At 42.5% G+C, this 72,089-nt stretch overlaps 4 protein-coding genes and 1 pseudogene across 6 annotated transcripts; 4 read left to right on the forward strand and 1 right to left on the reverse strand.

Annotated features, from left to right (window-relative positions):
• The first annotated feature begins 1,362 nt into the window (after nt 1-1,362).
• On the forward strand, nt 1,363-7,723 carry LOC127781977 (uncharacterized WD repeat-containing protein C2A9.03-like). Of its 3 annotated transcripts, none has more exons than XM_052309053.1 (10): nt 1,363-1,613; nt 1,705-1,885; nt 2,000-2,167; nt 5,430-5,516; nt 6,074-6,208; nt 6,301-6,405; nt 6,491-6,582; nt 6,670-6,775; nt 6,861-6,947; nt 7,044-7,723. In XM_052309053.1, exons 2-10 carry the CDS (start codon nt 1,745-1,747, stop codon nt 7,455-7,457), a joined length of 1,335 nt encoding a protein of 444 aa, XP_052165013.1. In that variant the 5' UTR covers nt 1,363-1,613; nt 1,705-1,744; the 3' UTR covers nt 7,458-7,723. The 3 variants fall into 3 exon arrangements, with proteins under 3 accessions (XP_052165013.1, XP_052165012.1, XP_052165014.1); XM_052309052.1 differs by having other exon boundaries at nt 1,363-1,540; XM_052309054.1 differs by having other exon boundaries at nt 1,363-1,540; nt 1,722-1,885.
• A 235-nt stretch (nt 7,724-7,958) lies between these two features.
• On the reverse strand, nt 7,959-12,567 carry LOC127781978 (uncharacterized). The gene has a single exon (XM_052309055.1). It carries the CDS (start codon nt 12,490-12,492, stop codon nt 11,638-11,640), a length of 855 nt encoding a protein of 284 aa, XP_052165015.1. The 5' UTR covers nt 12,493-12,567; the 3' UTR covers nt 7,959-11,637.
• A 12,752-nt stretch (nt 12,568-25,319) lies between these two features.
• LOC127783253 (ethylene-responsive transcription factor RAP2-4-like) lies at nt 25,320-26,967 on the forward strand. The gene has a single exon (XM_052310491.1). The coding sequence runs from the start codon at nt 25,812-25,814 to the stop codon at nt 26,652-26,654; it is 843 nt and encodes a 280-aa protein (XP_052166451.1). The 5' UTR covers nt 25,320-25,811; the 3' UTR covers nt 26,655-26,967.
• Nucleotides 26,968-43,274: 16,307 nt separating this feature from the next.
• LOC127781476 (uncharacterized) lies at nt 43,275-46,571 on the forward strand (annotated as a pseudogene).
• Nucleotides 46,572-66,639: 20,068 nt separating this feature from the next.
• LOC127782737 (probable trehalose-phosphate phosphatase 6) lies at nt 66,640-70,321 on the forward strand. The gene is made up of 10 exons (XM_052310005.1): nt 66,640-67,078; nt 67,171-67,311; nt 67,395-67,466; nt 67,560-67,658; nt 67,750-67,803; nt 67,938-68,039; nt 68,303-68,380; nt 68,585-68,654; nt 68,782-68,945; nt 69,767-70,321. The coding sequence occupies exons 1-10, from the start codon at nt 66,812-66,814 to the stop codon at nt 69,830-69,832; spliced, it is 1,113 nt and encodes a 370-aa protein (XP_052165965.1). The 5' UTR covers nt 66,640-66,811; the 3' UTR covers nt 69,833-70,321.
• The last annotated feature ends 1,768 nt before the right edge of the window (nt 70,322-72,089 follow it).

The following is a 72,089-nucleotide window of genomic DNA, read 5'->3' on the forward strand; positions in this document are numbered from 1 at the left end:
ACTCAAGCGTACATATATAAAACATATATATGTGTGTTCGTGTGCATCTGCTATCTGGTGTAGCAAAATGTGTGCATTCAAATATACTTTAAAAAATAATTCAAAAAATACATGTGATTTAGAAGGCTATAGAAATTTAAAATGTAAAACATGGTTTCATTTGTATAATAACTTTACACCGCCACTCTTTTCGTAAGCATGAATAGAGATATATAGGACATGACAATTACTATTTATGGTTGACACTTGACAGTTTGATGTTTACCTACAAGACACGAAAAGATGAATTATATTTTGGAAACTAAGGTGGTGTTTGGTTGGAGGGACTAAAGTGGGTAAACTTTAGTCCCTCCCACAAAAACATAAGTTTCTACTATAGGGATTTATATTTTTGTGAGAGGGACTAAATTTAGTCCCTAGTTTCCAAACACTCCCTAAATATAAGGCCTTTCATTTTCAGTACTTTTTGATCTGATCTGGTTGCACAACCAAAAAGCAAAACCTTTCTTCTTTCTGCATGGTGCGACCTAACATGTGTAATGCTTCATGATTTTGATAACTCTACCATTAATTATTATGCTCTTATAAGAAAATAATAATGCCTTAAAAACATACTCAGCTTATTGGACTAACGTTGGTTTGAAATGCCACTTGAAAGCGGGGCTTTTAACTATTTGCCACTCTTACTAGTGGTGCTTAACGATTTGTCACTAGGCCCACATGTCATAGACACATGAGGGTCCACATGTCATTAAATCGTTAATTGCCATGTCACAAGAGTGGCAAATAGTTAAATTTCCCCTTGAAACCACTCTGAAACATTTGTGGAGCTGATAGATATAGATGGGCATGATCCACTGTGCAATTGTGAACCGTATCTATTGTTAACACTATAATATTTACGTCTTTCCTTACTTAGATATCACATTATTTATATTATATTTTACGCGTCATGTGATACTGAAGACGATCGTACAACTAATAATATGATTATCTCTTACAAAGCCTATACAACCAAATTACATACGTTCAGACTTCGAAGGGAATCACGAGTCTTTGACGCGAAGAAACACCGAAATAGTAAATTTTAAAACAAAACAAAACGTTTGCTGTTGTTATAACTAACAAAAAATTACTAGTACTCCAGAAGCCGGCGTGTTTTAACCCCGGCCATCCATCCAATCCGACCCAGATCCACCCGGATTCTTATCCCGTACGGCACCGCCAACTTCCGCACCGGCCGCGCTACCCAGCCAGGTCACTGACAGCCGGGGCCCACAGATCCGCCGCCTCGGTCGGCTCACGCGTCCATGTCCATCCCGACTATAAAATCCACCACGCGCTGGGTACATCAGGTTTTCTTTTCTCTCCCCCTCGCCTCCGCGTCGCCGCCTTCTAAAATAATAAGAAAAGAAAAAAAAAACGCAAAAAGAAAAGAGAGGGTAGGAGAGAAAAAAAAAAGAAAAAAAACCCTCCCGAATTCCCCATCCTCCTCCGCGCCGCCTCGCCGGAATTCGCCTCGAGGTCCGGCTAATCGAAGGTGAGCTTTGGAGAAATTTGGTCTAGGTTTCGGGGGATTTTGGCTGCCGCTCCCGGATTCGTTGCCCGATTTTGTGAGTTTTTTTTTTTTAAATTTTGGGGGGAGTTGTTGTTAGGGCAGTTTTCGTGATCGGTGATTTTGGTTTGGTTTGGTTTGATTTGCAGCGGCGATTGATTTCTAGGTCGGATCGGGGGCGTCGGGAGAATGGACGAGTTCGAGCTGGAGGATAACCTAGAGTTACTCCTCCAGAGCATCCAGGAGCTCATCGAGGACCAGGGGGAGAACAACCCCTTCGGCGCGGCCAACCACGACGAGCTCATCGCTAGCCTCCTCCACAACAACCAGGTGCGACGCCGCCGCGGCCGCCAGCGCTGGTGCTTCCCAATTGCTGCGGTTGCGGTTCCACATGCGGTGGAATTAAGTTTCTGTTTATTTATTATTTTTTGTGTTGCTTTGCAGGAGAATCCGCTGACTGATGTGTCCGTGGAGGACGTTAGGGATGGGAAGGACATGCAGGGGATCCCCTGGGAGAAGATTGTGTTCCGGAGGGATCAGTATCGGGAGATGAAGATGAAGAATTACAGGAATTATCAGAACCTGAGTTATGCCCGGGAGGAAGCTCTGAAGGTACCTTGTTTATGCTCTTGGACTATCCTTTTATTATTTGTCGAATCACTTAGGCAAGCTATGGTGTGAGGTTCATGATTATCCATTAGGCAATTAGAGTGTCCAACGTCTCAATCTGTGTCATCAGTTCTTGAGTTCAAAATCATGGGAACATGATAGGCTGCATTATGGGCATGATAGTATGGGAAAAAAAAACATAAACGGGTTGAAATAAACATATTGTGCATGTGCTATTGTGCTACATGCTTGTGTATTGTGGAGACACTTATGTGCATAAGGTCCTAAACAAATGTTTCTATGTGGTAGTTGGAATGCCTCAATTGCCTACTAGCATACTAGGCATATAGATACTAGTTTGTATGAGAATTTGATGCTTGTTATTTATTTTCCCCCTGTTGAATGGATGTGTGTTACTTGGTTTAGTTTTCAGTAAATCTTAAAAAGTTGTCTATTGGATTGCACATAATCTACAGTAATACAGATAAATGCCAACTTTTTATTTAAATCTTGAGTATCGACTTTGTCGATCTCGCCCCCCCCCCCCCCCCCTGTTTTCGATAGTTTGTCAATATAAATGGAGGAATCTCATGTCATTCTTTTTCTCCAGTAACTGCTTAGATTTTCTGAATGAGCAATCCTCATGTGTTGTTTGGCTGATCCCATGAAGTGCCAAGTGTTCTGTAATGAATGATTCCAGCTATGACTGGTTACCTCCAAACATTAACATACACATAAAATATACGAGTATATACTAAATTGCTACTGAACACCATTAGTTACCTACTGACCTGTTACCACCATGCGAGTCAATCCATTTTATGGGCAGCTTATCCAAATGCCATGGCATACTCAAGAGTTCAGACAGCCAATCAAACACAACATGTAGATGATTTATGGTGGTTTGTGTGCTTATGAGTTATGAGTGCTCATCCATCATGGTGTTGATTACTTATCCTGCATTAGCTATTTAGGGGTTTATTTGATTAGGTGTACATGTGATAGCATGAAATCTTGTTCCCATAATCCCATTACTTAGGGCTTCTTCTGAATGCAGGGATTTTACAGGAAACAGTTTAGCTCCGCCAAAATTCCCGCGAAAATCCTCCAAACCGAATAGGCCCTTAAATTGTTTTCTTTATATGTTTACATGGTTTTTATGTTGATTGTGTTTAGTTGATTATAAACCTCCTCTCAATTGTTTCTATTGAAATTCAACCTTTTGAAACGATTGAAATTCAACCTTTCGTTTCACATAGCAAATTGATACTTACAACCATCACTAGTTCACTTAGTCATCAGTCATGAATGTCATGCCTTAATATATTTAGCATGAGCCACCCTTGGACTCGGTGTTGATAGCTGTTCATACTCAATTAATCAATCTCTTAAGTATCACTGCTCACCATTAACAATTGATGATCACTAGTGACGAACAAAAGATAACATTAAGAATGAGCTTGTCTTGTAACCATCTGAAAAATATAACTCATGTATGAAAACGTTTACCTTTTAACATGATATAAATGCATAAAGCATATTAAGGTAACATTCCAAAATCCTTTCTCCATTTCCTATCATGGGTTTTCTCAGCACACCAAATAGTCAAACAGTCTGTCCCTCATTTGTCATTTGCATCAGTGGCTGCAGGGATGATCTTATTTATTCAAGTGAACTCCCTTATGCGTGGTTCATTAATATTGTAGAGTTAGCCTTATGAGATTCTTCATTGATGTCCAATGATCTATGCATGGCACATAATCAGTTGTCTGTGATAGAGTTTGAAAGAAATGCTGGAAGGTTTTCACATTTTCACACAGATAATCTAGTAAAATTAACATTAGAAAGCAAGCATTAAGGAGAGTTTGTTTAATCTACTCTCTTCATTGGAGTTAATATAGGTGTTTGATGATTCTGGTCAGGATCTTTTTCCCCTAATCCCCTATTATCTGCATTCTTTTCTATTACGATGTTGGCAAATTACATCTATTAATGTTTGTAAAGCTAGCTTGAATTAAAATTTTGGATGATATGCATGGGCCATAGATGAATCTATAAAATCCAATGGAATCATTATGATCGTTGTAGTTTTGTATCTGTATCATTATATGCACTTCAGATAGTTGGAGATATCCACTTTCACATTATTGACCTGTCATTTGTTTAGGGCAACATATGTAAAGACACTATCAATTTGGGTAGGGTAATTATTTCCTCTTATATTCATGAAATCAGAGAAATTCTGATAATCCTGCCACATCCCAGAAGTTAAGTTATTTAGGTCAATTTGAATCAAAAGGAGTATTTTAGAAAGAATTGTATGCTGTTGATTTGACTGAATGTATTGTACTAACTCCCACTTAAAAGTTATGTGAGCTATGGCAATTTTAGTATTTTCTTTTTAATCGATAAAAAAAACCCTCAAAAGATATACATGAAGCCCAAGGTTGATCAAACCTCCTTAAGGAAACACTGTTTAAATCTATAGTTATATGAACTTTTGTCATGTGACTCATTTTTGTCATGTTCTCCTTGATAAATATTGTTTAGCAACTGTTGTCTAAAGTATGATAATAGTTATGTAGTTAGAGCGTTAGACATGAAATGAATATGCTGAAGTGTATAAAATGGGTTGCAACATTTATGATGTTCCTGACATGATTTTCACACTGTATTATTCTTACCCGACTGAAATTACCTAAAACCAGGATGCTTTCCTTGTGTGAATTCAGACAATTGATCCCTCACAAACAGTTGGAACAATCATTTCTTACTTTCTGCTTAAACTATGAACTGTTTAGCATGGAAAACAGGTGGAAATACTGTTAAAGACTTTTTTTTTGGTTTTGCTGCAAGTTTCTTTGCACCTTAATGTGTAACTGTAACTACATGCAACTTTCTGTGGAAACAATTAATTCTTAGGGACTGAGGAGGAAAGTTGTTTCTATTGTTTGCTGTTGTTTAGGGACAGGAAGATAGCTGTGTTTATATCCAATTAATTTCATATGATATATGTAGGGAACCAATTTTCAAAAGCCTTTGTGTAGTAGCACACCAACCATAGGTTGTTGCATGAGCTCATATAATGTGTTAACGGAACTTCTCCACAAGTCCTTAGTCTTTGTTTACTAACTTTATTGTTATGGTTACAGTCCAGCACCTACTGTTGGAAATTCACAGTACAGTCAAATCCTGAAAAATAATTTATATCATCATTTGCTTGTCAGTCAGCTTCTTAAAATCTCTTCCTGTTTATGTTATACAGGACTGCAAGAAAGTTGAAAAGGATAGTCCTTACTACGATTTCCAGTACAATACAAGGCGTGCTCGCCCATCAATTGTACATTTTCAGGTTTGTAATCACTCTGTTGACATTCCAATATCTGTAGCTCAGTTATGCTACGGTTGATCTTATTTGAACTTGACCGGCCATGTTGTCCTTTGGTACTACTTGGTCATAGCAGTAAATGATAAACCTTTTCAAAATATCTGGCTTGTAGAGATCATATAGGTCCTAATAGGAATTGATGGAAAAGAAGTTGCAGGTAGTTGTTAAGAGTTACAATATATCTGTGAAAAGTTTTACCATCAATATAGTGAACTCCCAATAATTAACATTTTAATAGTTATTTCGGCAAGTGGCATAACTTTTGCTGAAATGACACACAAGACAAGATATCGAAGGAACAACTTTATTTTTCTGTTAAAAGATGGATGGACTAAGTGTTGAACGTCCAACATGCTAGATGTGATATCATTCTTCTATACATGCATGCATCAAAATACATCAATTTGCTACTTTTATGTCATCAAGGAACACTAGATCTACTCATAGATCTCAATATAAGACAGAATAGTTCCTGCATAGATAAATGGATGTGGTTTCTAGTTCTGATTTTAAGTTTTCAGTTAAGGAATCTGGTCTGGGCAACAACCAAGCATGATGTTTACACGGTGCACAACCAATCAGTGACACATTGGTCATCATTGGACCAGACAAGTACTGAGCTAATCAATGCGGATGACTGCATTATACCAAAACAGGTACCTACTCCATCCATAGCCTTAGCTCTCATTGTTGTTGACTCATCATCTCGTTGGTCCCTAACTTGCAAAATTATCTTCTTTGTGGACAGAGAGGGCATGGTTCACAGTCCGTTGCAATGGTCCAGGTCACAACTATGGCTGTAGATGATAGTTTATTGGTAATTGGTGGTTTTCAGGGTGAGCTTATATGCAAGGTATCTTCATAGAAAAACATATACTTAAACTTTGCAATTTCATCTAGTAACTTGCAAACTGACAAAATTCTTTGGTTTTTAATAGCGCCTGGAGGATGATGGAGTTCTTTTCAGCACAAGAGTTACAGATGATGAGAATGCTATTACCAACTCTTTGGAGATATATCAGGATCCCACGTAAGACTTGTTGCTTTTGGAATTAGCATGTTTTTACTTCCAGGCCTTGTAACAACTCTTAACAAATGTATGTTTTGATATTTTCAGTGGATCTAGACGGTTGGTGGCTGCTAACAATGACTGCTCTGTCAGAATTTTTGACATTGAGTACTTTGATTTGCTGAAGCACTATGTCTTCCCATGGTCTGTGAATGTAAGTAGCCTCTCTATACTTGTTTATCCCCTTGGTTATGTGCCTTCTTTTGTCTCCCAAGTCTCAGATTTTAGTTTTCAATCAGAGCGTTTCGGTGAGCCCAAAAGGGGGACTGTTTGCTGTCCTTGGGGACCATGAGGATGGCTTGGTAGTGGATCCCAAGTGTGGCAAGGTAAGTGCATGACTATTTTGACCCAATGTGTGAGGTTGTAGTGGCTTCTGATTTTTTTTTTTTTATCTTAATCTGTAATTGCTTCTCTTGCTTTAGGCAATCGGTGCACTTAAGGGTCACTTGGATTACTCTTTCGCATCTGCCTGGCATCCTGATGGCAATATCTTGGCTACCGGCAGTCAAGATACAACCTGTCGGCTGTGGGACATTAGAAACCTATCAGAGTCTGTGGCTGTACTTGGCGGAAGGATGGGCTCGATACGTTGCATCAAGTTCTCTTCAGACGGGCGGTTCTTGGCTACTGCAGAACCTGTGGATTTCGTCCATATCTACGATTCATATGCAGACTATGGCAGATCTCACGAGATTGACTTGTTTGGAGAGATTGCTGGATTGTCATTCAGCCCAGACGCCGAGGCCTTCTATGTTGGCATAGCAGATCCAACATACGGTGGCCTCATAGAGTTCAACAGGAGGCACCGACATCATTATTTGAACTGCATGTGGTGACGCCATTTGTTAAGCGAAATGTGCGTCTTTGCTGAGCTTAGCAGTCCTCCGATTATGTGCTGCATAACTTGCACAACTTGTGGAAGGCGCACTAATAGTGAAAAGCTCATTAAAGAAATTTTGCTGCTTTAGTTTTTAGCTGCAGCACCTGAAGCTCATGAATGGCCCCGAACTGTAAAATTGTGTCCCTTTTGTCTAAAATGTCACTTAGGAACTGATGGAGGTATATATATATGTATAGCCGTCCTATTTCATTTTTCTCCAAATCGATGTACATATAGTTGTGGTATCCCGGTTCTTTGCAACGCAACGAGCATTGGCAACAAAATAGCAAGGATAAATTATGCAAGAAGTGGATGGTTCGGCACATCCGGAAGAAGATTTTAGCTCAATGATCATATGTGTTCCACTCGGTTGTTCGGCTCTCGTTTATACAAGAACAGGGAATTTCCCAGCAGCGACCTTTTCAGTCCTTGGGACACGTAGAAATTGCTAGTCGGTGGCTCGGAGCCGTTCTCTCTTTATCAAACCGAACATGCTTGGAATTCTCAATTATCATAATTTTGCAATATCCATTTATAGATATTGACATCAAAGTACGTTACATCCAGACTTAGCAATACTAAAGTTTTGGCTACTTAAATTTTTAATAACGGTAGCGATCCAAACCAAGTAATACCAAACAGCCTAGATTATTGTGATTTTCTACGAGATACATCTATTTCAAGCTTAATGTGTGTATGTGAGATAAGGCTTCTCTGACTTCGTACAGTTTACAGCTGCCACTAACATATGGAGCGTAATAAAGTAGGGTCTACATATCAGTGATTCAACTACCAATTGCACAAAGTAATGGTGTTTGCTTCAGTATCCATGCCTTACCTACGACTACAAGACACATGTGCACACACAACCATAAATGCCTACTATGGGCCCATTTGGTAGGGCTCTAACCCCTAAATTTAATTTCAGGAGTTAGGTTTGGGTGGGGTGGAGTTATGGAGCAGTCTAAACCTAGCTTCACCTCTATACTTCATTTTGTGAGAGCACTTCAGTTAGCTCCACTCCCTTATTGGGTGGAGCTGAAACCGTTTGGTTGAGCTCCAGCCCTAAAAGAGATGGAGTTGGAGTTAAAAGCTGTGTCGAACAAGCTCTACATTAACACACCCGCAAATATATTCCCTCACCCTGATACATGTTAAAAGGGACGTAGGCCAGCAATAAATCCTTGGTCTCACTAATTTTCAATTAAAAACATGCTCGTATGTACATAATACTTGTGCACTAAAATTTGAACCTTGGTGTCGTATCCATATAAGCTGCCTCTTATAAGGGGGGAGGATCAAGGTATAAAAATTATAAATAGTTGCTGTATATCTACTTAAAAAACCTGAAAAGTGAAATATGTAGTATTAAATTTGGAAGCTCACCCCCTCTAAAAAAAATAATGAAAGCTCACGCTTAAAAATGATTTGTTCTACTGGAATTATTTTATAGATTGCTACAAACAACACGAACCACCAACTGACCAAGCTCCTCTGACATAAAGTCAGAGAGACATGGGTCCCTGACTAGTGGGGCCCACCATCATGGGCCACACGTCAGTACACATCCCTCTAAAATACATCAGAGGAGCCTCACCCGACCACCAACACACTACGGGGCCAAATCTTTGGGCCACACACTAGTGCCTACTTTGGAACAAAGTAAAAGAAGGGATCTCGAAGGATTTGATCTTATGAAAAAAGTAAGAGCCCTTTAGAATAAGAGATTGATATCTATAAATTCCTTTAAAATTTATATCAACAAACTGTTGACGACTAAATTTGGTAAATTTTGAACCAGATTCGATATTGGGATCAAGGCGGATTCGAGAAAGAAATCGATTCAAAGAACAGAGTATGCATCGGCTGAGATGAATCGGACAGATGACAGCTGATAGAGGTGATGCAGCCGATTCCGATGATGATGATTTCAAAAATGCTTTTAGAATCGATCAAGGTGCTTCACGTGGATTGCCGCCATAGAGATAAAGCTCTTGGATAGGCAATTGTATCTATTAAATTAGGATATTTCATTATATTTCCTTAGAGATATGTTTGGGAAAAAGTCTACCACGAAGATTTATGGTATCTTAGAGTTTGTTAGAGATAAATGTCATGTCCGGCAATGACATATCTTGTATCTCGGGTATAAATAGAACCCGAACCCATGTAATCAATTAACAATCGTTCAATACAATCTCGGCGCATCGCCACCCTTTTTACTTTCGTTTATTTTGACGAGTTCTTGCTTTCGGGTTGAGCTGCATCGATTTCAATCTTCAACTAGAGGTAAAGCTTGTTATGGCGGCTTGTGTTATCGGGGTTAATGCTTCCATCTCTATGATACTTTAACCCTGTTTTAATTCGTCGAGCTATCATATACATGTTGCAATCCATGTTAGTAGCGCTATATAACTTGTTATCGGCTGGTCCTTATTGTTAGGAAACAAACGGTAGAGTTATGTTTTGTTATTAATCTAGATTGTATCGTGTATCTACCATCTCTTGTATATTTTCATCATCCTGCTTAGATTTCATGCTTATCTTTATGCTTAATGCTGCATCGGTTGAGTTCGATCTATTAAGTGGTATTTATAATTGTGATATCTGGCTTGTTTTATGAGATAGAATCGGGGTTTCAGCCGTCTTACCTAATTTAGCCTTATGTACTATATGCTCAATTGATATGCTAAATCTGTCCTTTATGTTAAGATCTTATCACAATAAATTATATTAGGCTACTGTTTGATATATTCTATCTGTTTTAATATCTTAATGTAGAGTAGTATCAGAGTACTAGCCGATACATGCTAGATCTATCTGATTGGCTATGCTATAAGCGTTTATAATCTTCGTGTTAATGTATATTTCGATCTAAGTGATTTATACTGTCTCGGTATGGCGACCGATCTATCACAATCACTTGGTTTAAATATACATCGATAGAAAGACTATATAGCGTTAATATTTACAGCCGATCGAATAGATTTAGTCTCACCTTGCTTATTTACCACTGCCGATCGATTCATATATGACATTGGCTTGAAAATAAATGATATGTCATCGGTGGCTGGCCGATCGGCTATCGTTTATGGATTTAACCGCGATTCTTTTTGTCTTTTATTTCTTGTTGATTGCAGGATCAAATCAATTGGCACGCTCACGAACCTAAAGGCAAGATTTTGGACCTGAAGTTAAGCAGATCTTCTAGGCCAGTATGTGTTTTTCGCATCAACACAAACCAATCGATAAAACCTTAGGAGAAAAATATGCACGAGGGAAATAGTAAATTAAAATTCACTTTGGTCTATGTATATCGACCAAAGATATACAATGGAGCAAAGATAAACCTACCTTTTCAATTAAACCATGTCTCCAACTACTACACTTTGTTTGATCCATGTCATGGCCGATGGCCCTCTAGGCCTCTATTCACATCAGGATAGTTAAAGATCAATCTAATGCTGTCTTTCTATCTATGGGTCCTTTAGGAAAACGAGTGGGGCCTGTGCTGACCAACGATAGTTGGAGCTATACAGGAAAACACAAGATAAACACATGGATGACAGAGGAAGTTTAAAGTGCTAGAGAGATGGCGCTATACTTAAGTAAATCTCTGAAGGAAGTAAATATGTGAATTCTTCAGTTTTATGAAACATGCATTGACATAATCGTCATAATTATTATCAAACACTATCCAGGGGAGGGGAACAAACTCGTTCCAGCCAAGAATCAATGGAGGAGGAAGAAAACTTGAAAGAAATAGAGAGTTGAGGTGTTGAAACATGTTGAAATGAATTAGCTTGAATAAAACATAAATTTCTTGGAGTCCGTAAAACTCAGCCCGGCTGTACTACGTACCACACCACACGCTTACATGATCACCACCACACAATGTTGAGAAAGGACCACGGCCAGCCTAAACTTGTCCATTTATCAATCGGAGCTCGTATTCTTCTTCCCAAGACTTAAATTAGTTTTTTTTTTCTATCCTATATGTGATCCATATGATATGTTTGGGATATTTTAACTTTTTAGAAGTTCAATGGAAATAACATTTTATTTACACACTTTTGATGTTCAGTGCATCTTCACAATTTGTTCTAAGGCCTTTCACAGTGCGGGGACGTGGAGCGTTACCTCACGTCGCCAGCTCGGATTTGCGCGTGCATGGCGCTAGGTCGCGCGCCCCACCAGAGCTCCTCGCCCCCACACAGGGAAGCGCGATTCCTCGCTAGCGCAAGACCACACGTGGCGGAGAAACGGCTGGAACCTGCATTGTGGAGGGCGTGCCTCCGACTCGCCGTCACCTCGCGCCCTCCCGCTCCGCGTCGCTGACCTCGTCGTCGTTCCCGTGCTCCGCTCCGCGCCGCCGCCTCCGAAACCTTGTCGCCAGTCGGAAGTGGAGACGAAGCGAGGAAGACGACGACCACAAGCGGCTCGTCGTTGGCCGAGGGAGGAGGGGCCCAGATCCGCGCCGCCGCCGGTGAAGGGAGGAGAGGAGAGCCGGCACTGCTCGGCCCCGAGGAGGTGGCTGAGGTGGGGAAGAGGCCAGCTGGCGCCGGCGGAGGGAGGAGAGGGACGCCGGCTGAGCTCATGCCGACAGAGGGAGGAGGGGGACGCCGGCCGAGCCCATGCCGGTGAGGAGGCGTCGAAGCCGCCAGATCCGCCCGGAGCTCATCGCCATCTGCGCCGGTGTTGAGGCCTGCTGCGGGGAGCTCATCGGCCACACCCAGCCTCCATCCGCATCGCCAAGAGCTCGCTGGCCACTCCGCCGTGCATTCATTGAAGCGCGCTGGCGGAGGGAGGAGGGGAGGACGCCGGCAAGGGAGGAGGGGAGAGCCGGCGCCGGGCATGACGAAGGGAGGATTTGGTGGGGTGGTGGGCGTGACGACTGACGAGGGAGGAGGATTTGGGGATTTGGAGAGGCAGATACTCCCTCTGTTTTTTAATAGATGACGCCGTTGACTTTTTCTCACATGTTTGACCATTCGTCTTATTCAAAAAATTTACGTAATTATAATTTATTTTGTTATGAGTTGTTTTATCACTCATAGTACTTTAAGTGTGATTTATATCCTATACATTTGCATAATATTTTTGAACAAGACGAATGGTCAAACATGTGAGAAAAAGTCAATGATGTCATCTATTAAAAATCGGAGGGAGTATTTGTGGGTCCCACTAATCGGTGCTTGCAGTGTGAAGAGAGTGTCTTTGAAACTCTTCATTCTAGGTGGCAGCCTGTGGTACCTCATACTCGAAGCTTGCGCTGTGAGTGCCCTAAAGGAGCAGCCAATTGTGTGGCATGAAGAATATTTATCTATACTTTCTATATAGTTGATACTCACTAACAATTATTAGAAGCTAAACCTCAACATTCAAGCATGCCACATTATCACCCACTAGAAATTACTATTCTAGCCCATTTAAAACCCCATGCAAGCATACCACTTCTTCACATGATAACAACTACTATTCTAGCCTATTTTAAATCCCATGCAATCATGACACATCATCAATAAGTATGTGTCAAATTATTTTCTCAACATTTCAACTTTCATAATTTTAATTATATTTAACATATACTCATCCATTAATCCCGTAGTAAAGCGCGGGATATCGCCTAGTTTAATTCGATAGTCTTTCCTGCCTCAACTAGAGAGAACAACTCAGGTATGTTTGGATCCATGGACTAAATTTTAGTCTCTTGTCACATCAGATGTTTAGACGCTAATTAGAAGTATTAAATGTAGACTAATAATAAAACTAATTGCATAAATGAGAGCTCATTCGCGAGACAATTTTTTAAGCCTAATTAATCCATAATTAGCACATACTTATTGTAGCATCACATGGCTAATCATGAATTAATTAGGCTTAATAGATTCATTTCGCGAATTAGTTCAGAGTTATGGAATGGGTTTTTTATTAGTCTATATTTAATACTTCCGATGTGACATGGACTAAATTTTAGTCCCTGTATCCAAATAGACCTGGACTAGAATGATATGACTTGTTAATTTCTTTTGCTGCGCTGGGCTGCTGATTTTAGGGCACCTTTAAAACTGCAGGATTGAGAAACATAATGGAAAGTTTTATAACTGTCTGATTAGCACAGATAAGCACAGAGGATACACGCATAAATTTTAGACATATGAAGAGAAAAATATGACATGATACCTCATGTTTATTTTCCTTTGTAATTGCTCTAAAATGGTCCATTTCATAGGAATATCAAAGGAAATGTGTAGAAAACAATTCTTTTTTTTTCAAATGACTTTGATGGATAAAATCATCTAAAATTCCTATAGATTTTCTTTTGTTTCAAAGGGGCCCGTAAACTGGAGAGATCAAGGTTGTGTGCATCCTTAGGTTGAGTTCGTTTCTCAGGTTCCCAACCTCTCTCATCGTTTTCCACGCGCACACTTTTTAAACTGCTAAACGGTACGTTTTTTTAAAAAGTTTTTAATATGAAAGTTGATTAAAAAAACATATTGATTCATTTTTGAAAAAAAAAGAAAAGCTAATACTTAATCACGCGCTAATAGATTGCTCCGTTTTCCGTGCGCAGGATATAGCTCCCAACTCTGGGAAAACGAACACATCCTTAGTTAGTGTGTAGAGGCCGAAAGTTATACTTTCTAATATGTAATTGGTCCGAATTTGCATAGTTGGGAAACAAAGACAATTTAGTTTGGGAGTGACCTATCCGCCACACATCAAATTTAGCATTGACTACATTGTTCGTACCCATATGGTTGAGCTATGGAGGAGAACGTGCGTCTACAGTAACATCCCTGATTATTGAGGTGGTGTTTGGATCAGGGACTTAACTTTAGTCCCTGTATTTAGACACTAATTTAGAGTATTAAATATAGACTACTTACAAAACTAATTATATAAATGAAAGCTAATTTGCGAGATAAATTTTTTAAGCCTAATTAATCCACAATTAGAGAATGTTTACTGTAGCATTATATAGGCTAATCATGGATTAATTAGGCTCAATAGATTTGTCTCGTGAATTAGTCCAAGATTATAGATGGGTTTTATTAATAGTCTACGTTTAATATTTATAATTAGTGCCCAAACATCCGATGTGATAGGGACTTAAAAGTCTTAGTCCCATCTAAACAGGGTCTGAGTAATACTACAGAAATTATACGCTAAGTAAATTTCACTTTGGGTCATCTTCTATCATCGAAGTTTCGCTTTATACCATCCTTTAACCCATGTTTTTATTTTGGACCTGATAATTTTACGTTTTGCTACACTTTGAACAACTACAACTCTCTACTTAAGCATATAAAGCCGGCTCCTACTCATCAATGAACTTTTACAGTTGTATGTAGAACATTTCTACGACATATAATAAGTTGGATATAGATGAGTAAAAAAGTAAAGTGTCACAAAAGTAAGATTATCTTGTCTAAAGTGAAAACATCGGTTAAAAGATAGTCCAAAACAAAATATCGGTAATAAAATATGGTCTAATGTGAAATTTACTTAATTAACACAATAATTAATATATGTGTTCATTTTTACCATTAATTATATTCATATATAAATACTTCATCATGACATCCATAAAAAGGTTTGTTGTTTTGCCATTAGTCCATTACACCTGATCCACGGTCTCTCCTGAAGCGCGTGCAGTCAAACCTACTTAGCACGAAGAAGAAAGGCACCGTATCAGGTGAAAACCAGGGTTGTTGTGCAACCTTAGAAACTCTCAATCAAGACCACAGGATGCTCATCCGATAGCTAGGGATAGAGATAGGCTAATTTTGCACTTAACCACCCGCCCTTAGCTCTGCTAATCTGTTTTTTTGCAAATCCCCCCAATCCTAGCATCCGTCCGCCCGCCCGCCCCGCGTCGTTTCGTTTCTGCAGATTCGCCGCCACCCGCCCGCGACTCGCCGGTGCCCCTTCGCCGCACCGCCGCCGCCATGTCAGTGAGGGTGTCGCAAACCCGTCCGTTCTGAGGTCACGGTGCAGAACGCGCCGCTGCCGCCATGGAGTTCGGCAGATGCTGCCAAAATCTGAACTGCAACAAGAGTTTCTTATCTGAGACATGTTTGCCATCAATATATGACAATACATGAAACTGAACCTTTATCAAGCTGTTGTGCTCTAGCACGTGCAAAAAATGCAGAATAAGTAGTATGACAGTTCATCTGTCATCCTGAAAATTTTATGGTTCCACTTGACTCAATCTCATTATCAAATGATAGAGCACAATTCCGTTGCATATTTGCAGTCACAATCTTTCAGAGTTTCAGAGTGTCAATCTCAGTTGGTAAATCTTGCTACTATTTTCTGTAACTAAATTGGAAACACTAGTTTACAAATCTTGATTGGCAGGCCAGAAAACATGTAGTGCCTGATTGCCTGGAATGTTGTTGCGTTCCAACGCTGCACCTGCACGGGCGTGGATCAGAAGCTGCACATCCGTCCACTGCTCGTCAGCGCTGGAAAAGCACAGGGTCTCGCCGCCCGGTCCGAACCTCCAAGAACAAGAATAGAGGCGCCGGTCCGTACCTGCTGCTGCCGCTGAGCCGTGGCAGGGCCGGCAGCGCGTGGCTGGATGGAGTTGTGGAGGCGCACGGGCGAGGGCGTGGCAGTGGCGGCGAGCGGCGATGAGGGGGATTTGTAAAACATGAGGTTAGCATCGCATGAGTGTGGGCGGTTAAGTGCAAAAGTAACCCACCTCTACCACTAGCCATCGGATGACCATCCTGTGATCTTGATTGAGAGTTTTTAAGGTTGCACAACAACCCTGGTTTGCACCAGATACGGTGCCAGAAAGAAAACCATCTTCCCACACTTCCCGCCGTGGTTGCACAGTCGCATTTTTTTTGGGCCATTTTCTCATCAGCCACCTATCCCGGTGGAGAACCAGAACCAGATACGTACCCTCGAGGAGAAAAGAAACATCAGAATCTCGAACATCGCATCGATGCTGTGTGCATCATGCATGAACCCAACAAATTCAAGCATATGATAATATTGTAAATAGAATCCAGTGCTGGGCAAGCTCAGCGTACGCTGCACTACTATTTTTTTTATCGTAAAAGTCTTATAAATCCTACTTAAATTATAAAATTAAAAGTACTTTTGAAAATCTTGGATATGGTTTTACGCATTTCATCTGTAAGTATTATCTAAAAAGAATATTAATACTCAAATTTTTCAAACACTAATAAAAAATGATTTTCCTGGACGAGACCAATTTTAGATTGCAGACGGACTTACAGTGATCGCGTCTGTAAAAATCGTACACCATTTTTGTGTATAGCTCTTTAAAAGACCGTACGGAAAAATTAATTTTCGCAGGCAAGCCACTTAACAGGTCCGCACACGAAAATATGCTTATTTTCTTGTGCAGATCAGACATGTTAAGTGACCCGCACACGAAAATAGCCCACCCACATTTATAATCCCGTCGTCGCCGCCCACACAGCCACACTCACATAGCCTCTCAGATCCGTCGCCTATCCTTATCCCTCTCCTCCTCCCCCTCCTCCCATCTCCCAATCCCTGCGACGGTGGCGGCCTCGGCTAGGGCAACGAATGGCGGCGGCATCGACGAGTGCGGCGGCGGCATCGGCTAGGGTGGTGGCGGCGGAGCGGATCCGTCACCGGCTACCGCGGGGAGGCCGGATCTGTCGCCTGCCACAGCGGGGAGGTCAGATCCGTCGGCGGCGACCGTGGGGACGACAACAGTGGGCCTCGGGCAAATCGGCGACGACAACGGTGGTGACGGCGACGACGACTGTGGTGGCGGCGGCGGCGGCGGCTGGATTAGGCTTCCAGGGCGGCTTTTCATTTTTTATTTTCCCGTGCAAGTGGCTTAAGCGCCTACAGATTTTCGCGTGTGGCGCATCACCCGCAAAAAAAAAAAGTTAGATTTTCGTAGACACCTTGTTCCAGACGGGTAGAAGATCCGCACCCGAAAACCGATTCTGATCACACGGAAAAATCGTTATTGTAGAAAGTTAGACATGATACTGGTCCAAAACAACGACTTACTTGTAAGTTGAAACCTATACTGTCATACTACCAGTTTACAACTTTTGTAAATACTTTTTTTTTCTCCTTTTTAATACTCATGCCATCTTGTTTCAAAAAAGAAAAATAATATTATCAATGCAAAGGATAGCTTGTCGCGATGCCCTGAGCAGCAGACAAACAAGCCTGAAACCCCGAAACGCCCACAATATTTTGGTTTCCCTCTCTCTCGGTCTCGGAGAGAAGACAGATTCATGCACCTAGAGATACGAGAATTCAGCGGTTCAATGCGTTTGCTGCTCCGAGTACGGGTGCGTGTTGGGGAGACATGGGCCATGTGCCATGTGCAGCCTAGCTCTGGAGTCAAGGCTTCAGCTTCACTTCACATGGCTGTGGTGGTGGTGTGGAGCGAGAGTGAAAGCCTTCGCTTCAGCTCTCAACAACTGCTATGAGCTCCAGCCATCCAACTTCCGCTTTCATTAAGGGCCTATTTAGCTAGTGAAATGAAAATTTTTGGGTGTCACATTAGACGTTTGACCGAATATCAGAAGGGGTTTTCGGATACGAATGATAAAACTAATTTCATAACTCGCCTGGAAAACGCGAGACGAATCTTTTGAGCCTAATTAATCAGTCATTAACACATGTTGGTTACTATAGCACTTATGACTAATTATGGACTAATTAGGCTTAAAAAATTCGTCTCGCGATTTCCACTTGCAATTAGTTTTTCTTTTTATCTATATTTAATACTCCATACATGTGTCTAAAGATTTGGTGCGATGTTTTTGTAAAAAGTTTATGGGAACTAAACAGGCCCTAACGTTTAATTTGAACGTTTGTTTGATTAACGATTACAAAAATATGGCGTCCTTAAACTGATTAAGATGTAGGTAGGAAAAGTACGGGCAACGCGTAATGCCTTCTTAAAAAAATCTCATGTACTTTATTTAATATATTAAGAGTTTAGGTACTTGGTACATGAGAGAGCATCGCAACTTAGAGTATATGCAGATTACAGAAAGGTCCCCGAAGTTAGGAAAATTGGCTTTACCAAGTTTACAGAAAAGGACTAAAGAAAAGGAAAAGCAATCGGTTATCCGACTTGTGACTAGAACGAAAGAGATGATGATAGCATGGCGAGTTGCAAAAAATAAATCCGAGGAGTGAACCTAGATGGGGCCTTCGTAATGGAGGTTGAAGTTACCTTCGCCAAACAAACAAACCACTGCTACAGAAGAACCTCACATCTCTTCCGGTTCGTAACCCTATTAATTACGGGTTGCAAACTGGGAGAAAGAATCCACGTCATCTTTAGTCCCGGTTAAAATACCTGGGATCTTTAGTCCCGGTTGGAGTCACCAACCGAGAGTAAAAATAAAAGCACCACGTGGCGCTTTCTCTTTCTCTTTTCTTTTTTTATTTTTTTTGCTACTTTCATATTGATTTTGCACCGAACTCAACAACAAAATCATCCACACAGACAAAATCATTCACAAATTGACATCAGGATTCATTTCCAATTTCATAGAAACATCTAAAAATCATCCATAAATTTACATCACAAAATCATCCACAAATTCAAAAAACATCTAAAATCACCCATAAATTTACATCACAAAATTATCCCCAAAGTCATCCCATAATCATCACAAAGTTGTCGCCTCCAGATTGCTCATCGCTTGCCACCTCTCTTTCGTGTGCGCTGCCGCTCGCTCCCGCGCGGGCCGCCACTGCCGCCTCCTCTTGGCAAATGCATGCGCGCCGCTCGCTCAAGATAAGAGAGAAAAAGAAAAGGATAAGGACGAAAGAGAGAGTGGAGAGAGAGGAGGAAAGGTAGAAGAAATTGTTTGCGCGTGAGGAGGAGAGGATAATGGCGAGGGATTATATACTCGCGTTGAATTTTAGTCCCGATTAAAGATAGAGAGGGGCGGGATGATTTCTGAATCGGGACTAAAAATTATCTTTAGCAGGACTAAAGAACATAAAAGTGTGGTGGGCTTTTTAACCGGGACAAAAAATAATTTTTAATCCCGGTTCTAGTAGGAACCAGGAGTATTGTAGTTTTAGGCCGATCCAACAAAGATCGATTCTCCGGTAGTGCACATTCGCCCCTTGTAGATCCAACACTAATGCTTTAGAAGAAAAATGTCGTTCTTGTGTGTCTAGTCGCCGAAGAAGAGTGGAACGGTTGGCAACCTGTTCGCATGTAGATTTTGAGAACTCCAAGTTATAGACACGTAAGAGTAGTGCGTTGGTGACTAACACGGTGGTTTCTAGCCAAACGGCATATTCAAAAGCAAGGTTCACTGGTGGAGAAACCAACTTTGGTCGATCTGGTAAATTCCACGATAGTCCCGGTTCCAAAAAACATCAAGACTAAAGATTGTTTTTATCCCGGTTATAAAAATTTTGATCTTTAGTCCCGGTTGATTTTACCAACGGGGACTAAAGATCATCTTATCTTTAGTCCTGGTTCATGGCCTGTCAAAGGCATGTCAGGGGGCCGAGGATCTCTAAAGATTACCACTTTAGTCCCGGTTGGTATTACCAACTGGGAGTAAAGATCTATCTAATGGTTAAGTCCCAGACCAACTTCCTCCTCATCATATAACTTCCTCCTCATCATATATTCTCCTCCTATCTCTCAGATCTAGCTTCTTCCTTTTCTCTCCTCCCGTTCCTCCTCCTCCCCCCTCCTCCCCTTCCTCCTCCTCCCCTCTCCTCCTCACATCCGATGGCTAGCAGCGGGGCCGCACACGGTGGCGGCCGGCTCTGCCGGTGGGGCAGCGCGCGTCGGCGGCGGCCGACAGGGCAGCGCGCGGCGGTAAGCGCGCCTATTCTCCCCCTTTGTTTTAATAATTTGTGATTTGAGAGATGTATAATTTCTTTTATTATAGTTTGTGATTCATTGATAGATTTGAGATGTATAATCGATCTGTGATGCATTTTATTTGTGTATAATTTCTTTAAGATTTGTGATGTTTTGTAAGATTTAGGATTTGTATTTGTGATATTTGTGATGTGAATGATTTGGGATGTTACATTGATTTGGGATTTGGGTATATGGCATGGCACTTAGATTTGGGGATTGGGGATTTAGTTTTTGATTTGGATATATACATCCAACTCGATGTGTGAGAAAATAAAAAGAAAATAGACTGTCGTCTCTTTAGTCCCAGTTGGTGCTACTAACCAGGACTAAAGAGAGATCTTTAGTCTCGGTTGGTCACCGAGACTAAAGATAGTGATTTTTAGTCCTGAATTGGTAGTCCCGGTTATCAAATCAGGACTATAGGGGTTATGAACCGGGACTAAAAAGCAATTCTCTACCAGTGGTTCACTAGCTTCATTCATGGCTGAACATCACCTCCGTAACGAAGGAGGAAGATGACAATATCTCCTTCGATCTACACAAGAAAACAAAAACGAAAAACCTACTATATATATCGGACAAGCCCGACCGCACCCGGAGTCCTCATTTTGATGTAAATTAGTGTGCGTTCCTGAATGAGAAGCATCCTGGGAGATTCATGACAAAGAAAAAATGTTGTACCAAAATTTCTAAGAATAAACGTTCAACAAACATTCAATCCTTGCCGAGTAAGGTGGTGCTTGAATCACCAAAAGATGAAGATAAAGATAAAATTAACTGTTTCATGTAAAACAATGTGGTAATAACGTACGATTAATTAAGTTTTAATTATTACAAACTTGAACAATGGATTAATCTGATATTTTAGAACAACCTTCATATAAAAAGTTTTCGCACGAAACGTACCGTCTAGCAGTTTAAAAAGCGTGCCACAAGTATCCAAAAATTTATCTAATTTTTATTGGAGAAAAGAACAGGACCTAAGTACATATCACTTTTCACTTTTCTCTGTATGGGGCCTCACGGGTATAAGATAGTACTGCCTCCATGGTCTACATTCTCATACTATCATAAAATACGTCCAGTCAAAACTTAAAACCTTAAATTATTAATTAATGTACAAATATTAGGATTTAATATGAGGAAATGATATCAAAGATTTGAAAGAAAAACATATACTTTCAGTACCTTCCATAAATAGCAAGTTACAAGTAGTGATAAGAGATTATGCCGGTTTCTTAAAGACAAGATAACATTACCCTCGAACCGTGTAATTCTTAATTAGCCTTGCCCATATGGTATACTAAGAGCAAGCAGGTATAATAAGCTGACTAGACGGGCTGTAAAAATATGCCACATCATCTTATCCCTATGTGGAGGAAAGGAATAGATGAGAGAGAGGAACCGAACGACTAATCTATCGCCGGGCGATACTCTTTTCTCGATGCGCTACCGCTCGATTGCAGCCGGCCCCGGAGATATAAAAACAAGGTTTTGTGGGGCCCGCACACCACAGCCGATCCCGCAACACTCCCTCCGCTTCCCCCTCGACGCGCGGCGCGCGATCTCTGCCTCCTCGGCGCCCACTCGATCTCTGCTTCTCTCCCGCGCGACCTCTCTGGATGCAGTCCATGCTACCGGCGTGGGCGGCCAGGTGCAGCAGCGTGCTCCCAGGCCGGGAAGCCGTAGGCGGCGGTGGGCAGCAGGCACACACACGCCGGGCAGCCATGCCTGGAGGCTGGAGCTAGGTGCAGCGGCGTGGCGCCCCGCGTCCCTGATGTTGACGAAGCGAGAGAAGCCCCAAAGACAGCCACAGTCCTCTGCTCTTATCCATAGACCTGCGCCTATACTTTATTTCCTTGTATTTTTTGTTAAGACTTGTGTTAGACCTAGCGTAATATTATGGGTTAATCTAATTAGCTGCTATGGTATTTGAGTTATCTATTAGTGCCTTGCAGTTTTTATACTACAGAGAACTTGGTTTTTATGGTAGTAGTGGTGGTGTTTTTTGAATAAAGTTCATGTCACAACACAAATGGCTACAGGGATATAATTCACTCTTGATTATACATATTGACATGCATGTACATGTTATAATTAATTGTTTGATTATAAGATGTAGCCATTCAATGAATAAGCTATTGTACCTGTACCTGGCTTTAGGAGTAGGCTATTAGCCAGTAGCGGGCAATATTATTAGCCTTGCTCTAAGTGAGCTGATGGATGGTTTTGGCTCACAAGCTTAAGATGCAAATTAAGCTTAACCTAAGGTCCCGTTCTTTTCTCCAACAAAAGTTAGATGAAGATTAAGATTTTCGTGGCACGCTTTTTAAACTGTTAAATGGTGCTTTTCGTGTGAAAACTTGTATGAAAGTTGCTCTAAAATATCATATTAATCTATTTTTTAAGTTTGTAATAATTAAAACTCAATCAATTATACGTTAATATCACCTCGTTTTGTGTAAAAAAAACTTAATCTTCATCTTCAGGAGAAAAGAACACTACCGTAGGTGGACAGTTTGAGATGTAAGGGCCATATTCGATGGATCTTAAGATTAACACACCTAGATTTTGATTTCTGGTTTATTTTCTTAATTCTCGCTACATATTGGCCATGTTTAGTTCCACATCCAAATTTTTTTAAGTATATGGACACACATTTGAAGTATTAAATGCAGACTAATAAAAAAATAAATTACAGACGAATTTATTAAGCCTAATTAATCAGTCATTAGCAATTGTTTAATGTAGCACCACATTGTCAAACCATTGCGTAATTAGGCTCAAAAGATTCGTCTTGCATTTACATGTAAACTATACAATTGGTTTTTTTTTACATTTAATGCTCCATGCATATATCCAATTTTAATGTGATGGAATTTTTGGAAGTTTAAAGGGAACTAAACAGCCATATTCTCATAATCTAGATGGGCATCCGTACTGTTTGGGATAGCTAGTTAGAGATGGTAGGAGAAGCCGTAGCTACTGACAGGGTGTAAGCCTCGAACAAAACTTGAGAAATCAAATTAGATAAGTAAAATCAAACTTTTACAGTTTGCTAATGTCCCTTGATGTCTTTTGGTGTACAAACATTGCTCTAGATTTTTGCATTCCTGTATGCTAAAAAATCAGAGCAACTTTTATCCAATTAAAAGAGTCAATATCATTTTTTTCTTAAGTAAAAACTTCGCCTTTTAGGCCACGTTTAGAAAATGGGTTTGTAATATGTTTTCCCACCTCTCAAAGAGTAAGTTTCAATCTTAGTCATTCATTCTTCACACCCCATTTTATCCTATATATCAATCCATTTATTTTCATTTCCCAATCTCATCTCTCCTAAGTCATTTTTCAAACACACCCTTAATGAAAAAACAATGAATTAGTTTATACTAGTTGAGAAAGGGAGCATTATCATAATATAGCGCCCTTCTATATATAAGAGCAAGTTTAATAGTATAGCCAACTACTAACTCCAATTCATCTATAGCCAATCTAATAGCTTATTCATACAATAGTTATATACTACATTATTAATATTTGATCCTACCTATCATACATACATTTTGTCTTGGAGTTTGTGCTACAACTAGATATAAATCTGTAGCCCGCTGCTTCTCTCTATCCACATTTATCTTCTTAAAATATGTTTACAGCTGGCTTGTAGCCTGCTATTGTACCTGCTCTAAACCTTGAGAATTTACCAAAGTTTTCCGCTTGCCACCAATATAGTCATCGTCCTCTTTTCTTTTAAAGTTAAAGTTAGAAAAATGGCATGTAAAATTAAATTGCTAACATATACTCCATGTTGACTTTTTAGCACCATTTGACTGTTCGTTTTATTCAAAAACTTTTGTAAAATATGTAAAACTATATGTATACATATAAGTATATTTAACAATGAATCAAATGATAGAAAAATAATTAATAATTATTTAATTTTTTTAATAAGACGAATGGTCAAACATATTTAAAAAAAAATCAAAGGCGTTAAATATTTAGAAACAGATGGAGTATAATTAACGGGTAAAATAAAACTATATTGTTAGTTGTTACACAGTTACAGTATATATATTTTTGTGAAACAAACTAGACTAACATATCTAATCACCACAAACGATATATCTTTAAAAAAATAATTAACCGTAAATGTACATGTAAACTTAAGTCAGATATAGATAGCACGAGAAACCAAATCAAGTTAATTGTTAGTCCTACAATGACGACGTTGTTTTCGAGCGCTGATGCATCAACAAGATACGACTATGACTATGAGCAGTCCGGAAAATCTAAGCTACTTTATTCTAAAGTCCATCCAGTTGCCACAGGATTTTCAGTTTTTTTTTAATTCTCCGTCGACGATATAAACATAAACGTACCCGAATATTCCACGAGGAAGCAAGAGAGAAAAACGAAAAACATCGTTGTCTTCTCAAAACCTCAGCTCGATCGATCACGAGAGTGTACAAGTTGCAGATCCGGCCGTCGAAAAAAAAAATCGACGGCTCACGTCGCTTCATCTCACCCTCACCGCCGTGGTACAAACACGCCATCGCAATAGTACTTTGAGTAGGTACACCACCCCGAACAGCGAACACCCGATCCCACCGCCAAACGTGCGCGCGCCACGTGCCCCCCTTGTTAACTGACACCACCCGGTCGCCCTCCCGCCACGTGTCCATCTCGAGACCACCACGTGTCGCCACGCCAGTGGCCTAACGTCCCTCTACCGTTCCAGCCGTGTGGGGCCATGGGCCCACAGTGCAGTGGCCCGGGAGGAAGCTTCGCGCGCACGGGCCGCTCCCCGACGGAAGAGGCAATTAGTGAGGTGATTGCTGATTAGCGACGCTAATCGAGATAAGATTAGGAAAAGAGGCGTCTCGTCGCGTCGGCTATAAAAGAGCTCCCATGGTGTCCCCCTCCATTCCCCAAACCCAAACGACTGAGACCCACTACTCCGAGCCATCAAGAACACACACACATCCAGAAAGCCTAATCCAATCCAAAAGCCCTAATCACCCAGACTCCATCTCTGTGAGGTTTGAGAGAGGTAGGTGAGCCGTAGATCTGAGCGAGTTCTTGGGTCTTCCAGCAGGTAGATCACTTCATCTGAGGATCAATCTTTTTTTTTCCTTTGTTTTTGAGCTTCTGTTGGTGTACAGGACAGAGTTCCAGAGCCTTTTAGTTTCTGGTGTTCTGATCTGTTCTTGGTGTAAGATTATTGGTCTGATTTGGTAGCCAAGAGGGTTAATTTTTTCCACACCTCCTTGTGCTAGTTAGCTTAGCTTATACCCCCCTTGTAAAGTGATTAGTAGATCTAGAACTTCTCTTTTCGTCTGCCAGTTCTTGGATTTTGGAAAGAACAGGTGGTTTGTTATTCAGATTTTTAGATTAGAAAAAATCCACAAAAAAAAAAGATATTCGATGGCAGCTGCTATAGAAGGAAATCTGATGCGGGCGCTGGGAGAGGCTCCGTCGCCGCAGATGCAGAAGATCGCGCCGCCGCCGTTTCATCCCGGCTTGCCGCCGGCGCCGGCGAACTTCTCCTCGGCCGGAGTCCACGGGATCCACTACATGGGCCCGGCCCAGCTCAGCCCGGCCCAGATCCAGCGCGTCCAGGCCCAGCTCCACATGCAGCGGCAGGCCCAGTCGGGGCTCGGCCCGCGGGCCCAGCCCATGAAGCCCGCTTCGGCGGCTGCTCCGGCGGCGGCGGCGGCGCGGGCGCAGAAGCTGTACCGCGGCGTGCGGCAGCGGCACTGGGGCAAGTGGGTGGCGGAGATCCGGCTGCCGCGCAACCGCACCAGGCTCTGGCTCGGCACCTTCGACACCGCCGAGGAGGCGGCGCTCACCTACGACCAGGCCGCGTACCGCCTCCGCGGCGACGCGGCGCGGCTCAACTTCCCGGACAACGCCGCGTCGCGGGGCCCGCTCGACGCCGCCGTGGACGCCAAGCTCCAGGCCATCTGCGACACCATCGCCGCGTCCAAGAACGCCTCATCCAGGTCCAGGGGCGGCGCTGGCAGGGCCATGCCCATCAACGCGCCCCTGGTCGCCGCGGCGTCGTCGTCCTCCGGCTCCGACCACTCCGCCGGCGGCGACGACGGTGGCTCGGAGACGTCGTCGTCGTCTGCGGCGGCGTCGCCGCTGGCGGAGATGGAGCAGCTGGACTTCAGCGAGGTGCCGTGGGACGAGGCGGAGGGGTTCGCGCTCACCAAGTACCCGTCGTACGAGATCGACTGGGACTCGCTGCTCAACAACAATAACTAGCTCTTCTCCTCCATAGCCCGCCATTGCCGGTCGGCGCAGATGAGGTTTTAGGCATTCTGCGCGGCGGCGAGGCGATGGATTATATGTTCGTTCTTGTGTAGATCCTTTTCTTTTTGTGTTGGTTTTTTAGGTTCCGGAGGCTGCTCGCCGGCGTCGTTTTTGTGTCCGGCGTCTCCGATGTCTAGTAAGCAGTGACTCGTTAGTGTAGTAGTTGTACAACTCTACAAATGTACAAATACTTGTGCATGTAGGTTGTTGTAATCAATTGTTGGTAACTACCTGTAATAGAACTACTGTGAATTAACTGTATTAATGTGCAAATCTTCATCGATCTTTCAGTTGTAAAACTTTGACTTCTTAATTTCTTATTATGCAACTGCTTCCAAAGAATGAAATCCAACCAACATAACAGACTTTTTTTCGTTTCACAATGGGATTTCTGTTCAACTATATCCTTAAGCAGTTGATCACTGATGCACCGTCTGTTTGGACAGGAGTGAACTGTATTCCCTTCTGATTTGTGAATGGGAAGCTCCTCTCCTAGTAGTTTCATAAACCAACGGTGTTTCTTTTCCTTCTACTCTATACTTCCCAGTTCCCACGCAATAAGGATTATCGTACAGCATATGCTGTTACTAATTGATTAGCTGCTTCTTCTGTAACCCTTGCGAGTTGGCAGTTCATATTCCAACTTCCAACCGACACCCAAATGAATCCTGTTGGTCATTCTGCAGTTACTGTGCTCAAGGCGATCTGCTTGCTATCTGTAGTCTTTCGGCAAGCGAAGAACTCCACGGAATATTGTCCTGATGTGATGAATTTCCAAGATGCTGAATCCAGTATCCGCTGTCGTTGGATTGAGCTTGCTTCTTGCTAACGCCTTCTTGTTTGAATGTATCCAGTACCAACTGCACCTGATCCTGATCCTTCTTGTTCTTGACCACTCTGGTCTTCATTTTTTAAGAGAATGGAAATGCTTGTGGTCTTCCTTCTACCAGTAGATGTTATTTAGTATAACAAGTAAAAGGCACGCTTTGAACCATAGAACATTCGTATGAATAAGATACACCTGTCACATCAAGTGCAAATTTTTTCTCTGTTCCATGAAACCAAACGAAAAACAATCTCCGTCATCATATCTGAGCATTCCCCCAAATTGAACGGTTTTCCATATGAGAATAATTTCCCCTACATTTTTCAAGGTAAACAAATGCTTGTCAAAACGAGATAAACATTCAAGGTTGATAGGTCCTAGAAATGGCGTGGATTCGAGGACTTCTTTGCCGTCGTTGGATCCTGTAAATGGGTGATATGTTGAGGTTCTGAAAACGATATGGGCCTGAAACCTGAAAGGCTGAAAGCCCTTGAAAAAGCATGTGGAAGGAATAAGTTCATCTAAGGTCTCTTAAATTGTTAATGAATCCGCGATTTTCGTCTTTCAACCGAAAAACCAGATACAACGAGTCCCTCAACTGTTAAAACAGGTGCAAAATAAGTCCCTCAACTGTCAAAACAGGTGCAAAATAAGTCCAGGTGCAAAATAAGTCCCAAGGTGGTTTGGACGGTGGTTTCAACTGACGTGACACCTACATGACTAATTTGACTCGATCTTCATCTGACGTGGTATTGACGTGCACATGTAGCAAAACATATCAATTTTAAAAATAAAACAAATATGTGGGCCCACCGTCAAATAAAAAAAAAAATAGTGGAACCCATTTCCTCCGACTCTGTCTCCTATCCTCTCTCTCCCATGGGATCAGGCGGAGCAACAGCGCGTGAAGCCGGAGCGGGGCGACGGAGGGCGGAGCGGCGGCGCCTGAAGCTGGAGGGGCGAAGTGGGGCGGGGCTATGTCAATCAGCCGCCTAGTGGTGGGCATTCGGTCAGACCAAAAAATTCGGTCTCGATCTTCGGTTTTTCGAGTAGTTTGGTCTTCGGAAACTCAGGACCGAATTTCATCCAAAAAAAAAAAACTCAGGACTGGTAAATTCGGTCTCGGTCTCGGTCTGACCGAATTTTTAGGAGACTTTGGAACAAAAAAAATTTCGCTGGCTTGCTGCCTCCCCAATGGAGACGGATGCAGGATGCGGCCGGCGGGATGGAGGCGCCGAAGCGGAGGTGGGCTGGCTGGATAGGGGAGACCGAGGCGACGCCGACACTTGAGGCGGAGCCGCGGAGGGAGGAGGCGGCGCCGGCGCTGGAGGTAGTGCCGCGGAGGGAGGAGGTGACGCCGGCGCCGGAGGCGGAGGCAGAGGAGGAGGCGTGACGCTTCGGTTCGGTCTTTTCGGTTCGGTTCTTCGCTTCGGTCTTATTTTGCCCACCCCTACCGCCGCCAGCACCTATTTCCCCAATGGAGGTACGCGTCCTCCTTCTGCTCGAAGTTGTCACCATCATCGTCGTCTTCGGCGGCCGCGACGACGAGGAAGCAAGTAGGGAAGCGGGAGCTCACTCGCTGCCGCCTAAGACGAGGACACTGTCGAGGTCGAAGGGCGGCGCAGAGGACAACGGAGACGGGGGTGGGGGCTCTGACCTCCTTGACCCGTCGTTGTCGTCTTCGGTAGCGGGAAAGCAGGTGGGGAAGCGGGAGCTCGCCTGTCGCGGCTCATGGCGAGGACGCTGTCGAGGTCGAAGGGCGACGTAGAGGACGGCGGAGACTAGGGTGGGGGTCGTGATGGTGAGGTGCGTGTCCTCCTCCTCCTCGAACTCGTGGGCATCATCATCATCGTCTTAAGTGGCAGCGGGGAGGCAGGTGGGGAAGCGGGAGCTCGCCCAACGCCGCCTCTCTGCTCTCCTGCTGTTGACAGAAAACACGAGGCCTGTGAGATCTGCTTAACTCCAGTGCAAGTCCAAAGCTCGCCTTCGGATGTATGAGCGTGCCAGTTGATTTGATCCTGTAATCAACAAGAAATAGAGACAAAGAATTCATGGTTAAATCTATAAATGATAGCCGATCGGCCAGCCGCCGATGACATATCATTTATCTTTGAGCCGATGTTATATATGAATCGATCGACGGTTATAGATAGACCATAAGGAACTAAATCTATTCGATCGGCTGTAGATATTAACGATATATAATTCTTATATCAATATATACTTAAATCAAGTGATTGGGATAGATCGTTCACCATGCCGAGACAGTATAAATCACTTAGATCAAAATATATATTAATAACAGGATTATATATGTTTATAGCATAGCCGATCAGATAGATCTAGCATGTATCGGCTAATACTCCAATACTACTCTATATCAAGATATCAAAACAGGTATAATATATCAAACAAAAGCTTAATATACTTAAATGCAATAAGATCTTGACATAAAGGGCAGATTTAACAAGTCACTGAAGCATATAGAACGAATATGGTTAAATCACATAAGATCGGCTGAAACTCCGATACTACCCTAATCGGCAACTAGAAGACAGGTTAGAGATTGATATTCTAAGCACGACTTAATAGATCAAACTCAACTGATGCAGCATTAAGTATGAAAAGAAGAGCAATATCTAGACAATCAAGCCGCTAGAAGTTTCATAGAGTGGTAGATATCTTATATAATCTAAATCAACATCAAAATCTAACTTAATCGGCTGCGCTCTACTAACAGATGTTAGCCGATTGTGGGTTAGGTAGCAATATTGCCAGAGATTATGTACGATATATGATAACTCGACGAATTACATACACAAGATTAGAGTATCATAAAGAAGGAAGCACTAATCCCGAGAACACAAGCCGTCATAACAAGTTTTACCTCTTGTTGAAGATCAAAACCGATGCAGCTCAACCCAAAAGCAAGAACTCGTCGAAATAAAACTAAAGCAAAAAGGTGGCGATGCGCCGAAATTGTATTGAACGTGTGTGTTCTAAAATTACATAGGGCTCGGGGTCTATTTATACCCGAGAGTTACAAGATATATCCATACCGGACACGACTATTATCTCTAACAAACTCTAAGATACCATAAGTCTTTACGGCAGACTTTTGCCCTAAGCATATCTCTAAGGAAATTACATAAAACATCCTAATTAATATATACAATTGCCTTCTTAGGACTCTATCCACGTGCGGCAATCATGTTGAAGCATATCAACTCAACCCGATGTTGTGCACCAAGTCGTATTATCGGAATCGGCTGTATAGCCTAACCCAGCCTGATTCATATTTAGCCGATTGTAGTCGTAGCCGATCTGGACTCCAGCCGATTCTTACTATGTTCCTGCAACAATCCTACATGGGCCCGGACCATTTTTTTTATTTTTTTTCGTGTGTAACTGGCATGTGGGCTCCACGGGATTTACTACCTTTGGGGATCGAATTGCCATGTAAGTGCCGTGTCAATGTGACGTGGGACGAAGACCTAGTCAAATGGTACATGTAAAGCACCACGTCAGCTAAAATCGGGATCAATTCTGCCTAGGGACCTTGTTTGCATGTTTTTTAAGTTGGGGATGCGTTGTATCCAGTTTTCCGGACTGAAGATGAAAATCAGATGGGAGATAAATTGAGAGACCGATGACAAACGCTATCGTCTCATACAAACAAGCAAACGCAACGTTCTCGAGAGTCATGTTTCAATAACAAGATGTAAATGAAACATGCGAAAATTGCCGTGTTGGCAATTTTAATTCTCCGTTGTGCTGAAACAAAATAGTCCTAATTAAAATGAAGGGACTATATATACACATTTGTCGATAAGTTTTTTTTATTGAATCATACGAATTTAAATACACTATAATTATACATCATAGTTATAGTATAGAATTACAAAACTAATAGGAATAAGTTCATTCTAGATCCCTTAACTTGACAGCGAGTTCGATTTTCATCCTCGAACCGAAATACCAGATACAACTGGTCCCTTAACTATCAAAACCAGTGCAATGTAGATCCATAGCAGTACAGCTGGGTGGTTTTTATCCGACGTGATAATTTGGCCTAAGTCAACAACGCCAAGTTAGCGTGAGCCCCACCTGTCATGACCTCTTCACCTATCTCTCTCCCGGAGATAGCGGATTGGGAGGGGAATAGCTAGGATACACAAACTTTTGGCGCTACAGTCAATCGGCCGCTAATAGCTGCATTTATCCGGAGATAGCCGCTAAAATAGTCGAAGTTAGCTGTACTTAGTGGTGGCTAAAAAGCTAAAACTGAACAAGGACTTTTGAGTTTTGACATGTGTGGCCTGTGAAGTTCAGCCCAAAAGGCCCAAAGACCATACCTAAACCCTAAATCCTCCATCCCCTCTCGTGCACACCACTTCTCCCTAAAGTAGCAGTGGCAACTTTGACTGGGAATGGCGGCGGGGGCGATTGTGACCGGCGAAGGCGGCAGCTCATGCACCCAAGCAGCAGCGGCGACTCCTGCCCCCAAGTCGCAGCTTACACCTGCTGATGCAGCGGCGCTGCTTCTCTCGGCGGCGGCTACTGCTTCTCTCGGCTCCCGGCAGCGACGGCGGAGGCGGGGGCTATTGCTTCTTCCCAATGACGAACAACGACAATCCCTTCATGTCCCCTGCACCAATCCTCTTTTCCCCCGAGTCCCCGATCTCGAGCAGCAACATGTCACAGCCGAAGCAACATACAGGCAAGAAAACTTTCTCTGATTTAGATTGTGCAACATGTCCCCAATTTCTATGAAAGTACTCCCTTCTTCCCTAAATGTTTGACGCCGTTGACTATTTTAAACATGTTTGACCGTTCGTCTTATTAAAAAACTTTTGTGAAATATGTAAAATTATATGTATACATAAAAGTATACATAATTTGTTTAGCTATGGGCTACAAGAAATAAAAAATTAGCAGATTCATTAGTTTGTTTAGTTACAAAAATTGGAATACACAAACTGATCTAGGGGTACTACTAGTACTACAAATATAATTTTAGAACCAAATCCATCATAATTTTGAATTGGTGATGAATTCTATGTGCAATGAAATAAGTGATATGCCAATTTTTAGCTCAAATTCTGTCAATTTTTTGATTTTTTTCTCATATTTTAGAAAACCGCTAGATACTTTAGCTGTAGCTATAGCCGGCTATAGCTTCTTTTAGATGTTGGAGAGCACAACCGCTAAGAGCCTTAGCTGGAGATTTAGAACATTGCTCACCAGGCGGTGAGCGGTGAGGAGAAGTCTGACAGTAGGTGGTGAGGACGATGGCAACCGACGGACGCCGGCTCTAGCCTAGGCCCACGTCGACCGGCTGGGAATGACGTTGACGTGACCCGCAACTATAGATGGCCAAAAGTCCCGCCCGGCACGGCCCGGCCCAAGCACGGCTGGGCACGGCCCAGCAGCCATCTGGCCGGCACGGCCCGATAGGCACTTCGTGCCGGGCCATGCCGGCCCATGGGCTGCACCTCCCGCCCAGGCACGGCCCACCAGCTGTCGGGCTGTGCCGTGCCGGCCCGAAGGCATGGGTGGCCCATCGGGCCTTTTTTAAAATAAGTATATTTTTCGTCCCTCCTCTTTGGGCTATTTCATATGTATAGCTAAAATAAGTCTATTTTCGTCCCTCCTCTTTGGGCTAACATATGTATAGCTAAAATAAGTCTATTTTCCATCCCTCCTCTTTGGGCTGACATATGTATAGATAAAAAAGTATATTTTAGGTCCCTATTCTTTCATCCATGGCATATAATATGTCTATTTTTACTCCCCTATTTTTTTTATCGGGCCTAGCTGCCGAACCATCGTGCCGGGCCGGCCCGGTCGTGCCCGGCTGGCCCAACGTGCCGGTGGAGGGGCCCAGGCACGGCCCGGTGGTCGGTCCGGGCCGGCATGGACCGTGCTTGGACGGGGCCAAAATGTCGTGCCATGGGCCGAGCCGTCGGGCCTCGGGCCTTTTGGCCTTCTATACCCGCAACCACTCTACCTCACCTTCTTTGGCGCCTTCATCCCCACCCCCATACTCTAGCACCGGGGCGCATCGTCTTGGTCGTCTTCCCTGCAACACCGCTTGCTGCCCGAATGCCACAATGCCCATCCGCCCATCCACCTCCCTCGGCCCCCCTAGCCCTGCGCCGAGACGCCTCGCCTCAGTCCTTATTTCTGCCGCAAGGCGGTTGACCGTGACGAGGACGAGGCCCGGGCAGCCGGTTCTGATGGAGGGCAGCTCGGTCGCCGCCGCTCCCCTCTTCTACCGGTCGAAGCCTACAGCTTGCTACTGCTGCGGCAAGTCCTCCTGCCTCGGTTTCCTCGTTCGGTTGGTCGCCCTCTGCTAGCCCGCTAGTGCGTCGTGTCGCTCCGGCTCACCATCGATAAGGCCACCGGCAAATAAAGGGACTTTGTGTTCGATGACAAGATCGCCTTCGTGCCTGACGCCATGATCTGATGTCCGGCACAGCCATGTCCCTTCGCCTGCGCAGTTGGCCTAGGCAGGCAAGGTCACGGACCGTCAGCATCATATATCTTGTTGAAGGAGAAGCTCACGCGGGGTGCGTCCGCCTTGCACGGCATGGAGGCGCTCGTACGGGCTCCGCTTAGGCACGCCGTGGCCGCGGCCAGCCTCTGGCCTGACCATAACCCAACTGCAGCCGAGTCGAGTTTCCGCCTGTCAACCACCCGTCGGATCCCTCCCCGTCACTGTCCCTATTGCGCTCCCATGCACCTACAGCACGACGACAACCGGGGCGCGGGGCCACATGGCGCGAGCGGCAGTGACTGGCGGCGGCGTGGAGGCGAGCCCATTGGCGGTGTGGATCTAGTCGACAGAGGCGAGCTCCTAGCGAAGAGAGTGTTGGTTGTAAGGGACGGCGATAGACTTGCAGATGCCGTCGGAGCGGACGTATCCGAAGGGGACGCGAAGCGGGAGCCCGCCGGGGAGGATGCAGCTGGGTGCAGAAAAATCGCGGTGAGCAGCGCCCTCAGGTCAGCGCGGAGAGCACATGGCTCGATAGTCATCTTCCCCGCCGCCGCGAGCATCGCCACCACCAATGCCCCCGCGACTGTCGCCGCCGGCCATGGCGTCTCAGTTCCGCCGTTGAGTGATGACCATGAGGAAAGGGAGAGAGAGAGAGAGAGAGAGAGAGGACTGAGGATGATATGTGGGGCCCACGTGGGCCCCACCATTTTTTAAGTTATTTTTGTGTAACTGTTCACGGTTTTTATTATTTTCTATATCAAATTGTCACGTAAGCCCCACGTCAATGTCAATCAAAGGAGCCACGTAGGCCAAAACTGGGCACAATACTACCGTGAGACCTCGTTTGCACGGTTTTATAAGTTGGGGATGCGTTGTATCCGGTTTTGCAGTCCAGGGATGAATTTCAGACTCGGCGACAAATTGAGGACTTGAAGTGAACTTATTCCAAACTAATAAAAAACGAACCGGCAATCAGGTTTGAAGACCACTTTCCTGGGCCGTCAAATGGATGAAATGGGCCGTATGAACTATGGTTTATTCTGTTAATGGGCTTGTTTCCCGTATCGCCGATCGGTAGATTTTTAATCGAAATTTATGGTTAGGATGATAAAACTAAACATTTTATCTAATATATAGATACTTACTTGTTTAAAGTATCTATCTTGTTTAAAATAATTTAAATGACATAATCATACTTCCTTTGAGAAGATATGCTTGTGCATGAACATTTTTTACATAATCAAAAGAGTTTTTTTTTTTGGGGTGGGGGGGGGGGGGGGTGGTGTGTGATTAATATGGTGGATGATTCCACCCTTTGGGACTCAGGCACAACAAAGTAATTGGACATGAAGCAAAGAAGCACATGACCAGAATAGTATCTGACCGAGTGGCCAGTTTTGAGCACCCAAACAAGGAGATAATGATGCTGAGATCTCCTTTTCGTTCGACCGGCGAAGATAGCCGGCCGAGGTTTACTAAGATTGAGAGAGATTTACAGAGTACATTGCTGAAGAGGCAATGCTCTGCCATGGCCACGCACAAACTGCGTCACATATGTTGCTCTATTGTCGAACACCAATACGTTGTGTTCCTTCTAAATCAGCCAAGTCATCAAGATGACACCAGCATCGAACGTCTTGCGATCAATCTTCGCCACCACGGTCTTGCCACCAGGATGCCAGATCGGAGGTTGGCCTAGGGCACACTAGGCCGAGGTGAGAACGAACCCTGTTCCAATCCTCAAACGTGAAAACGCACTCCTTGAAAATGTGGCGGTAGGACTCGAACTCGTTCAAGTGGCAAATCTGATGCTGAGATTTCACATGGCAGCCATCCAGAGAATGTGAAAAAATTCCCCAAAAAACGGAGGAAACTGGAATGTTGGGGGTTCTTTTTTTTCCCCCTGGCTGATTATGCGTAAAAAAGAGAAAACTAACATTTCGCTGTGTACAATGGAAGAAAAATATCAGTGGCCAGTCACACGTTATGGAATTACAGAATGAACAGAGTTTTATACTAAACGCAACATAGGATTCTCTCGGGGGAACTGATCCGGCCGGCATCGGCTGATTTGTCCTGTGGAAAGATAACGCCGGAGATACGTCAACAAACAAAGTTACAACGATATCACCGTTCTCAGTTCCGATTCCCCCCCGGAAGAAGATTTAACGAACAAGCAAAAGATCATCTTAGTATAGTGCATTAGTCACATGCCGGATCCGAGCAGAAAGAAGAATCAATGCAAAAGAATTACGACCGGCCAGAAGGCCACTGCTACCCGAACGAACCTGCAAGTGCCCAAAAAGAAAAAAAAACTTACCGGAAACAAAACAAAACAAAGACCGGGGAATCGCAGTATCAGGGTGAAGATACGCGTTCACATGGGAGCAAGCAACGCAACCGACAGAACTAGATACCATTGGACCGACCAGCATACGGGTGGTGACGACATGCACGTATATATATAGCACATTTTGACAAATCGATGGATCTCGCACAAATGACACGGGCCTTATGTGGCCAAGAAGAATTATTCGAAAACCCCCCTCTCTTCTCACTTGTCACATGCAGATGGCTCGGCTTTAGCTGCAGCAGCAGTATCGCAGAGGGTGCCGGAGAATTTTTGTTTTTGGGCGTCAAACCGATCGACGTGGTGTAGCGTAGGCAAATTAATGGACGGGTCAAGCCGCATCTCGTTCGCGTAGAGGCTTCCACGTTCCGTTCGTCCGTCTGTCCGTCCGCGCTGGATTCGGCGCGGAACGCACGTACACGAATCGCGTGCACCGTCAGCGTCGGCGTGGAGGCGGAATATCCCGCGATCCCTTCGTACGCGCACGCGAAACCCACACCCCTGCTCGCTCGGCTCGTTCCGCGCCGAAAGAACGAAAGGCGAACCGAACCCACCGCGCGCAGGTCGCAGCTGAGTTTGTGCGCGCGACTTGGTCGCCGGTCGCGCGCGCGGAGAAAATGTGGTCGCGGCTGCGGCTGCCCAGCACAGCACGCGCGCGCGGGTGGGGGTGGGCTCGCGTACGTCCGCATCCACGTCGTAGCCGACTAGGCGAGGCGAGGAAAGCGGTGTGGACGCGGGACGCGGGGGATGGCGTTGCGGCGCCACACACACCGCTGCGTACGCGTCCTCGCTCCGCGCGCGTCGCGCACCGGGTGGTACTGGGTAGAAGTAGAACCTTCGAGTTGGATGGCGCGGTTAGGTGTGGTGGAGTGGAGGTATTTGGCGACGGCGACGTGTGCGTGCGTGCGCCGGAACAAGCTAGCGATCGCATCAACCACGCACGCGCACGACATCACACGCGAGTCGCTTGACTAGCTTGGACTGGACTCCTCTTTTTCTTGCCGTCATGGCGTGTCGCTCGCTCGCTCCTCGTTCGTAGTCATCTCCATGGACACACCGTGATATCTTTTCTGTGGCTACCGACGACAAATCTCCGTTGGATCTACTTGAACCAGACACAAGATCATCACGAGAATGTACAGGATCCAAACCACAACTGGTTGGATTCGTTGACCCAATAGTTGCTTTTGATCTCTTCACAAGTCGGAGTGACCGATCGATCCTACACAAAAGGAGCGGATCGAGAGCAGAGATGCAATGCTGACATTCCCTAGCCTTTCCCGATAATATGCGAGGAGAATCGATTGCCCCCAATGGACGCCGACCTCGGTACAGTCACTTTGTACACACTGCTGCTGTACCAGCTATCGCACACTATATATCAATTTCAAAATCACCCGGATAAAAAGATGAGTGGCTAAGATTTGGCCTACACGCACCTTTGTCACGTGTCTTTTTTGTGTGTGCCTGCTCGATCGATCAATCCATCCATCATCTTGATCTATCCATCCATCTATCGATCGATCGACCTGTATCCTGATTAAAAGGTGCATGCTTTTGCTCTCGCCGATCGATTGGATGTATGATCTTGATAACTGATGATAACAAGAAGAAGGAAAAGGAAAAGTATTGTGCACATATATATCCATCATATCGAGCTATCTCTCTCTCTCAATCTCACCTTTGCCCTTGCCTTCTCTCCGATGTGGAAAAAGAAAGGGTGGTGCAAAAAAAAGGAGGCGTTTCTTGGACCTTTACAACACACCGTTTCACCACCGACGTCCACAGTGTGCTGTAGGGTGTACTGTGCGATTTGCTGCAGATGGTGGTGCTCGCACTTTTGCAGCATGCATGCATGTGTGTTTTTGTTGCCACTTTGTACCCATGTTATTTCAGGCATGCATGCAACGCGTGTCTTTATTCTTGAATGGATCATTGATCGGAGTAATGTTCTCTATAAAATTTGAGGCAATTTTTTTAATAATGATTAATTATGGTTTCTTGCCAACAGTTTTGACAAAATATGTTTGCAAAGAACCAATTGCATTCACTTACAACTCATCATTGGATCTGATGCGTCAGAGCTTGTGGAGGAGGCAAACAGTTGCCGATGAGGGAGAGGACGCCAGTAATGGCTAAGGAGAAGAAGAGGAAGAAGATGACAATGGCGATGGTGCCACTCGAGCCCTCCCTCCTCCTCCGGCCCTCTTCCTTCCTTCCGGATTTAGGAGAACTCAAACTTAAGTTTCATACATGAATGAGTAAAGAGGTGACGGGATGCGTTGACGCTACGCGTTGCCTGCACCCCATCCATCCCACGCTTGCATGAGGCGGACCACAGCAGTTTCAGAGGGTGAGAAAAAAAAAATCATAACCTAATGCATATGTATACATATATGAAAAAAAAACTTTTGGAAAAAAGTAAAAAAAAATAACTCCCTTACTAATAAAATTTATAATGCACATTTCATCAATTTATATATACTCCTAGCTTTCTTATATTTAGGATATTTAAAAAGGAAAAATTCTAGATACGCCTCTGAGATTGACGTATTTAAGGAGCTATGGCCGGCCGATTTTCGCGTTACATTCTATTTCCTCAGCTTGGCTCAGAAGCCACTTTTGCACTGGCAAATCCTGGTTCGCACACCAATTTCGGCAACAAAATATGTTGCTGGTTGCTGCACGCGAGATACGAACCACTTCCCGTGTAACCAACTAAACACGTCCTAAGCCCATTCGATCTCTAAAAAGATACTCCCTCCGTTTCAAAATATTTGACACCGTTGACTTTTTAATACGTGTTTGACCATTCGTCTTATTCAAAAAATTTAAGTAATTATTTATTCTTTTCATGTCATTTGATTCATTGTTAAATATACTTCCATGTACACATATAGTTTTACATATTTCATAATTTTTTTTAATAAGACGAACGGTCAAATATGTGTTAAAAAATCAACGGTGCCAAACATTTTTAAACGGAGGGAGTATGAGTATTCAGGTAAAGCTTGGATAACTAGTCAATTTAGTATCACTTACTTTTGCATCGCACTGAGATACATTGATGATTCTAGAAAGAGCGTAACGCTGGATGCGGTAGTTTAATCAATCATATCCTTTAAACGCAATCGATTGGTTGATTGGCCTTCAGTAGAGTAAGGGAAATAATTAAGAAATGCGTTAGGCAGTAGTAGGCTACCACACTATACTATACAAGCATCCACTACATTATTTTCAGTCTGTGTGCAATCGAGTTCTACAACGCATAATTTTTGTTGGTTCGGGGCCGGGTCATATCAATTTCCAACATTTCACGTGCAACAGAACAGAGCTCTTTGAAGGCTGGGCTCAATCATTTCACCATCTCTTAACCTTCTGAGTTTGCCCATTCCTTCAATTTTTGTTACTTACCTAATATATATTATCTAATCCAACCCTTCCATGCTATGTTCCAACAAATATATTTACATTGTGGTGAGCCAGGACAAATTTTGTTAAGGCAACTAACTATTATCTTGACTTGATATTGTTGATAATTGACTAATGAGAAAAAAAAAGTCCTACAAAAAAAACATGATAAAAACTTTTGAATATTATATCTCCAAAATATTTTACTAGTTGTACCGATATTTTCTTTAGTAATGTAGGCCAGGTAATACACATTGCAAAAAAAAAAAAAAAGAAACCGATAGTATTCGTGCTTTCAATCTATTAATTTAATTAAACTAGTTGTAGGTGACGACTTGCTATTCCGCCGCCACCATGATAAGGTCTCATGTGCTTATATGTTTCTTTTAGTTTTTGCATAATTATGATATGTTATTTGCACACGTGATTATTTGTAATATATTTTTTTTGTTAATTGATGTCCAGTTTAAAATGATATACATTTTTTAAAGTTTAGAACTTATGATATACATATTAAATCTATATAGTAGTAACGCATGCTTATTTAACTACTGGTGTAAAACAAAATGACCATCCAATCAAAATTAAAATAGGAGAAGAGAAGCCTCATGGCACAAAAAAATGAACTGGTCATAAGGGATAGCAATTAACAGTACTGTTCAATTCCTTGTTTTTTTAGACCAAGTTTTAATTCCTTGTAATTTTGCATAGCAGATCAATGGTACCCGTTAATAAACTTCGCAATAAAATCCTCTGCATTTTCTCACGGAAGATATTACGCTCAGCAAACTGCATGCCATATATGATCGAGGATACACTTCTAAAATATAAAATATATAACAATTAATTATTACAACACCGAGCAATATATACGAGTCACTCCAATAAATTGAATAAAATCGCTCCATTATGTGGGTGTGCCTCAAAATCGTAAAAAGAAAAACCAACTCAGTTTTTCCAAATTAGCTAGGTATTGTAAGTTTTGGTTTCGTTTACTTTTAAGAATAGGTCACTTTTTCATCTTAATAGAAAACGTCGGTAAAGTCCTGACCGTTCGAAAAAATAAAATAGTTATAGAAGAAGAATAGGTACAACACACACAACTTTACTTTTTTTCTCTCTGGAAAAAGACAGCGCCGAGGCGCAGCTGATTTTCAGGTGGTACCATGCCCAGTCAAGCCGGACTGCTGTCAAATAATGCAGAGAAAGAGGCTCAGCCGGTTGGATTGGATTGGATGGGGCCAGAAAACAGCAGAGATAAGCCTCGCACTGGCAGTCCATCTCAGCTTTGCCCATGCCCAATTGCCCACCAACCGTACGTGCAACATCGGCCATTTTTCAGCTGCATTTTGCTGCATGCAAACACACTGCAAAAGCTTCGGGGTGTTTAGATCCTGATGTAAAGTTTTGACGTATCACATCGGATATTATATAGGGTGTCGCATGGGATGTTCGGATACTAATAAAAAACTAATTACAGAATCCGCCAGTAAACCGCGACACAAATTTATTAAGACTAATTAATCCATCATTAGCAAATGTTTACTGTAGCACCACGTCGTCAAATCATGGAACAATTAGGCTTAGTTTTTTAGCCTATATTTAATACTTCATGCAGGTGTTTAAACGTTCGATGTGGCGGGATGTGAAATTTTAGGGTGGGATCTAAACAGGCCTTCAGTACTCTTTTCTATGTTATCCTCCTATATAAAATCACATAAAAGGTTGCGACCAAGAGCAATCTTGAAAGCACCATATATGGCAGGAAAAGAAAAACTATAATATCTTTACACTTGGCTGAGAAAAAGAACTCTTTTGTTGCACCAAATCTTCATATCTGTTAGCTCGGTTTAATATTCAGAGTGGACTGGCAAAGAGAGGAGATTGAAGTAGTGCTAGAGGCCTAGGATCCTAATAGATGCCAGATCCATCTTACTTGGCTTTTTGTACGGTAGACATGCACATTCTATAGCTTATGTTATCCCCCTTTCTTAGAAACATTTTTCTATTGTTTGGCTCTAAAAGAAAAGAGCTTTATTTTGGTGTTTGTTGGACGTTTCTAAAGTGCAATTGAGGGATCACATTTTAATTCGTTTGGTGCAAGATTCTATAGACTATGTATTAGCCAGAAAGCTAGGTATATATGCAATACACTTTGCCTACCACATCTTAGACTTAGGTTTCATGCTTCTACCCAGTGGGCTATATATGATGCTCTATAGTTTGAGTTACTATTAGTGACTTTAATCCCTTGGTAGATAAGAAGCCACACCTGCGGTTTTCAAGCTTTATTTGAAATGTTTTAGAGTACTTTTAGAAGGAGCCAAAAGGATTAGAGTTTTGTGCTTATAGCTGATATATGTGTTATAGTTTGAGGTCGTATTATCTGCGACTTTAGTTACTTGGTAGACAAGAAGCCACACCTGCAGTTTTTTAGCTTTGTTTGAGATGATTTATTAATTACAATCTTTACAATTTAATGTTTTAGAATACTTTTAGAATTAAGGAGCTAGCTAATTGAACCATGCTTCTGGGTGATGGGTTGTTGCTTGAGGTTATACATGCAGCGTGTGGTGACTTTAGGGTGTGTTTCACTGGTGGAGAAACTATCTTTCGTCGGTCGGCCGATTTCTACAATAGTCCCGGATGCAATAAAAACCGGGGCTAAAGATGATTTTTAGTCCCGGTTCAAAAGGGTAACGGGCATATTTGATCTTTAGTCCCGGTTGGTAAGATCATCTTTAGTCCCGGTTCGAATGCTGTCAGGGCATGTCAGGCCCTCCCGGGATCTTTAGTCCCGGTTGTTATTACCAACCGGGACTAAAGATCGTAACTTTAGTCCCGGTTGGTATTACCAACCGGGGCTAAAGATCTGGTGTTCTTTAGCCCCGGTTGGTATTACCAACCGGGACTAAAGTCCCACCCCTATATATATGTCTTCTTCCTCCTCCAGCTGCCCGAGCAAGCTTCAAAATTTCTTCAAAAAAGAGGGGAGGTCATGCCAAAATTTATATTGAATTTATTTTGGTGATTACATACAAATCGGAGGTACCTAAAAGGTTTGCAACTTCATCCTCCAATGTTTTGTTTTGTCATACTACATTTGCACCTATGTTTTGCACACTTTTTTTGTCTCCAAAATTTAGTTGTAAGTTGATGAGAGAAAAAATGTGTGTGGGGAAGAAAGAATATATAGAAATTTAGTTCATTTACTAAACAAGGTTTTATAAAATAGTTGAGAAGGAAAACTCTAGTGAAAGTTAATCTTAAATAATAGAAAACAAACTAAAATGAAAATTAAAAGAAGTAAAACACATTAAAATTAGTTTAAAACTTTACAAATAGTTTTTAAGAATTATTTGGTGTAATATTTTATGATTTTTATATGAATAAAGATATCTTATAATTATTGTATGACTGTCATTATTGTAAGAATAATTATTTGTGTACGGTTTTTTTTGACTCATGTAGATGGATCGGCAATGGATGTACGCTGACCGGCGGTACAAAGAGTTTATTGACGGCGTGCACTATTTTTTGAGAGTGGCCGAAGCTAACAGGCAAAGGGGTTTTATTTGTTGTCCATGCAATAATTGTAAGAATCAGAAGGAGTATTCTGCATCCAGGACTATTCATTTCCACTTGTTTGAGTCAGGGTTCATGCCAAGCTATAATTGTTGGACATCCCACGGAGAGCAAGGTGTTGAAATGGAAGAAGATGAAGTGGAAGACGACAATATTCCGGACTTTGCTCAGTATGTTGGATTTGAAAAAAATCAAACGGGCGAGGAGGAAATAGCTGTTGATGGTAACGACGTTGCGGATGATCTTGGTGAGATGTTGCAGGACGCCAGGGAGAACTGCGAAAGTGAAAAGGAGGCCCATAAACTGGACAAGATGTTGGAGGACCACAGAACTTCGTTGTACCCAGGTTGCGAGCAGGGGCACAAAAAGTTGGATACCACTCTGGAGTTCTTGCAATGGAAGGCAAAAAATGGGGTTAGTGACAAGGCATTTGGCGATTTATTGAAACTCGTCAAGAACATTCTTCCGGGGGGAAACAAATTGCCCGAGACAACGTACGAGGCTAAGAAGATAGTCTGCCCGTTAGGACTGGAAGTTCATAAGATTCACGCATGTCCGAACGATTATATCCTATATCGCGGTGAGGAGTATGAGAACCTAGAAGCATGCCCTGTTTGCAAAGCACTACGACACAAGATTAGACGAGACGATCCAGGAGAAGTTGATGGGCAGCTAACAAAGAAGAAAATTCCTGCTAAGGTGATGTGGTATTTCCCTATAATACCACGGTTAAGGCGTTTGTTCAGGAACAAGGGGAATGCTAGAATGTTGCGATGGCACGCTGAAGAGCGTCAACAGGACGGGATGCTGAGACACCCCGCCGATGGTTCGCAGTGGCGAAACATCAACAGAAAATTTAAAGAATTTGGAAAGGACGCACGAAACATACGGTTTGGTTTGAGTACAGATGGCATGAATCCTTTTGGAGAGATGAGCAGCGGCCATAGCACTTGGCCCGTTACGATGTGTATCTACAACCTCCCCCCTTGGCTATGCATGAAGAGGAAGTACATAATGATGCCGATTATTATTCAAGGCCCCAAGCAACCTGGTAACGACATCGATGTGTACCTAAGACCACTAGTCGAAGATCTTAAACAGTTGTGGAAGAAGGAAGGTGTCCCCGTGTGGGACGAGGACAAACAGGAGGAGTTTAACCTACGAGCGCTGCTGCTCGTAACCATCAACGATTGGCCTGCACTTAGCAACCTATCCGGACAGTCCAACAAGGGGTACAAGGCTTGCACTCACTGTATGGATGAAACAGAAAGTACGTATCTTAAGCACTGTAGGAAGGTTGTATACATGGGTCATCGTCGATTCCTTGCAGCAAACCACCTGGTACGGAAGAAAGGCAAGCACTTCGAACATAAGGCCGACCACCGTACGAAGCCTAAACATCGCAGCGGGAAAATAGTGTTTGCTATGGTTAAAGATCTTAAAGTAGTGTTCGGAAAGGGGCCTGGAAGCCAGCCTATAGAGAGCGAAGATGGTCACACGGCGATGTGAAAAAAGAACTCTATATTTTGGGAGTTACCATATTGGGAATTCTTGGACGTACGCCATGCAATCGACGTGATGCACCTCACTAAGAACCTTTGCGTAAACCTTCTTGGCTTCCTAGGTGTATACGGAAAGTCGAAAGATACACTGGAAGCACGTAATGATCTGAAGCATATGGAACAATGCGGCGACCTTCACCCGGAACCAAAGGAGAAAGGAAACCATTACTTGAGTCCAGCCAGCTACACTCTTAGCAAGGCAGAGAAGGAAAGTATGTTTGAATGCTTTGAGAGCATAAAGGTACCGTCTGGATACTCCACGAATATCAAGCGAATAATAAGCATGAAGGAGAAGAAGTTCACAAACCTAAAGTCTCATGACTGTCACGTGTTGATGACACAACTGCTACCAGTTGTAATAAGGGGTATCGTTCCAGACAATGTTCGGGCAACAATAACAAAGCTATGTGAATTCATGAACGCAATTTCGTAGAAGGTCATCGATCCGAATAGATTAGAAGCCCTTCAGAATGAAGTGGTGCAATGTCTCGTCAGTTTTGAGTTGATATTTCCACCTTCATTTTTCAATATAATGACGCATCTGCTTTGTCACCTTGTGAAAGAGATCCGTATTCTCGGGCCTGTGTACCTACACAACATGTTTCCTTTCGAGAGGTACATGGGCGTTCTGAAGAAGTATGTTCGTAACCGTGCTCGTCCAGAGGCAAGCATCGCCAAGGGTTATGGAACAGAGTAGGTCATCGAATTTTGCGTAGAATTTATCGAAGATCTTCGCCCAATCGGGGTACCTGAATCACGCCATGAAGGGAGACTACGGGAAAAGGGAACTCTCGGAAGGAAAGCAATAATGACGGTAGATAACAATTTATTCCGTAAAGCCCATTTCACTGTTCTGCAACACTCTTCATTGGTAGCTCCTTACATCGAGGAGCACTTGGCTCTAGTTCGCGCCAAGAACATCGGTAAGTCCGATGCATAGATTACACGGCATCACATTGATACTTTCCCCACGTGGCTACGACAACATCTCATGGGTAACGAGTCAATCAACCAACAACTTGCCTTCCTGGCGAGGGGACCGTCTGGGTCGATCGTGACATTCCAGGGATATGAGATCAATGGGTACACATTCTACACGAGAGCCCAAGACATGAAGAGCACGAACCAAAACAGCGCTGTTCGTGTCGATGCCATGGGACACGATGGAACAATTGCCACGTATTATGGTGCCATCGAGGATATATGGGAACTTGACTATGGTCCTCTCAAGGTTCCTCTGTTCCGGTGCCAATGGGTTAGGTTGACTGGTGGAGGCATAATGATTGATGACAGTGGTATGACAACTGTTGACCTTAACAAGGTTGGATACTCGGACGAACCTTTTGTCCTTGCCAATGATGTAATGCAAGTCTTTTTCGTGAAGGTCATGTCTAGCAAAGGAAAGAAGGGCAGAGGGCCTGACGAGCCTAAGCGTCAAGTGGTTCTCCTAGGCAAAAGAAAAATCATCGGAGTTGAGGACAAGACTGACGAGGATTACGATCAGTTGGATGGGCAACCCCCTTTCACGGTGACGATTGACCCTAGAATCCTCCTATCAAATGAAGACACCCCTTACTCACGCAGCGATCACAAGGAGGGAACAATAGTGAGGAGAAAGTACGTGCGGTCAACCGTCACTGCCGATGTAATGCCGTAATTATTGTGTACACGATGTAAACTATTTTTGATGTATTGATTATCTATATAAATCAATTGATGTATGGCATGATTTACTATCATTCATATGCTACATTTAATTGACTATCATTCATATGCTAATTATAATTGACTAGAGAATTTTTAAAAGTATTAAATCATTCATGTGGCATTTACTGATGTTAATTAGAGTTTTTCACAATTTAATTTACTATCTTTCATATGCTACTTATATATGACTATTCGAATTTTTAAAAGGTTTAAATCATGCATGTGGCATTTACATATGTTAATTAGAGTTTTTAACATTTAATTTAATATAATTCCTATGCTAAGTATATATGATGATTACAATTTTTATTAATTTTAAATCATGCAGTATGTACATACATATCTTAATTAGAGTTTTTACCAATTTAATAATATCATTCATATGCTAAGTATATATGATTATTGGAATTTTTATTAATTTTAAGTCATATATTTGCTTATTACGATTTATCCACTTAATTTATTACAGACAAAAATAATTTTTCGAAGTAATTGTCATTAATCTTTGTACCTTTAATAATGTTAATGCATTAACTTCTATTTTAGAAACACATATGTAAGCGAAAATAATATGCAGTGCTATAATCTTTAGTCCCAGTTCTTAACCCTAACCGGGTTTAAAAAAAATTTGGAAATAGTGGGAAAAGATCTTTACTCCCGGTTGATGAGAACAACCGGGACTAAAGATATCTTTAGTCCCGGTTGTTCTCATCAACCGGGAGTAAAGATCCGGGGGTATATATTTTCCCGGTGCGCCCTCGTCTTCACCACCAACACTTAACGTTTTCGGCCGATCGATCTATCTCGGCCTCTCTCCTTCTCCGCCACTGCCTAGGGCAAATCCCCGCGCCGACGCCGCCGTATCTCGCCGTCATCTCGAGCTCGTCGTCCCCGCCGCCGCCTCCGCCTCCTCCGCCGCATCTCTGGGGTGAGAGCTGCCGCCGCCTCTCCCTTCATCGATCTCCGATCTCGATCTCTCTCTCTGTCGCGCCACCCGCCACGAGACGCCGCGCCACGACGACGCCGCGCCACGCCGACGCCGCGCCACGCCGCCGCCGGCACACCACGCCGCCGCCTTTGCCGCCGCGCGCACAACGCCGCCACCGCCACGCCACGCCGCCGCCTTCGCCGCCGTGCAACGCCGCCGCCGCATGCAACGCCACGCCGCCACCGCAGTCGCCACACCGCCGCCGCCGCGCCAAGCGCCGGCCCGATGCCGCCACACCGCCATTAACGAACACGTGAGCGAGAACGAGAACGATCGAACGAATTATATGTTGATTACTAATAAATAATCTCTCACAACATGAAGGTGGCGTCGGGCATGGCCATCCCAACGGACCCTTCAGGTACTTACCACTGCAGGCCGATTCCAGCAGGATACTCGAAGGTCGAAGTTGAGTTGGTCGAAGGCGCGTACGAGGACCTCGAGCTGGATTACCCTGGAGGAGACGGTGAGACGCATCTACGAGACACAAGCCATGCCATTATTCTATGGCGCAGGCGGTACATCATCCTCCCTGGGCGAAAAGCGGTGTCTCGTGCACCATCTCCTCCGGCTCCGCCATCTCCTCCTCAGGATCCTGCACCGTCTCCTCCTCATGCTCCGCCAGCACCGTCTCCACCTCAGGCTCCAGCACCGACTCCTCCTCAGGATCCTGCACCGACTCCTCCTCGGGCTCCTACACCTACTCCTCCGCAAGCTCCTCTTCCGGCACCTTCAAAGTCAAGGGCCCCCCTAGCTCCACCGCCTGCCCACACAAGGGCAACGAAGAAGGCGAAAGTTGACGCCGCCAAGAACAAGGACCCGGGGTACGATTGCACGCAAGAGGAGCTTGACGCTTACGTTGCATCAGAAGTCAACAGACAATTCAAGCCTCGAAGTCCAGAAAAGAAGATTCCTATAGACCCCAGTGTCAGGAACTTCTTCAGGGGTATGTCTGCACCTGTCAAGGAGGCCATCAAGCTATCGGACTATGAGCGAACGCTGAAGAAAGCATCTTCTGGAAAGTCTAAACCAGTCCCTCAGCTTGGAGAGCAACCAAACCAGGAGATCGAGCCGTTGGTGACCGGGGAAGACATGACGATAGAAGAATTTATTATTGACACCGGTCTAACTACGGATCAATTGCTAGGAGTTGACCCAATAGAAAAGGCAGAATTGAAATACATGTACGAACTCGGTAAACCACTTGTCAAGCCCGAGCTGGTGTAGTCCCTACCCACACAAATGTAAAAGTTCCATCAGCTGTACATGGAGATGAGCACCACCGGTAGAGAGATGATCGGAGCGAGGATCAGGGACCCGGACTTCTTGCAAGGAGATGATATTCTCTGGATCAATTTCAAGGGAATCTACGAAGTATACCAGCTGGACGCCATCGACGTCTTTATTATGAGTTGCTGGATTTTGTAAGTATATCATTCAGTTATATTTCTTAATTACTACGTCTCCTTTAATTAATTAGGTCCTTGTATATAAGTAAACTATATAAAATAAAATACTCCCTTTTATTGTTGTAGAATGGAGATTCAAAGGGTCCGACGGCGGAGGGTTTTCGATACTAGATTCATCGACCCTCGGAGAGTAAACGTCGCAATGCTCGACCAATATCCACAAGAAACAGAGGACAATCTCGTCCATCTCCTGAAGGCGCAGCATTACAAGACGTTCATACTGTTGCCATACAACACAGAGTTAGTTTAATTTTACTGTCTTCCTACATACCAAATTTCATTCCCGTACGAACTTGCTAAGTGTTTCATATGTAATGCATCCCACGCACTTTGCAGATTCCACTGGGTGCTTTTACTCTTCGACCTGTCGGCCTGCACCGTCAACGTATATGACTCAATGGATAAAAAAGAGTCTACGTATGACAAGGTTTTCGAACTTATAGACAGGTACTGGTATAAGTTCCTCTGTTAATTAAGAAATTCTTGTTATGTTAATTATTTCTACTACGAATCATATCTTTACACTCCACGTAGGGCTTGGTATCGGTTCCATCATTTGGTCCGTGGCAACTGGAGAGAAAGACTTAGGCGGAGGTTCAAATTTCCTGTGAGTACACATGCTCTACATTTATATTTCTCCGATTCAAATTAATACATACAAGTGTATATTAATTAGATCTCACGCCGTTAATTTGTCATTTATTTGTAGTGCGCAAAGCAAAAGCAGGGAACTAACTTGTGCGGCTACTACGTGTGCGAGTATTGCCACTGCCTTGCAGACCAAATCATCACCACAAGAGAGCTCGATGTAAGTACAAATAAATTCAAATTTTCATTACGTAACGATTTCTTGTTTAATTACTAATCAATTTCATACGTTCATATAGTTTATTCGCATGAGGGATAACCTGATCATACACAAGGAATTTATCGCGGCGGTTCAAGAACAACTCATGGGATTCATCAACGAAGAAATCTTTGATCCCAAGGGTGAATTCTACTACGACGGAAACACAATTCACCGGTCCTTAGCTTCTGAGCTAGCAGCGAGTACTACTACTACGTCGAAATCGTAGCTAGCTAGGACATATAATGGATTGTAATTAATACATGACTACATATATTTCTATATGCATGTGTACACATTTTCTATAATGTAAATATATTTTGGTCATATATATATATATATATATATATATATATATATATATATATATATATATATATATATATATATATATATATATACACACACACACACACACACATATACATATGCATTTGCATAACATATATATGTATAAATACATATATATTATGCATGTACATATGTACTGAACCATATATACATATAATATAATATAATATATATATATATATATGTATGCATATATATGTATTGAAACATATATATGCATGGTTTATATATATATAAAAACCATGCAGCAACAGGGCCATGCAAAAAAAAAAAGATCAGCTCGATCTTTAGTCCCGGTTGGTAACACCAACCGGGACTAAAGATGGCTCAGCCGGCCACGTGGTACTAAAGATAGCGATCTTTAGTCCCGGATTGGTACTCCCGGTTTGGAAACCAGGGCTAAAGGGGGGTTACAAACCGCGACTACAAAGGGTTTCTCCACCAGTGTTTGAGGGAGAGGGGATTAAGAAGATTGGGAAGATACGTAAAACGAGGTGAGCCATTAGCGTATGATTAATTGAGTATTAACTATTTTAAACTTTAAAAATGGATTAGTATGATTTTTTAAAGCAACTTTTCTATAGAAAGTTTTTACAAAAAACGCACCGTTTAGTAGTTTGAAAAGCGTGCACGCGAAAAACTAGTCACAATCTCCCTTTTCTCCTGTGAACGAATGCAGCCTTAGTAGTCACTTGGTAGATTATTAGATAAGAAACCACACCTATGGTTTTTTCCAAGTTTTGTTCGAAATGATTAATTGATCATTATTTCATCTAATCTATTGTTTTAGAGTTACTGTATTTTTAAATGTGCTACTAAGAAGAGACAGTGTGAAATCAATTAACATTAAAAAAATCAAACTAATTTTGAAAAAAACAATAATTAAATCGGAGTATGCTAAATGGTTTGCACTTTTAATTTCCACACCGGACAAAACATCACGAAGCAAGCGAACACAACTCAAGGCAACTCAGATGACTGTGTTAATTAAACTAGCATGGTGGCCCGCGCAGATTACGCGGCTAGCATCATTATATTTTCTCTCACATAATAGCATATATGTTTCTCAATGTATTATTCAAATATATTAAAATGACAACATAATTTTAAATTTTGTACTAACTTTGCGAAACTAATAATGTGTAATATTCATATTGTATTTTATATACTCTACGTGTTAGTTATTAATTATTTTTAATATTAAATTTTAGTTATTTGTAAATTATATTCCTATATGGACTCCAGACTCATCTTTCAATATTTCTTTTTTTAATTCTGAATTTTCGTTATCTGTAAATTGTATTTCTATATAGACTCTAGGCTCTTCTTCTAATATTATTTATTCTTAATTCTGAATTTTTTGTTATTTCTAATTGTATTTTTATGTGGACTCTAAACTCATCTTTCAATATTCTTTAATTTTTAATTTCGAATTTCAGTTACTTCTAAATTGTATTCTTATATTGACTTTTGACTGTTCTTCCCATGTTTTTTTTAATTTTGAATTTTATTTATTTGTAAATTGTATTTTTATACGAACTCTAAACTCTAGTTTTAATTTTATTATGTTTATTCCGAACTTTTGTTAGTTTTAAATTTCTATATGGACTCTATACTCTATTTCTAATATTCCTTATTTTTAATTCCGAATTTCTATTATTTCTTAATTGTCTATTCTCCTCTTCCAATATTTCTTATTTTTTTAATTTTGAATTTCAACTATTTTTAAATTGTATCTCTATATGAACTCTATTTTTTTCTCCGATTAATATGAGAATTTCTAGACCGTGAGAGCGAACATGGAGGCTCTTTTTTCTATTCCTTTAATAAGTTAATAGATAAATCAATAGATATATTTCTATTTTTATTTTGTAATTAATGTTTGTTTTCCTAGACAATTTGAACCAACATGAAGGTTCCTTCTATTACCAACCTAATATGTTAATTTGCAGCACACAAATTTATTTGTTGGACGATCCTTTGCTATAAGATTTCTGGCATTCTTGGGTGCCAATTTGTTAATGAAGTGGATTCCGGCTGCAAAACTTCCATCTTGCTAATTTGTTGGCAAAGCTGATTGCGGCTAGAAGATTTATGGGTGTTTTGTGTATTTGCTTTCATTGCTAGGAGTATCTATCTATTTATTACTACGGGATGAATCGTATACAATTCGGAAGCGTATAAACAAATACCGACATGGATGCTAATTCCATGTACGAATCTAATTATGATTGGTTTGTTACTGTTGTCCGTTTCCTACACCATAACCATACACGAATATTTATTGTTATATCACATTTCCAAAAAAACAATCCTGTCCGTTTGTTTTTTCTTCTAATTTTCATCCGATTAAGAGTTGTGATTAGTTTCCTAAACCTATACAATGCATGAGTATGTCTCTGGTTGTCACGTTTCCAAAAGAATACATGCCCGTTTGTTTTTTTCTTTTTTTCTTCGATTAACGTGGTAATTTCTAGACCGTGAAGCGAACGTGCAAGTCTATGTTTTTTTTACATGTACGTAGAGAGTACAATTTGGAATAGATACATATGCATTACTCTGTTTTTGTTTCTGATTGGTTTCACTTTGATAACCATCCTTTTTTTTCTTCGATTAACGTGGTAATTTCTAGGCCGTGAGAGCGAACATGGTGGTAAGTCTATGTTTTTTTTTGACATGTATGTAGAGAGCACAATTTGGAATAGAAACATATGCATTACTCTGTTTTTGTTTCTGATTTGTTTCACTTTGATAACCATGTATGACTGTTATTTTCCAAAAGAAAATACTATTTCTAAATTGAAAAAGAATCCAGATAAGCAATCTATAGTATATATAGGGTGTCCGATTGATTTTTTTTTGTTTTTCTTTTTTCTTTCAACGGTTAATGCCGTAATTGACTTGTCCGATTGATTCTTTTTTGTTTTTCTTTTTTTTCAGCAGTTAATGCGGTACCGTCTAGGATTTGACTTTTATTTTTTTTCTTATTTTCCTTTAATTAATGTGAGATTTTCTAGACCATGAGAGAGAACGTGGAGGCTTCTTTTTCTGTTCCTTTAATAAATTAATAGATAGATAGATGGTTAAAACACATTTTCACAAAGTGCTAGACGGCCCCCGCCTAGAGGTGTCCGTAAAAATCGGTATTTTCTTAAGCGGGTATACAACCACGCGCAAAAATCAATTTTCATGGGTGGTCCGTTAAGCAACCCGTCTAAAAAAACGTAAAATTAAATAAAATTTATAAAGCTCAAAACCCTTGCTCCCATCCACCCTACTCTCCAGGTCGGCGGCGGGGGATCCACCCCTCCCGCGGTCAGGGACGGCACATCCCCTCCTCTCGAGGGTGGTGCCACCATGCAGCTTTCCGCTTGTGAGGCTGCCCCTCCTACAGTTGAGACTACCACCGATGTCACCCCTCCTTGCTGTTCCCAGGGCTAAAGGCAGCGGATCCACCCTCCCAAGGGTAGTGCTCTAGATTTGCTGTTGCGCGCATTGCCTGTCCTGAGGCCGGTGGCGCCGGATCCATCGTCCTCGAGGCCGCTGCCGCCAACGCCATCGCCCCACCTTGCTGCTGTCGTGGCTGGTGGTGATGGATCTGCCTCTTTCATGGGCGGCACCAACTCCCGTCGATGCTCACCAGCCTCGCGCTCCTCCCGCAGGCCTCTGGCGACAGGCCACCCCTCTCGTCACCACCCACTGGCTACTCCTGTCACCGGTAGTGAAAGGGAGAGATGATAGAGGAGAGCAGAGGAGATAAGATGGGCTCGGGGAGGAGACGGGAAAGGAGAAGACCGAAGAGATGGGGAGGAGTACAAAGGAGTTGAAAAACTTAGCAGGAGAAAGAAAAGGAGAGATGAGCCAGTCGGGTACGAAAACTCGTAGTTGGGCCTTTTAACAGGTCCGCCTACGAAAAAAACATGTTTTTGTAAGCAGGTTTTTTAAGAAATCCGCTTGTGAAAAATAAAATTTTCCATATGGGTCTATGCATGGTGCCTTTCAAATATTTTTACATACTAGAAAAAATATTTGTGCATTACAACGGGTGAATGCTATTTAAATCTTATTATTGTTATGTGGTTTAGCAAGGATGAAATTTACTTTGAGAATTCGCTTGGATATTTTTTTTAGAAAATCATGATCTGCAATTAGGAGTCCGACTTTCATCTCAAGTTAGCACATGAGTTTTTTTAAAAAGATTTCTTATACGAATCCTTTTATATTTCCAAAACCAAACGAATTTAAAATCTGACTCAAATACGAATATGTATTTTCAAAAGCGAACGAACTTAAAAACCGACTCAAATAAAAATAACGTACCAAAATACCAGTAAAAACATCTTCAATTTTTATAATAGTAGAGATATGCCTCCTTTTAGTCCGCCTACAAAAAAAAATGGGTCTATTTGCAAAATTTTGTTTTTTTAATAGTGAATTAAGGTGGGAACATGAGAAAACAATTCGTGTATAGCACAATCGATTAGTCAAAGTTCAACCAACTCATTATTTTGTTTTTTTTTGAAAAAAAACACAGATTCCTAGTTATAAGAATGGCATTAACTTCTTCTTCGTCGTCGTATTATTATTATTATTATTATTATTATTATTATTATTATTATTATTATTATTATTATTATTATTTAGAAGTAGCCACACCACATATATCTACTACTTGCGCTGAGTGTTAATTCAACTCATACTCGTAGAAACTCCGGCTCAGGACCATATATATATACACTGCCTGTAGGCTTACCAATGACAACTTTTTTCAGCTTTCGAATTTATTCATTAATCAGTGCTCCCCTTTATTCAAAATTCCAAAGTAGTTTGTACTTTTGTAGCTAGAGTCTGCATGCAGGAGAGAGATCATGGATACAGAGCTCTAGTTAACCGTACGTACAAAGGGACAAATATAAAGACAATTTGCATAAAGAGGCCACACGGGTAATCTATGCTAAAGTTGCTTTTCGATTTTCAATCAAAATGTGCTACTGGCAAGTGGCAAAAGCCGATATTATATGTACATATTCTTGAACCGTTATGAAAATATTCTTGCCGTTTTTTCTTAAGCGATTTACAACGATACAAAAAGAAGCTTCGAAAGATTTGGTGTTATGATTAGTTAGTTGCATGCATGACAATGTGTGCTTAGGAGACGACGTGTTCAACAAGCAGAATTTACACTCTTGTAATTACCTTTTTGCCCGTCTTTCCAAACATGGAAAAGTTAGGGCATAAAGCCACAGAACCACCTCTACTATAATATTTTGCACCACTCACTTACATGTGAACCCTCTAATTATTCTTAGTATGATTAAATTCTACACGAAAGTTCTATTGGTGTGCACTTGATTGCCGTCCAGGTGATACGATACTTCTTCGATGCACACATCTAATTAGCTATGTATATATTATCTATACTACCCCTTTTAAAAGAATACAATGTATAATGGTGTGGTGTGGTGCGGTGACAGGAATGAATAGCCCACCCCCATTAACCCCGCAATACATCGTCTTACTAATTATTCTTTATTCAATATTACAAGATAGTATCATATTGTTGAAATATTAATTAGTATGACGGTCCAAAATACTAGTTTATTTTAATTTGAAAGATTCATGCTGATAACTAAATTGTTACATATAAATGTTTTACAAATGCTATTTTTTTACGATTATAAATTATTTAAATTTTATCAAGTGCTCTTATTGATTTCAGAAAAACTAAATATCAGAAAACCTAATATAACAAAAGTTGCAAAAAAGAAATATGTTATGACTTGAAGAACATAACCCAAATACCATGTTCCTAATGTTTCACCAAACCCCGTACATACTCCTATATATACATGTTGAATATGTATTTACTAATTAAAAGTTTCATATTATGAAGTATCTATAATAATTTCAATTATTGATTTCTTGATATAGGTGGTTGTTGTTTTAATTCTTTCCTATTATAAATGATATTATATTAGATATGCTGAATTTACTTGAGTAAATTTCATTAAGGCAGGATTCTATGCACTACAGCAGAAACAAGATGTAGAGATGGTTTTCTTCTCTTGTGGAGACGGTTTTGCCCGTCTCTAGGTGTACTAGAGATGGCCTGTGAACCGTCTCTGAGGCGTTGCCATTGCTCCCGTCTCAATAAACAAGAGACGGTTTTGCTAGCCGTGTCTATCAGGTAGAGACGGTCCATAGAGACGGAAAAACCGTCTCTACATATATTTTCCATATTTTGCAAAAATATCATAATAAACACACTAGACACGGCTTCAGACTGTCTCTACAGATAAATTTCTTAGATACAGAAACAAACCTCCTCAATTCTAGCATCCACAATTTTATTTGGAGAACATCAGACTGCATCACACTTTAGCATTATAAATAAAAAAAATCAGGGAGGGACTTGTCGAAAAATCACACATTTCATTCACTGAATGGTAATTTACATCTTACATGAAAAGTTGAACTTCATGAAAAAAAATGTACAATTTCAGCTACAATATCATAAACAAATACATAACTTGGACTTCTCCATCTAATTGAAGTATACTATCTATTGCTCCAGATTGATTGAACTGTTATTTCGTTAATCATCATCTTCATGCACCCGTTAATCATCATCTTCACACAAGAACCTGCTATACAATGTAACTTTACAATGTGAAAAAAATAAATAGTGAAAGTGGACTAGAGTAGAGATTGTGAAGGAAGCTACTGATAAAATATTCTGTCAACAAAATAATGACAAGACTTACCGTGGAAAACAACACGGGATGGACTATGAATCATGTGAATAATAGATCAAATTAACTCCATGGTTTATTTGAACATCTGAAACTGAAAGTAGATCACTTAGAGTTTGTGAGAGAATCTATGAACAAAAAAGTTATGTCTTACAAGAAGCACCATGGATGCAAAGGAATATGCCTTTCAATCATCAAGTATATCACGGAGTTTCCAGGTTCAGCTTGTAGTGAAGTCTAAAAAAGAAATCGTCTTTTGATCTGCTTAGGAAAAGCAAAAGAATAGTGAAACATGATTAATAATGCCCTGTATTGGATATATAGTGAAACAAAATATATATTGACAACAAGTGCAGAGTTGATATCATTTCTCTTGATAAGGCAACATGTAAGTTAGCAATCATATATGCATAATATTTTATTGGGAATTAATCAACCTCACCTTGCTAGTAGTAACATGGAGGTGCTTCAGCAATAATTGAAGTTCCTGAGAATTGATAATCGCATATGTGTCAAATAGCAGCAAAAGCCGTCCCTCTAGCTAGTCTGCTAACAGAAACCCTGCATTAAGGTAGGAAGCATATGAAAGCAATCAAAGTCAATATATATCTTTGTATATCTGTTGTGCCCTTTTTGGACTACAGAAATTAAGGGATTAAGTTCATTTTCCAGAAACTAGATTTACATTGAATGCCGTAATGTTGACAATTTTGAACAACATACCTAACTTTTCAGGAAAGAAAGATCATTAAGAACAATGGCCTCTAACCACAGTCCTAATGAATGTAAATTAAAACTACCAAAGCACACCAAACCAGATGTTCATCACGAATCGTCCTAAACCAATGTATACCTATGTGGATTCTCAATAGAAAGAGAGAACAATGAAATTACCTTTTCTTTGATGAAGCTGTCCGACTCGATCTGATTCCTCACGGCAGGTCAATCCCTTGGTCGTCCTAGCACTTTCAATCAGCCAATCAGGGGATCATACTCTAAATCAGCCAAAAATCAGTCTCATCCCTCCACAAATATGCTCCCCACGTGTTCATCTACCTAGTGACTCGCAAGATCTGAACCGAGCCGTGGTGGCTGCAATGGAGTGGCAGCACAGTGACGATAGGCAGCAACGGCCAAAAAAGAGAAGCGAGGGTGCAGGACCGGAGCGGCGGTGGTCAGCGGTGGCGCGCGATGGTGGTGGAGGAGGCACGCCGGCGATCTGGGGCGGGCGCGCGGCGGCGTGCGACTCTGTCGAGGGTTTCGATAGACCTACGATTGTACCGAGCAGTTCCAAAAATAAATAGTGATTATCTGATTAATTAATAATTTTAAAGGATATTATAATGGTGGGTGCTGTTAAGTGGGGAGGTAGCCACGGTTTATCTCTCCGTCTCTTTTATCCGACTCTAGGTGAGGGGGGATTTCTCGCACGTACGTTGGGATAGTTTAGTAGCAACGGTTTGATGACCTGTAGTATTTTAGCCGTCTCTAGTTGCCTGTTTTGCTGTAGTGATGGAACCCTTATACTATGAAACATGTGGTCATATGCCATAAATTGTAATACCTATGGTTTTCTACAACTTGGGACAAAACATAGTTTTTAAAAAAGTAAATGCTCCAACAAAAATTATGAATGGTTTTCTTATTAATATAAAAGTATTAATGCAAATCTCAAATACTCATTCTAAAAATCCTGACTCCACCACACAGATATCTCCTTAATTGTATCATCAATAACCGATAAAATTAACCAACAAGTACATGATCGATCTAAGAAGAAGAATGTATCCTGCAATTTACCTCTAATTGTCAAAAACTAAATAAAAGAACAAATCGATGTCAGTGCTGGCCTATAGCTAGATAGAGAGAGCTCCAATCATTTAGATGAGAGGTTTATATATGTAGACTTGGTTTTATATCGGTGTCATGCTCTACGTGTTCAACATATATATATGCTGATTCCCGGCCAGCCGGGTATATGGGGCAAAGGGAAAAACGATAGAAAAGATCAGACGAATCCAATGCCACATTGCCACCTTGAAAACGCCTTGATGATATGCCCGGGGAAGAAAACGCCTTGATATGATTTAGGATCTAGCTAATAATGTAACCAAATTGTCCGAGGTAAATGTAGATGAAATTAACCAAAACTTTTTACAAAGCGGGTGTCTTTCACTAGTGTTGATAGCTGACTTCGTTTCAGCATTCTTCATCTCTCTCTCTCGTCCTCCATTTTCCTACAAGAACTTTGCATGCTCAAGTGTATATATATCTCTTTTGCTAATTTTGTTCTCTGTTTACTTCCTACTTCCTAGACTGTACTGATCAATTCATTCTGGAATGTATCATGCTTAACTTTTGGTGGAGCAAGCTAGCTTGCTAGCTAAGGCTAGCTCTTGACTATATATAAAGTAAAAGAGGCTATATATCCAAAGTGAAAGATGCATTTTATGACTCTACATATGCTAATATCCATTGATCCAAGCGAAGCCATGTGACTAATATATGCGCATATATATGAGTGAGATAAGGTAGTGCACGAGCTAGAGAGATCTAGAAAGAAGCTAGCCAGGTTCATACATGGAGACACGCATCACAGTACATAGGGAGCCAGGAACTAAGGTGAAGGATAAGGATTCTGTTGATGAAAAAGGATTAATTCCTTGGGGGGAAGAAGCTGGCCGTTGAAATTACTAGCTATACAAACATGTATCTATCTATATATAAATATACATCTCCCAACATTTATATATCTAGCCATTTAATTAGTTCATCAGATGCGCGCGTGAATATATATATAGTAAATTTGTTTAGTGCTCCATGGTGCCCGGGCACCATAGTTGAAATTGAGTATATACCCAATTCAAATGAGTATGAAACTTTTTTAATTACTTAGGTATTAACATTAACTACTTTACTAACTAGTTCAAAGCAAGTTTGAACTGAATTTGAACTTGTTTTTGTTAGATTTTGATTCTAGGTATATAGCATCCATACATATAATTAGTTAGGTATGTAATCATGGATTGTGAAATAAAGTTAAATTTGAGTTGTTTTGTTGATAGGTATAGGTATGAATCAAATTATTATAACTAGGTATATACTCACAATTTGAAAATTTTGAAAAATTTGAGTGATTTTGTGCATTTGATACCATGGTGCCCGGGCACCATGGTGCCCCATATGAGTGTTCTATATATATATATATATATATATATATATATATATATAGATATATATATATATATATATATATATATATATATATATATATATATATATATATATATATATATATATATATATATATATATATATATAATGTCACGTACCAATAATGTACCACGTAATTAAGCATCAAATTCGCTCTCAACTAATTGAATTGTACATTATTGTCGTCTCCTGGATTGGTCCTTCACCATGCTTTGATTGCTCTAGCTAGGTCGAAGAAGAGCATCTATGTAGCTAGTGATCAGCATTTTAAGGGCATCTATAGCATAGTGAGCTCGGTCGCTAGCTTAGACTCATCATGCAACGACCATCGATCCCGTCTCTTCGATCGAATAAAACGTACACGTCAGCAGCTATGTACGCATATGCGTCCATGTGCAGCCATGCTATATTGGTACCCCTCCTTCAATTCCATATGCATCATCGAAAGCTAGTGTGTCATATGCTATGCAATGCATGCATAGTGCAAACTAATTATATTAATTATATTCTTGACAGGCACATATATATATCGATCTGTACATATATGTATACCAAATCCAGGTTAATTATGTTGCATATGTGTTTTATCTGCCAATGAGTACTACTCAGAAATATTAGTGCAACCAATTATACGTGTGCCAGCGCTAGATTCTCTGATCAACACGTACTTACTGACACGTCAAGAAAAGACATCCAAAAATTAAAACGAGACCTCGAAGCAATGATAATGCTGCCGCGTAACGACCAATACAAGCATACACTACACTAACAGAATTAGTTAGCTTTTGATCCATTTTTAATACCAGAGGATAATTATTAACAATCCCAGCTCAAAATCGATCGTTAATCACTTGATTTTCTATCCACTGTAACTGCAAGGTGGCTTCTCCACAGCCACTGTGCGTGCACGGCTGCTGGGCCTGCAGGAGATCAAAAAAAAGCGAGTCACTTTTTGCAGAGCTAATTAATTAAATCTCTTGCAGCCATTGTTAGGTGAAAAGAACCCATAGATTAGTAGCCGAACCCATGTGGCCCGGGTCGCTGATACGATGGCGACGAGGCGAGAGAGATCGCCTCTCGTTTCGCCGAATCTTGTGCGCAGGCGCAGCTGGTGTTTTATTTCCCCCTAAATTAATGATTCCGATCTCCAAACTCCACAAGTACACGGGAGAAACAATATGGTAATTATGCACCGGTACAAGGTACAACGTACAAGCTGCGTGCTAGCTACTAGTTTAATTTGTGTGTGTCCACATGTAAGACATGCATACTTACCCGTGGGTTATAACCTAAACCGCCGACCAAATCATCAACTCATCAATTACCTATGTGCCAGTTATACTAGGTTGTAGGTAGGTAGGAGTAGCTAACATGGACAAACTTCTTGTTAGTTTGATGGTTCCTAAGTTAAGTTAATAACTGATGACAGATACTGATCAATAGAAGATGACATTAGCTATAGCAAATTAATTAACCAAGGGAACAAAGCAAGTTATGCAATTGACCTTTGTACATACTCCGTATATGTATACACGCGAGATGTCGACGTGGTCGCTGCACAGTCAAAAAGAAAGTGTAGGGAGGGGAAAAGGACATGTCGCCGACAAAGCAAGTACATTGGCTGGTGAAGCCATGCATGCACGTCACCGGCCGAGACCCGGCCGGTAGCTGGCGATACGCGTGTAGCCCGTCGCTTGGGCACACGTACGTTAGAGACCCGGCTCGATCGACAGCTCAAAGCCGTGATGACTACTGATGAGCTATCGATCACATGCGTCAGACCGTTAGAGTTGGACATTCGCGTGCGTGCACGACTGACATCGATCGATCGGGTCGACGACCGACCAGCCATGAGTCATGCAGGGCTTCGATCGAGTCTTTGACACGACGCATGTACAGAGAGCGAGAACACTATCGGTCTTTAGAAAAACCAACTTCTATATGCTATATATACAAATTTAAACATAGTATGTTAATTATTAAACTCATGTACAAACATTAATTTTTATATACGAAGCTAGATGAAATATAGTCTCTTCATACTACCTCTGTCCTAAAATTTAGCTATATAAATCTGGATATACAGTTGTGTCATACCCATACTAGATAAATGTATCCAGTGTTGGGTGAATGACAAATGGACCCTAAAGATAGGATTGGGTCCCACAAGTCAGTCTTACCGCCATGATATAAGGCAAGAAACATGTATTGGGAGATTCAGTGAATGAAATGAATTGAATCTGATTTCCTCCTGCTGTTATTCTTCTTCCTTTGCCCCCTTTCTGTTCTTCACCCGATTCCCCAATTTCTTCCCAAATTATCTCGAGTTATCAGTGTATTCTGCTGCTAGTTTGTGTGATTCGATCCCTCATGAGCTTGGGTCATAACAATTTGGTATCAGAGCTATTCCGATCCGTTCTATTTCAGCCTGATCGGTAAAGCCAAAGAAAGGGTTGGTGTTCAGCTTGAGCGCCGTGATTCCAACCAAGGTTCGATCTACGAAGAGACGAGTGAAGACGGTGGTTATCATGCTGATGGAGACCGTCGCCAGTGACTCGCTGGACCAACAGAGGAAGGAGGCCATGTATGGCCGCATTTTGGCGAAGCTCGATGAGTTAGGTGCTAGATTGGATCATTCTATGGGCTCTCTATCCCCTTCCTCAGTACCTGCTACCCCGGCGGATTCCTTGGTATCAGTTTCAAGTCCAGGGGCAACCTCCAGTGTTGATTCCCAGAAGGTGTTCGATGAAATGCCAAGTAACAAGGAGCCAACCACAACAAGTGTCCTTCACGTCACGATGAGCCATGTGCTCTATCTAGTGACTGCAGAGGTTCTTCTTCAGGTATTCAATCCATATGGTGCAGAGGAAGTGCGTGTGTATAACCAGGGAACAATTCAAGTTGAGGCTTTCATTCTGTTCCGGCTGTGCCAAGATGCAACACGAGCTAGAGAAGCACTCCATGAGTGCTGCATTTACAATGGCTGTTGCTTCCTGGATGTCAAGTACATGCAATCATGCCCCAATGACATAATGTCGGTGGCGCCTGTGAGGTGTTTGTCAATATGCAACGGACATGGTACTAGTTTGCTGATGGCTGTGTCCACGGCATTGCCTAGCTCTGTGCCCATAACAACTTCTCTGGATGCCAGCTCTATCTCAAGTCCAACATATGTAAATGATGTTCCATCCAGCACCAAGCCCATTTCAGCCTCATTTTTCACAGAAAGGAAGGGCACAAGCCAACGTATCATAAAGTGGGTGTCACGAATTCGCGTCGCTCATCGCCCAATACGTTGGGCCATGAAGAAAAAAGAGGTGTATGTGCTTACTCATATTGGCAGCGTTTCATTGTTTGAGATGAATGAAAATGATCTAGTACACGAAACGTCTTACGAAAGCAATGAATCATCAGCTCTTGCATTTGTTGAAATGCCACAGAATATCAAGCTACCAGTGGAGCATCTCACCCCTTGGGTTCAAAATATGGTGTCAAACTCCATGGTCAATGTGGTTGTGTGCTGTGAGACCAGTGACATTCCAATGAGCATATGGTGTTTGTGTAGGCCACTATGGCGGGCTTGTTCATATAGCAATCAAATGCTTCAGGAGGTTTTTCCATGGAGTAGAGATGGGTTATGTCCCTGGAAATATGAAACAGAAGGTGATCAATTATTGCTTGACAAGATAAAGAAATGGTTTTAGTCCTGGAAACCAGAACCAACAAGAGCTATTCGAGCACTGCTTGTATAGATGTTTACATGCGGCAACCAAAAATCAGATTATGCAAGTTTCAAGCATTATGAGGATGGCTCTCATGACACTACAAACCATTGACTATCAAAACACCAAGATGTTATGGCAGAAAGAACCATGGCCTCCACCTTCTCAGTTTTTAGTTTATCCATTTTGGATAATTCTCGAGGTAACAGTACTTTCATGTCATTTGGATAGTTGCAGACCTGAGAAGAATGTTCAGAAATTGCTAGTCATTATCAAGTCAAATATGTCCCTTGCTATTGACATGAGCATTTTGAGTTGGTCTCAAACCACTGTGCATGAATTGATTGTTACCAGAAGTACTTGTTATAGAGAAATTGTCCAATCATTCCACAATGTGATAAATCAGTACCTGAACCTGAAGATTGTCAGCAGGCCATGGGATCCAGGTATTTTCAACTCTATTGTCATGAATTACGCAAAAGAATTTGCTGGTGTTACAAGCTTCATCAGTTAGTGGGTTGTGAAAAAGAATTGGGCAGTTTATAAAGTAGCATTATTGGCTAAGAGGCAATGGAATTTTAGAACAAGGGAATTATGTTCTTTCATGGCAATCTGTCAAGGGAGTTCTGCTGCAGCTATTGGCACATATGTTGTAGCCGGTGCAAGTGCTGAAGTGCTATTACTTATTGGCTCTTTTAGAGACAACGACAAGATAATGCTACTCCCTGAAGACCTCTTTGATGCAAGGGCTGCTAAAATCTTTAGCTTACCTTGGCCACCACCCCCATCAAGTCTGGAAATGCTATATATTGAGATCTGATGGGATTCCTGAATATCATCGACTTGATATGTAGGCAACTGCATTGGGAGCTTTGAAAGTATGTCATTAGTCCATAGGTGTCCTGGTGCCATGTTCTTTACTTGCATGTGCTTCTCATCAAGTGGAAATCAGGTCATCTAAACTTCTGCAAGAAAGTTGGTGCGTGTCCAAAGTCATCGATGCCACACTTAACTCTTGCTTGACCTCAAGCAAGTTTTTCTGGGGGCGGTAATGTCATACCCATACTAGATAAATGTATCTAGTGTTGGGTGAATGACGAATGGGCCCTAGAAATAGGATTGGGTCCCACAAGTCAGTCTTACCGCCACGATATAAGGCAAGAAACATGTATTGAGAGATTCAGTAAATGAAATGAATTGAATCTGATTTCCTCCTGCTGTTCTTCTTCTTCCTTTGCCCCCTTTCTGTTCTTCACCCGATTCCTCAATTTCTTCCTAAATTATCTCGAGTTATCAGTGTATTCTGCTGCTAGTTTGTGTGATTCAATCCCTCACGAGCTCAGGTCATAACAATTTGTTTTAATTCATAGTTAAAAATACTTATATTTTAGAACGGAGGAAGTATATGTTATCCTACGTTATAAAATGCCTTCTCTAAAAATTATACTAGGTTATATCATACCGTACTATAGATTTGTTTATGTTAGTAGTGACTGAAGTAGCGATAAAACGAGACATGCATACGCCAGTGACTAGGTAGATGCATGCCGTGTCGCGCACCTGCGGCGTCTACGTCTTGGTAAGCAGGCAGGGGGAGATCGACCAACAGCTCGTACGTACGTGGGCACGGTGTGGCAGCTCGTGGCGCGCGAACGTAGGAGTACGTAGTTGTAAGCATAGGATCCCGTGCCGCCCGTGTCTGATCCGGTAGCTGTTTCTGCCGTTTGTTGCATGCATGTGCCAGGGCGCGCCGATGCATTGCATGTACTACGTGCTTTGACCATAGGCTGCTAGCGGTAGTACTCCGTACTATACTGGCCTCTGAATCTGCGTTTGCATGGGCGGGGTCAGCATGAGTCCACGAGGTCTCGGCTCAGACAACGGGGTGGTAAGGTACGGTGACACTGGCACGAGCAGAGCAACGAACGCGGCCGCCACGGACTAGTACTACGGCTGCGACGGAGTGCGAGAGAAATGGACAAATTTTACGGGGAGGTGGCAGCGGAGGGCAGGGGGGGGGGGCGGGGGGGGGGGGGTACGTGTCCATGCGCGCGGGACGAGAGACCGACCACACCGCTGCCGCCACGCGCGGTCTCGCCACGGCTTGCTCACGAGGGCCGCGCGCGCGGGTTGTGTGTGTTGGTGGCGCCGCGCACACGCGTCCCTCGCTCCTGGCGCGCGCGACCATCGTCTGGTCGTCCGGTCCCCGCGCGCGTGTGTCCCTTCTGGCAGTGGCCGCCCGCCCCGGCTGGTTTCGTCGTTGTGCCGGCCGCGTCGAACCCTTTCCCATCGTTGTAACGAGCGTTTCGACTCGATCGAGGTCGTCGCGGCGGTGTACTACGTGGTAATAAATCAGTGTCAAAGCATGGGGAAAGCTAAGCTAGCGTGGGCCGCACCGTATTACTGGAGTGTTGGGCTGGGCGAGCCAACGCCACGGCACGGCACAGGGCCGGCCGGGGTGGGTTCTGTACTTGTGTTGTGTGTGGTGGTGGGACCCAAGGACACCCGTCTGGGCCCCACGCCGTGGCACCACAGTGTGGGGCCCTCGCCCATAGATTCGCGTCGCGCTCTTGGCTTCTCTCTCTCTCTCCTCTTCTCTTTCTCCCCCCCCCCCCCCGCCGCGCCTCCTCCAACTATAAATAACCGCCTTCCTCACCGCCTCCTCGACACGCACCTCCCTCCTCTCTCCGGCCACCGCCTCCGCCGCGAATCCGACGAGCTCGAACGCGAAGGCGGGGACTCTCTCTCTCTCTCTCTTCGACCCGGATCGATTGTATCGATCTCGCGCCGTCGGTCGATCGATCGATACCTCGACACGGAGCGACCGATGACGAAGCAGAGCGTGGTGGTGCCGGAGGTGGCGGTGCCGATGCCGCCCAACTCCGCGCCGCTGCTCCCGTACCCGCCGCCGCGGGCCGCGCCGGGCGTCGCCGTGCGCAAGAAGTACCTCCAGGCGCAGCTCGACCTCGGCGCGGGCCTCCCGCTCATCAACGGATGGGTGGAGTCCATGCGGGCCTCCTCCCCCACCCACGCCAAGGCCGCCGCCGCGCTCGCCGCCGCCGGCGCCGTCGACGACGAGCGCGCCGCCTGGATGGTCCGTGCATTTCTTTTTCATCGATTCTTGCGTCGCCGGTGCATTCTCTGTTTTACTGAAATGGGCGCTGGTTGTCTCTGATCGGTGTGCAGGTGAGGCACCCGTCGGCGCTGAGCAAGTTCGAGCAGATCGTGGCGGCGTCCAAGGGGAAGAAGATCGTCATGTTCCTCGACTACGACGGCACGCTGTCCCCCATCGTCGACGACCCGGACTCCGCCTTCATGTCCGACACGGTAACCACCCACACATCGAACACTTCAACCACACCGCCGTCCACAATCGAGCTCACTCAATCTCTCTCTCTCTTCTCCCTCAGATGCGGCGGGCGGTGCGCAGCGTCGCCAAGCACTTCCCGACGGCGATCGTCAGCGGCCGGTGCCGCGACAAGGTACACACATTATCCCCAATGCCATCCCAGGAGATCGGTGGGTGCAGCGCTATGTGCTGAGTTCAGATTCTTGCCGTGTCCGTGCTTCGTCAGGTGTTCGAGTTCGTGAAGCTGGCGGAGCTCTACTACGCCGGTAGCCATGGCATGGACATCAAGGGCCCCGCGAAGGCCTCCCGCCACAACAAGGCCAAGGTGAGCATCCTCCACTGCCGCACTTGTCAACCACAGCGAGGAAAAGCAAAACTTATCTTTCTCTGCTTTTGCACCTCTGTGTGATTCTCAGGCGAAAGGCGTTCTCTTTCAGCCGGCTAGCGAGTTCCTCCCCATGATAGAACAGGTTAGAACATAGTACTACTGCTGCGACGCAATTATGCAAACTATAGATGAAGGAGAAGTTTAGCTTTTTTTCTTTTAATTTTGGGTTCGATCTGATGTTAAACTTGGTTAATTGTGGTGTGTATAATTTGTTAGGTGCACGATTCTCTGATAGAAAGGACCAAGTGCATACCTGGAGCCAAGGTGGAGAACAACAAGTTCTGTGTGTCTGTCCACTTCAGATGTGTCGATGAAAAGGTGCGGCACAACACAATTGTTTCCTTTCCTTTTCTTTCTCTTCCTTCCCTGCATCTACTACTACTAGCACCTGTTTTTTCTTTGGGTATTAGTGTCTTAATTAGTGTGTGAGCCCCATCCTAAAATTGTCACTATTCAGCAGTAATATTTATTATTAGTACTATTAGAAAAAGAAGACATCAACTAATCATCAGCCTCTTCGATCTCCTTAATTTGTTTCTCTCTATAACTAGATGATCAATTAACCGATTTCATGCATGCAGAGCTGGAGCACATTGGCTGACATAGTGAAGGCAGAGCTCAAGGACTACCCCAAACTGAAGCTCACGCAGGGGAGGATGGTGAGTTTTTTTTTTCTTTCAAATCTCACTCTCTTTTCTTTTCTTTTTTTCTTTTTTTTTTTTGTTTCTGCAGACATGTGTAGCCATCAATCGATTCTTTGCTAGGTAGAGATATATGCTTATTATTATTAAGCTTTGATATGTTGCGGCCGTGAGACGATCACTGAGTCATTGTCCTCCGATCATTGGATGCTTCTCCTGTAGGTGTTCGAGATCCGGCCCACCATCAAGTGGGACAAGGGCAAGGCCCTCGAGTTCCTCCTCGAGTCGCTAGGTAATGGAATTTTTTCTCTTTTCTTTTTTGTTCAGGCTTAATCTGTCGCCGTCGTCTTCTTCTTCCCTGGGCTTGGCACTGATTGTTTTGTGTGCTCGTTGTGAAACGAATAATAAAAATAATGCAGGGTTCGCCGACTGCACCAACGTGCTGCCGGTGTACATCGGCGACGACCGGACCGACGAGGACGCGTTCAAGGTGCTCCGAAAGAGAGGCCAGGGCATCGGCATCCTCGTGTCCAAGTACCCCAAGGACACCAACGCCTCCTACTCCCTGCAGGAGCCAGCCGAGGTAATGACCACCCCCCTTGCATTTCTTTCAATTTTTCTTTCTGATTTCTCGTCTCAAAACTGTCAACACGTACATCACACAAAAATGTTCAGATTTTTTTTTAGAAAAGAAAACTCTTCTACTTTAAATAAATAAAAATGCAGTCGTCCTTATTCCATCCCCTCCTGATCACCTCATGTTTCTTCTTGGGTGTGTAACAATTATAGGATCCTATTTTATTATCAATCTACCCACCCAGCCAATTCACGATAATATGGGCTTAGCTCGTGCTTTATCTCAATCCACACATCCTGTAAATCCCAAATTATATGGTTTGGCCCGTTGTAAATCATTTCCAACTTTTCCATCGCATTAAAACTTTTTCTTCAAACTTCTAACTTTTCCATTACATTAAAACTTTTCTACGCACACAAACTTCCAATTTTCTATCACATCATTCCAATTTCATTTAAACTTTCAATTTTGACGTGAACTAATCGCACCCGTAGTAAAAGAGATGAAAAAGGAAAGGAAATACTAGTACACTACACTGTTATGTTCTACTGGGGCGGCGCTGCGCGCGCGTAGTTTTCCGGCGCGCGCGTCGCGGCTATTATTATTATCTTTAGTCGACGTCAATGCGCGCGAAGCTTTCGTTCCCGGGGACCACCGCGCGCCGCGTGGGACGGACAGCCGGCGCCGTCGGTGTCGACCGGTCGGTCGACTCGGGAGGGCGGCGCGGCCCGGCGTCCACCAACTTGTTTCTGCACTGCACCAGCACCACCGTGTGTTTTCTACTCCGGCTAAAATTTTTTTTTCTCCCATTTTCTTTTCTCTTGCAGGTGATGGAGTTCTTGCTGCGGCTGGTGGAGTGGGAGCGCCTCTCCCGTGCTCGCCCCAAGTGGTGATTTCGCCGACGGCTTCAACCCACATTTCCCGACAGCTATCTCTCTCTCTCTCTGCTACTGCTCTGCTCTGCTCCTAGGGGTTTTGGGTTAGGATCGGAGAAAGATTATTATTATTATTATCATCATCAAGGGTATTAGTAGTATATAAATATATGTAATTAAGGGGAGGGGTGATTAATTAGAGAGGGAGCAGTATCTTTTAGTTATTATCGTAGCTCTCCTGTACACTGTTCTGTGTGCACACACTGACAGTGCGCGCGCGCGCGTCCTCTGGTTTTTTTGGGAGGCGCTTTGTGTTGGGTGGTGGTGGCTATGAGAAGGGGACGAAGAGTGTTGCTGTGTTTGGGCCTTGTGCTCTCTCGTCCCTTTTGGCTATGGTGGTTGCTATGCTACCTGGGTGGGTGCACAGGAAGGTGGATGGATTTGAGTGCTACCGTGTAATTGTATATGGCTTCTGATTATCTATGTACAAGAGTATATATGATGAAATGAAGAGCATCAGAATATTACAGCACAAATGTCTCTCGTCCCCTCCCTTCTTACTCAATTACTCCTTTCGTTCAAAAAAAAAAAAAGACAATATAGTACTAGGATGCGATATATTTTAATACAATGAATCTAGACGTAGGGTATATCTAGATTCGTTGTAATCGGATGTATCAATTTTTTTTAGATAATAGAAATGTGTTACATCTCCGGCCTCTGCCCGTAGGCACACAACCAAAAAATTCAGACGTGAACAGAAAAGTTAAAAAAGGCGAGATGGGACAAACCCCCAACTTCTGCCGATGATATGATCTACTAAAATAATGTTTTTTTCAAAATCACGTAGATTCTATCACGAAATTCTGTAGGTACTACGCCATCCAAAATAGAATAAAAGTTCCCTGGCTACTAATTCCAAGCGTGTAGCACCATTGCGCATAGTATCCTGTTGTTCCTGTGAAAGCATTATACACCAAGAGTGGAGCCAATTGGAACATATGAAGATAACCTGCATGATGTTAGGCATTTTTTTATGGTTAAAAACTATATCATTTCGGCAACGCCAAATTGACCAACATAAAGCACTAGCTCCAAACAAAATCATTTTTTTTGGGTCTAGGCACTCCCCTTAGCCAGTCACCAAATATATCTTTTGCATTGTAGGGAGGGGGATGTTGAAGGCAAAGAAGACACATCGCCAAGCAAAACGTGCAACATGTCAGTCAAAGAAAAGATGTTGGATGGTCTCTTGTGTATTACAAAAACAACATTGCTTGTTTCCCCTCTAATTTCTCTTTATGAGATTATCTTTTGTCAAGATTACTTTTTTGTGAAGAAACCACATAAATACTTTGATTTTTAGTGGTACCTTTACCTCCCATAAGATCCTCTTGTGGATTCTTACATTGGAATTGATGATCCCATTATACATGGATTTGACCGAAAAATAGCCATTTTTATGTAGCGACCAAATAAAGCAATCATTTTCATTTGATAGGGTTATGTTAGCTAGTCGAGAGATCAGATCGTTCCACTCAACTAACTTTGGTCCTACAATTGATCGTCGGAATGAAACATTCAACGGTGTTGTGCTCATAACCTCTGCCAAAGTAGAATGTCTTTTTCGGACCACATTGTACAGAGAAGGATATTGATATTTGAGAGGTTGCAAGCCCAACCATGTATCTTCCCAAAATCTTATTTCCATCCCATTACCAGGTTTAAAAGATCCATACTGAAAAAATTGATCTTTTACTTTCATTAGGCCAGCCCAAAATTGGGATGTTCCTGGTTTGTGTGACATGTGGGAGAGGGGTTTACCCTTTAAGTACTTGTTGCGCAAAAGGTTTTGCCATAGGCCATCACCATTAAGAAGCTTGAATAGCCATTTGCTCAACAAATATCTATTCATGATATCAAGATTTAGGACACCCAGTCCACCTTGATCTTTTGGCCGGCATATATAATCCCATTTTGTTAACCTATATTTCTTTTTCTGGCTATCACTACTCCAGAAAAAGCTCGATCGGTAGTAATCCAGTCTTTGAAGTACAACTCGAGGTATTTCAAAAAAGGATAACATGAACATGGGAAGACTTGAAAGAACCGAGTTAAGAAGAACCAATCTCCCACCATAGGAGCTGTTTTTGCCCTTCCATGCGCTAAGTTTTCTTTGAAACCTATCCTCCACACATTTCCAATCAGAATTTCTGAGTTTTCGATAGTGTATGGGGATTCCTAAGTATTTGAATGGAAAGGAACCAGAATTACA

Source organism: Oryza glaberrima, chromosome 8 (genome assembly GCF_000147395.1).
Source record: "Oryza glaberrima chromosome 8, OglaRS2, whole genome shotgun sequence".
NCBI classification, from domain to species: Eukaryota; Viridiplantae; Streptophyta; class Magnoliopsida; order Poales; family Poaceae; genus Oryza; species Oryza glaberrima.

What these genes read in the sequence shown, in the direction of transcription:
- LOC127781977 (XM_052309053.1), top strand. Translation starts at nt 1,745, where the DNA reads ATGGACGAGTTCGAGCTGGAGGATAACCTAGAGTTACTCCTCCAGAGC. An exon ending in AGGGTGAGCTTATATGCAAG is followed by an intron (nt 6,406 to 6,490) that starts GTATCTTCATAG and finishes GGTTTTTAATAG; the next exon opens with CGCCTGGAGGATGATGGAGT. An exon ending in TGGATCCCAAGTGTGGCAAG is followed by an intron (nt 6,948 to 7,043) that starts GTAAGTGCATGA and finishes CTCTTGCTTTAG; the next exon opens with GCAATCGGTGCACTTAAGGG.
- LOC127781978 (XM_052309055.1), bottom strand. Translation starts at nt 12,492, where the DNA reads ATGGTCAAACATGTGAGAAAAAGTCAACGGCGTCATCTATTAAAAAAC.
- LOC127783253 (XM_052310491.1), top strand. Translation starts at nt 25,812, where the DNA reads ATGGCAGCTGCTATAGAAGGAAATCTGATGCGGGCGCTGGGAGAGGCT.
- LOC127782737 (XM_052310005.1), top strand. Translation starts at nt 66,812, where the DNA reads ATGACGAAGCAGAGCGTGGTGGTGCCGGAGGTGGCGGTGCCGATGCCG. An exon ending in CCCGCCACAACAAGGCCAAG is followed by an intron (nt 67,659 to 67,749) that starts GTGAGCATCCTC and finishes TGTGATTCTCAG; the next exon opens with GCGAAAGGCGTTCTCTTTCA. An exon ending in CCCTGCAGGAGCCAGCCGAG is followed by an intron (nt 68,946 to 69,766) that starts GTAATGACCACC and finishes TTTCTCTTGCAG; the next exon opens with GTGATGGAGTTCTTGCTGCG.